The 60,948-nt window shown below is 47.1% G+C and overlaps 1 long non-coding RNA gene and 1 pseudogene across 1 annotated transcript, besides 3 other annotated features; one reads left to right on the top strand and one right to left on the bottom strand.

Moving 5' to 3' along the window:
* The first annotated feature begins 18,919 nt into the window (after positions 1–18,919).
* LOC107987033 (uncharacterized) lies at positions 18,920–26,690 on the top strand. The gene is made up of 4 exons (XR_001746574.2): positions 18,920–19,180; positions 23,818–23,999; positions 25,037–25,205; positions 26,007–26,690. It is a non-coding gene; the product is annotated as an uncharacterized LOC107987033 (long non-coding RNA).
* Positions 19,911–20,709: an enhancer, noted in NCBI's record as "H3K4me1 hESC enhancer chr9:98949371-98950169 (GRCh37/hg19 assembly coordinates)". NCBI's record gives its function as "activates a minimal SCP1, AML or CMV promoter by ChIP-STARR-seq in naive H9 embryonic stem cells {active_cell/tissue: H9 hESC(naive)}" and the evidence as "EXISTENCE:reporter gene assay evidence [ECO:0000049][PMID:30033119]".
* Positions 40,723–40,892: an enhancer, noted in NCBI's record as "experimental_110786 CRE fragment used in MPRA reporter constructs". NCBI's record gives its function as "activates a minimal promoter by MPRAs in K562 erythroleukemia cells, with activity observed for both the introgressed and non-introgressed 9:98929273 variant alleles {active_cell/tissue: K562}" and the evidence as "EXISTENCE:reporter gene assay evidence [ECO:0000049][PMID:34662402]".
* Positions 47,868–48,080: a silencer, noted in NCBI's record as "fragment chr9:98922000-98922212 (GRCh37/hg19 assembly coordinates)". NCBI's record gives its function as "represses an EF-1alpha promoter that drives an FKBP-Casp9 reporter gene in an ReSE screen in HepG2 liver carcinoma cells {active_cell/tissue: HepG2}" and the evidence as "EXISTENCE:reporter gene assay evidence [ECO:0000049][PMID:32094911]".
* The window catches only part of EIF4BP3 (eukaryotic translation initiation factor 4B pseudogene 3), a 1,986-nt pseudogene continuing 870 nt past the window's right edge, over positions 59,833–60,948 (bottom strand).

Below are 60,948 nucleotides of genomic sequence, written 5' to 3'. Positions count from 1 at the left end.
GCCCAGGCTGGTTTTGAATTCTGGGCTCAAGTGATCCTCGACCTTGGCATCCCAAAGTGCTGGGTGTGACCCCCTGCACCCAGCCTACATGATCTTGATTCTGGCGTCTGCCCTAATGAGGGGTTAGCAAGGGAACAGAGAGCCAGAATCACAAGCTCAGCCAAAGCTGCTTTTCCTCTTTCCTGTGGCCTGGTGTCCTTCTTTCTTCCTAGCTTCCTCACGCCCTCTGCTGAAGGCGCGGTCCTAAGAATAGGAAGAGCTCTCCTCACCCTTTCCAGGGCCAGGCACTGGTGATGTGCGTGAGGCATACCCTCCATTGTTTCTCTGTCATGCTGGGCCCAGGAGGTGGGTTCTCCTCTGCCCATTTCATAGAAAAGAGAAAGGAAAAGTGAAGTAACTTGCCCTGATCACACAGCTAGGCCTCTGTTTCCAGGATCTTGGCTCTAACCATTGAACCCTATTGCCCCCCTGAGGCTGTGTCCGGGGGCCTTTGATTTGGCTTTTGACCCATAGGAGTTTTCCTCTTCCTGGAGCTGAGTCCTTAAAACCAGCAGCCCCAAACGAATGGCCCTTGCCCATGACAAAATGTCAGGCCAGCACGTCTGGGTGATTTTAAGGGAAGGTTTTCCCTAGCAGGGCCTCAAGACACAACCCACAGGTGGCACTCACTCCAAGGGACTCCCCAAACTGGGACCTGTCATCGGCGTGTCGTGGTTAGTCCCTCAGCAAAGCATTGGAGGGCCTAATGGGGAGGAAAGGGGAGACATGATGGCTCCCCCAACCCCTTAACCTCATGAAGCCTCACTTCTTTAACTACCAAGGATCCAGAGGGAAGAATTAAGGCCTGAAATCTCTTTCAATAAAAACTGTGAAGGAGGCCCCTGCTGCAGTGTCTGCAGAGGCGATACAGCAAGCCTTGCTGGAGGCTTTGACTTCAAAACCTGTCTGCACACTATTACCCTGCAAGCCCAGGGTATTTCAGAGGTGACTTCCTTCTCTATCCCTTCATTCATTTAGGCTTCAGTCTAAGGTGTGTTAAAGTCTGGTGAGAGTGATCACTTCCTATAATAAGCTTCTGTTTGTATTGCTATTAACCAACATCAAAGACAGCATTAGACTTTGATAGCAGTGCTTTTTTTCTTTTCTGCTGCCATGAAATTGAAGCTTATTCGTGGAAAAAAGGCAAGACCACGGGCAGTTCTGAATGGAGGAGGCAAAGGGTGTGTGTGGGTGTGAGGGTGTGTATAGATGCATGTGGGTGTGTGTGGATGCCTGTGGATGTGTGTGGGTGCATGTGGGTACATCTGGGTATATGTCTAAGGAAAAGATGGGATGGGGAGGTCTAGCAAGGCAAACATCTCCTTATTCAACAGCCGCTTGGCATCCATACAGCCCCTCCTCGCTCCAGCCAGAGTGCCCTCAGGAGGCGGCGAGGCAGCCCAGGCCTCCGGGGCTGGCACTGAAACTGTGACAGACCCTCCTCGTGGCAGAAGGAGTGTTCGCTGTTTGACACACATAGCTATGTGAGTGCATGTAAGCAGTACTGTGACCCTACTTCATATGACCACAACCTGTTGGGAGTGCTGAGTTGTTAGCGGAACGCTAAATCAGATGCAGGTTTCTCAGAGCCACTTGCAGCTGGGGGTAAGCCCACTCTTTGCGTAGCTGACAAACACAATGGAAAATGTGAGATTTGGGTTTGAGAGCTGACTTGGGCATCTCAGGGGAATGGCTCACAAGAAAGATGTTTGGCTTTTAGCAGCCAAACTGGAAATGTCCTGGTAACCGAAAGGGAACCATCTCAGCCACAGGCAAATCTCCATGTTCTCAGCAGCGCTCTGGGAGCTTGCAAGTAGTTCTCACAGTGTAAGGACTCAAGGCTATGCTTGGAATGGATTCAGAGGAGCAGAATTATTTTGTCTTCATGAACCAAAACGGGCACTACTGTTAAAGTTTGACTTTTATCCATCCGTCTCCAGAGAGATTAGATCAAACACCAAGATGAAAGTGTTGGAGATGCAGCCCAATAACAAAAAGAAACCCATGGCTGGGTGCGGTGGCTTAAGCATAGTCCTAGCACTTTGGGAGGCCGAGGTGGAAGGATCACTTGAGCCCTGGAGTTTGAGACCAGCCTGGGCAACATAGCAAGACCCCAACTCCACAAAAATTTAAAAAATTAGATGGGTGTGGTGGCGCCTGCCTATAGTCCCAGCTACTCAGAAGGTTGACGAGGGAGGATCACTTGAGCCCAGGAGGTCAGGCTGCAGTGAGCTATGATTATGCCACTGTACCCCAGCCTGGGTGACTGCGTGACGGCTTGCATCCATTAAAAAAAAAAAAGAGAGAGAAAGAAAGACAAGAAAAGAGCTCACATGTGTGCAGAGAAGAGAGCTGTTTTAATGGCCTGCAAACATGTTCTGTGTGCCCCCAGCACCTTGCTCTGAATCTCCAACTCTTAGACCCTCTGCCTTGGCATCACTGGTTGGGGAGTTTTTGGTCTGGGTACCCAGCTTTTATTTCCACCACAAACACAATGCATCTTAAGCAATCTTCCTGGAATCCCAGGCCTGGTACTGTTCTTAGTTGTGAAAACTTAATGTGGCAGTACATTTTAATTAACTATCTGCCCTCAGTTTTACCTTTAAATGTTCTTGTTGCATTTGAAACTTCTGAAACCACACAGTGCGTATAAAGACAGCAGGTGATGTGAGCTGGCAAGCATACGAGTGTATCAGTCAGGATAAGCTGGGTTTTGCTGCAACAACAATCAGATCCCAGATACCAGCAGTTTAAAAAGAAAGGCTCATGTCTCAGTCACATCATGGGTTCATTACTGGTTGGCTGCCACTCTGCTCCATGTTAGCTGTGCCCTGGGACCCAGGCTTAAGGAATGTCCTCTCTCTGCAACTTGCTGGTGTGACAGAGGAAGAGAGACAAGGTCCACTATACACTGTTTTGAGTGTTTCCACCCAGAGGTGGACATGCCACTTCAGCCTGCGTTCCATTGCCCAAGGGAGTCACTTGGCTGTGCCTCAGTTCAGTGGGAAGGGGCCACATCCACAAGATCCCTCCTGGAGGAGAGTGGCTTCCGGGAGGGAAACCTGGATATTTGGGGAAGGCAACAGGGCTAGCACTGAAAAGGGGCCCTCTGTCTATTCTTGGTGTCTGGCCTGAAATTAATAAGCAAGGTTTATCTGTATATACACGTTTCCAGGAAAAAGCCTAACGTTGGGTATTCCATTGCAGGAGGCACCCCACAAGCCTGGTATTCCTGTTCTCCAAAGGACCCTACGATGCACGGATAATGTGTGAGGAACATTTTCTTTCAGTCCCGCCCTTGCCTTTGAAACTGAGCCACACATAAAAGCCCCGGCTCAGGCCCAGGCCTGCCTAGCCCTGGCCAAGCCACACTCTCCTCCCGGGCCCTGGAGAGCCCCTTCCCCCCTAGTACCCTGGGTGGCCCAGCCCTCCGGAGGCATCTCCCTCAGGAGAGCAGAGGCCCCTCCATCCCATCTGGATCCCAGAGCCCAACTGTCTTGGCTGAGGCTGCCCAGAGTAGGGTGTCAGTCAAACTAAAGAATATTCTTTTAATACTGAATAACCATGTAGGGCTGGCAGGGATCCCTCCGCCTGACAGATGGCGAACACATGCCCGGGGCGGCCGCTCCCCACATCAATCTCACTCTGTGGCTTTCAGCACATCCTCGGCCAGGCCCCCTCCTCGCAGGGCTGGTGATGGTAATACAGAGGCTTTCTGAGGCTGGGGGGCGGGTGTGTGTGGAGGGATTTTTCGGAGGAGGGGCAGGAAGTTGGGGCGCTGATATCAGATGCTGTTAGATAGATGCTCGCTTTCCCCCTGACTGGAGCTGCTGGCCTCGGCTGAGCGGCCACCAGCAGGCAGTTGGCTCCTGTGTGGGCAGAGGGGTTTGGAAACCGCTGCAGCAACTGGGAACCATTTTGTGCTTGTAAGATCAGGTTCTTCCCATTGTCACTAGGCTTTTCCTATCCTTTGACTTTCCAAACAAATCTCTTTTCACATCCCTTAGATCAAGTTGGAAAAGATAACTTGTAAAATCTCAATGATTGGCAGGAGATAGGAGATCTTTCTGAGTCCATGTGGCGTGGAGATGTGGCCTCGTGGGGCAGGTAAGCAGCGAGCTTGCTGCAGGCAGGACATCTGCTAAGGTCTGAGTGTCTGGGCCACCGACTGCCCTCACCGTTGCCGTGTTTTGCAAGACCATCCACACACCGGTGGGTCCAGGTTTCTATTTCTAACCCGGGTCTTTCTCCAGAGCTCTAGCTCCACTCTCCTACAGCCAGCTGCCTTCTGACATCTCCATCTGGGTATCTCAGCACCATCTCAAACTTTTCACATCCAAACCAAGCTCAAGATGTTTAACTCTGATATTTGCTTCTCCAACAGTGTTCACAATCTCAAAGTTGCCACCCTCTCAGTCTTAATCAGTTTCTAGTCTTGTAACAGAATACTTGAAACTGGGTAATTTATAAAGAAAGGGATTTATTTCCTACAGTGATGGAGGGTGAGAGGTCCAAGATTGAGGGGCTGCATCCGGTGAGGGCCTTCTTGCTGGTGGAAACTCTGCAGAGTCCCAGTGGCGCAGGGCATCCTGTGGTGCAAGGGCTGAGTGCGCCAGCTCAGGCCTCTCTTCCTCTTATGGTGGACCATAAAGTCACCAGTCCCGGTGCCGTCATAACCCATTAATCCATTAACCTGGTAATCCATTAATCCATGAATGGACTAATTCATTCATGAGGGCAGAGCCTCTTAAACACCCTACCTCTCACTACTGCTGTGTTGGGGATTAAGTTTCCAGATGGGTTTTGGAGGGGACGTTCAAACCATAGCACCCTCCCAGTTGCTCCAGTTAGACACCTGGTAGATTTCTCCCTTCTCATTCTCCTCAATCCACCCTACTCCTCTCCCATCAGATCCACCAGCAGTTTTTGTAATCTGCCTTTGTTGCGTATCTTTTTTTTTTTTTGAAATGGAGTCTTGCTCTTGTCGCCCCTGCTGGAGTGCAATGACATGATCTTGGCTCACTGCACCTCTGCCTCCTTGGTTCAAGCGATTCTTCTGCCTCAGCCTCCCGAGTAGCTAGGATTATAGGCGCCTGCCACACGCCCAGCTAATTTTTGTATTTTTACTAGAGATGGGGTTTCACTATGTTGGCCAGGCACGTCTCAAACTCCTGACCTCAGGTGATCTGCCCACCTCAGCCTCCCAAAGTGCTGGGATTATAGGCATGAGCCACTGCACCCAGTCTGTTGTATATCTTGAGTCTGTTTATTTCTCTTTGGTTTCATGGTCACTGGTCCTCTGCAAGCCTCCATCATTTCACCCCTGGACTGTTAGATGAGCTGTCACTTTCCCTCTTGTCCTCCTCACCCCCATTCATTCTCCTGGGGTCTCAATGGGGTCTTCCAACAGAAACTAGGCCATGGTCAGGCATGACACCCTCCATGACTAGAGAGCCACACTCTTCTTTTGGCAGCATGGGCTGGTCCTGACTCTCATTCCTGGCCCATATTAAGCCGCTATGATCCTTTCTTTATGACCCTGCAGCAGCGCTGGCCTCTGCAAGTTGTCTGATCTTGACAGAACTTCTTTGGGCTCAGGGTCTTTGCACGGGCCTTCTGCACTGCCTGGAACACACTTGCTCAGGTCATCACTGACTGACTCTTTTTGGTAATTTAGCTCAAAAATCTGTACCTCGAAGGAGATGTAGCCATGACTCCAGAAGGGGCAACTGGAAGTTGAGTACCAGGAAAGGTTTTGGCAGCTGGGCTTTGTGGGAAGCCTGTATGTCAGGCGTGGACTAGTTGAAGCTCTCCTCTACATTAGCTGGCCATGTCAGCATGAAGAAATGCTAAGGCAAGTGGACCAGCTACAAAGGTGATGCAAGAAGCCAGGTGACACTTTAAAAAGGGCCTGAACTAGGGAGGTGGCCTACACACAGCCGGCCAACAAGGGACCAATATCAGGTAGGTGGCAGGAATCTGTCCGTCTCTAATTGCCGATGCTGTCATCTGAGAATCGGTATCTGAGGCGGGAAGAAAACTGTTGTAACAATGGCCTTTCTTTTCTGCACAACTCTCCTCACTTAGAGGACTCTTCCCTGGGGGCTGGCATTCCTAAATTAGATGACACCATGGGACCATTTCACATCTGTGGCTCCTGCTGGCCGCATAGCTTTCCTTACTTAGGGTTTAGGGTAAATTACCATTGCTTAAGTGAAGCAACTCTGGTGTCTTGAACATGTGCTTGAAGAAAAAGAATCTTCAAGGACGGAAAGTAGCCAAGTTCCTCCAGAGAAAGAGCTGCAAATTTCCCAGGAATAAAATGTTGTGTTGTTTGGGGCACCCCACTGAGGGAGCGCAGGGCAACTCGGGGAACTGAGCTCCCAGGGGCACATCCTGGCGGGAACATCCTGGGGCCGTCTCTCCCACCCTGCAGCCAAGCAAAAAGCCTTCCAGAAAATGGTGTGAATTACTGCTTACCAAAATAGTGATGGTGGGGAAGAAACCCAGGGCCAGGCTGAGCCCTCCATGGGCTTTCTCACACCCTGTGAGAAGCTCGAACTATAAAGCCTGTTTTCTGCAGTTAGAGATTTTCATCTGGGGAGGGCCTGTCTTCTCAGCTCTGCGCATTGCCTGCCTTTTGTGCGGCTGTTTTGTTTACTGTCCCGAATGAGTAAAAAGCCACTCAGGTGAGCATAGAGGCAAAAGTCTTATTTACTTTCTCCCGTAGCTTGAATTGATCTACTGAGGAGAGTTTTCACTGCTGCACAATTCTTCATTCACTGTCCATGCTTAGAGGGAAGGAGAAGAAAGTGCTAATTTTGAAGTAGGCCTGAAGCTTTTAGCAAGAAACAGAGATGTGGGGGGATGGATTCAGAGAAGCAAGGAGTCACATCACCACCATCTGGACCACGGGCCATGCAAATGGTTATAGAAATGCAGGATTTAGGGCATTTGACTTTTATGATGCTTGAGACCTGAAGAAGCCACAATTAGGTATGTTGGAAAAAAATAGTCACAGTGGGACAGAATCCTGCAGATACTTTGGTAGAGAGTCAGTGATTTATTACTCCCTATGACAAACCCTGGGTAAATTCACATTTGAGTGGATCATTTTATTTTATATCATACCTCCTCAAGTCAGGATTTGCCCTCAGGAGGATCAAAGGGAAGGGAGCTGGAATTGATCCATTTGTGGTATCGCACTTTCTCATCTCGTGCCTCATTCTGCTGTGATTTGGAGGTACTATGGGGGATGTAGGGTTTTGGATAAAATTTACTTTGTGGATTTCCCCCTTCCCTATTGTTTAGCCTTGTATGTAGCTCAGCGAATACCTTTGGGCATTTTCAGGGGCTTAAAATCTTTTATCTATTCTTCTTCTTCTATCCCTATTTTTTAACAGGTAATATGTACAGCATTATAAAGACATATACGATATTTATTTATTTATTTGAGACAGAGTCTCATTGTGTCACCCAGGCTGGAGTACAGTGGCATGATCTCGGCTCACTGCAACCTCCGCCTCCTGGGTTCAAGCAATTCTCCTGCCTCAGCTTCCCGAGTAGCTGGGATTACAGGCGTGCGCCATCACGTCCGGCTAACTTTTGTATTTTTAGTAGAGATGAGGTTTCATCATGTTGGCCAGGCTAGTCTCAAACTCCTGACCTCAGGTTATCCGCCTGCCTCAGCCTCCCAAAGTGCTGGGATTACAGGCATGAGCCACTGCACCCGACCCATATACAATATTTAAAAGGGCATACAGTAAACAGTCAGTTACCTTCCTACTGCTGTCTCCAACCAGCCTCCATCAGTCACCTTGCTCTCCAACCAGATATGACCTGCATCCACACAGACACATGTGCATGTGTGCATGGGTGTCCGTGTCTACGTATGGAAGAACACAAATGGTAGCGTGCTATATTCACTCTTTTGCAGTTGTCATCATTTACCTTAACAGATTCCTTTGGGACTGATATTGAACTACTGAATAGATGAGCCCAACCAGGAAGTCCTCTTCTGTGAATGCCACGGCTGGGAGCAGCTAGTCTGAGCCTGGTTTGCTCTGCACGTCACGTATTCCAATTGCTGAAGGAAAGGAATGGTTACACATTTATTCCTCAATTTTCTTTCAGCTTTTCTCTTCAGCTCCTGTGTTAACTTCTGTGTTTCATGTTTACTTGCATCTCCTGTCTTCCCTTTATTTTCTGCCCATGATGACATTGCCTCTTCTTCACTCATGCACTCTCTGTCTCAACTTGGCTTCCTAAGAGCTCTTCTTGCTGCCTCTGACACACTCTCATTTCTTTCTGGTGATTTTTCTTCTCCCTAAAGAATGAGTTCAGCTTTTCATGAGGCAGCTCCTTCACATCAGTGATTGACACAAGATGTTTTTACTGGTAATTAAAGATCTCTCTTTTTGGTAAAATATATTAGTCCAGGAAGGTTCTGCTTGGAGATGATGTTATTTCTGGTCTGTCGGGAGTGTTGCTCAGCCATCCAGCCTCCCAGCTGAGTGGAACAGAAGGAAGTGAAAGGACTTGCCCAGCATGTTAAAGAGAGCCAGCACATAGGTGACATCAGGATGCCTCACTGGCTCACCCCTCTACCCAACAGCGCACGGCTGCCTGTAAGGAACAGACAGACAGGAAATTGTCCTGGGAGTGAGAAGATGGGAAGATGAGGGGCACCGAGTAAACCTGAGGAAATGCGTGTGAGTGACAGAAGGAAGCTTTGCAGGAAGGCCCAGCCACAAGAAGGAGGCCATGGCAGGAAGCCTTAGGGAGGAAGGCTTTCCTCTATCCCTCCTTCCTGGACCCAGAGCTCATGAGCAATGTGCACAGGTGGCTCAGGGGGTGGCTGTTAGAAGGCAGGGCGGTGGGAGAAGCAGGACCCTTGGGCAGGGTGAGCAGCCGGAGATGGTGCCTCCTTCATGAGAAAACAGGGCAGCTGCGATTGCTGCCCCAGCCGGCTCCTGTCTGGAGGGTGAGAGGGGCTGGTGTGGATGGGAACTTCATCCTTCTCTCAGGGTGCCACCAGGAGAGGGGCTGAAGGCCTCTACAGGAGTGGATTGGTCATGCTGGAGCATGTTCTTCCAGGCTTTGCCTTCCCAGGCACACACACTCACTCCCACTCTCCTGCCCCTGCCCTGTTTTCTCCTTAGCACTTGTCACCTGCTAACATGCTGTTGTCCTCCTTACTTTGTTTTGTTATTATTTTAAAAGTACTTGCCACCTTCCTTCATTAGAGTATAAGCTCCACCAGGGTGGAGGTTTTTTGTCTGTTTTTGTTTTTTTTCTCCATTTTGTTCACTGCATCTCCCCAGCACTTAGGACAAGGCCTGGCATGTAGCAGGTGCCCATTAAGTATTGTTGGACGAATGAATGAATGAGGACAGTTCTGATGAGGACACTTTGTGATGTAACCCAGGGCAGGGAGGCCATGGATGTGTCCTTAGCAAAATGATGCCAAGCTTATTATTTCCTAGGAAATATGGCCAACATCACAGTAGTAGAAGGGATGTGATCTCTCATACAGATAAGAAAGGAGCATCTTAGGAATGAAATCAGGCCTCCCGTGGTGTGATGTTTGCTTCTGGCTGTTTTTGGAGCAAGCTGGCCACAGCTGGATAGAAGCAGCCACGTTCCACTCGGCTCCCTCTGAAGTCAAAGGCAAGCCCCGAGCCCACTAGTCTCCTGAGCAGAGCCTCTCAGCAGGAGGAAGACAGAGGAGCCCAAAGCCCTGGGCTTCCTCATCTGAAGAGAGGGACAGATATTTTGGGAGAAGAGAAAACTAGGCTAGGGAGTAGGTTCCCCTTAGGAGCTCTGCCTGCATTCTGGAGAGAGGCTGGCGGTCACCGCGATGCTTCCCGTGTGGCCTTGGGAGAAAGCAGACTTCCTCAGAGGAAGGTATTCCGGGCTGCAGGTTTGATTTTCTCTTCTTTCCAGCTCCAGAATTTGTCGGGGCAAATTCTGGCTGCCTCCGGTTTCTGTCTAGCTCTTGCACGGCAGCCTCTGCAGTCACCCTCAGGCTTCCTGGCCTGGCCCAGCCCCTTGTGGCTCCTCTGCGTCCCCCCACCCCACTTTTTTCTTTAATTTGTGACAGACTCTCACTCTGTTGCCCAGGCTATGGCAAGGCAGTGGTACTATCTTTGTTCACTGTAAGCTCGACCTGTCAGGCTCAGGTGATTCTCCCACCTCAGCCTCCTGAGCAGCTGGGACTACAGGCACCCGCCACTACACCAGGCTAATTTTTGTATTTTTAGTAGAGATGGGTTTCGCCATGTTGCCCAGGCTGGTCTTGAACTCCTGGACTCAGGCAATCCTCATGCCTCGGCCTCCCAAAGTGCTGGGATTACAGGCATGAGCCACTGCGTCCAGCTCTCTGACTTCTTTTCCCAGCCCTCCCCCAGTCTCTGCGAGGCTTGCAGTCTGTGATACACCAATTTCCCCAAACCCTCAATCCACTCCTCACGTCCTTGTTGAGTGTGGCATTTGTGGGACCTGGCCTACCCCTGAGCACTGAGCCTCCTGCTGGCTGGAGTGGAGGCCCTTGTGACTGACAGTGGAGCTGAGTGGCCTCCCTATCCCTGATTTCTGTTTCTAGACCGTCTCTATCCCTCTCCTGGCCAAAAACCAAGCTATCTAGCCATGCACCGGCCAGCCTCATGGTGACTCCTGGGCCTGGCTTCTTGGTTCCTCTTGGTTACAGACTTCAGCGCCTGACCTCCCTCTTCACCCCCACTCATGTCCTCAATCACAGGGAGTTCAATATCCAAGTAGAGCACCCATCCACCTCCTTGGCTATTTGTCCTTGACATTGTAGCACTAAGGACCCTTTTTCCCCTCCACTGCAACCATCCACTTCCGTGGTCACACACTGAGTCTCATCATTCACAGAAGTCATTTTATCCAAATCTCATTTTCAAGCATTCCATTCTCTGACAAGCACTCCCTGTTGTTCTAGTCTCCTGGCTGCTAAGATTCCTCAATCTCATCAAAGGCTGTAACCCACTAAACCCTACACTTTGCCTGTCAAAGGCTTCCCCTAACTCATTCTCCAGTTAGATGTCATGGTCATGTGTATTATCATTCCCTTCAAGAAAACCTCTGTGCCCCTTCCTGGCTGTCCTCTGTCCTGCATGTGGCAGGCTGTATTTTCCAAAGGTGATCCTTCTACCCACTCCTCCACAATGTGACCTTGCTATTTCCCATTGAGAAGTGGAGTCTGATTCCTTGCCCTTGAATCTGGACTGGCCATATGACTTCATTATATCTAAAAGAATGCAGTGGGCTGGGCATGTTGACTCACACCTATAATCCCAGCACTTTGGGAGGCCAAGGTGGGAGGATTGCTTGAAGCCAGGAGTTCGAGACCAGCCTGGGCAACATAACAAGATCCTGTCTCTACAAAAGTAAAAATAAAATAAAATAAAAAATAAAATAAAATAAATAAAAATAATGCATTAGAAGTAACAGCACTAGCTTGGAAATGGCCCCACAGCTGTCCCCTGGTCCCTCTGGGATTCTTACTCTGGGGAAATCAGCCAATCAAGTAAGTATCCAATTGCCCTGAAACTTCCATGCTAGAAAGACTATATAGGCTCTTGAGTCAACAGTCTCAGGGGTCCTTGTGGTCCCAGCCTTCCTGCCATCTCAAGGTGCCAGACACGTGAGGAAAGCTGTCTTGGATGCTCCAGACCAGCCTGTCTCCCAGCTGAGTCCCATTGAGTGACCTCTGCCAATGCTACGAGGAGCATAAGAAGCATCCAGCTGAGACCTGCCTGAATTCCTGACCTTTGAGATAGAATCAAATTGCTGTTCTTTAGAGCCACCAAGTTTTGAGGAGGTTTGCTGTGTAGTAATCAAAACAGAAGTACTCTACTTGAAGACCCCAAGCTTGATTGGACCCAGTTGTCTGCCTTTTTTGTTCCTATTCCTGAGCAGCTGGAGAAAATTGAAAATTGCTAAGCAGAAATGACTGGCTTCACTTCAAACATCAAATGGCACAACGCCTAGCAATCCCATGATGCTTGCTCTTGTTGTAGTCGTCGGACTATTTCACACATTGCTTCTTGCCTCAAACTTCTTCCATTCCCTTCTTCTTTCCCAAGTCATCTGAGGAGAGATGTCAAATAGGCAGCAGGCTAGATAAGTCTGGAGTTCAGGAGAGAAGTGGTGATAGAGAAAAAAATTTAAGAGGCATTAGGGTGTAAGTGGAATGTAGAATCATAAAACTGGATGATATCACTAGGTTGGAGCATGAGTGAGTCCTCAAGCTTCCCAAGGCTTAGAGGTCTGGTAGAGGAAGGAGAAGCCAACAAAATGGGTCTGGAAGGATGGCTGGGGGTTAGAGTAAAACCAGGAGAGCATCACGTTCCAAAAACAGAGAAGAGAGCCAGGTACGCTGGCTTACGCCTGTAATTCCAGCACTTTAGGAGGCCGAGGTGGGCAGATCATGAGGTCAAGAGTTCAAGACCAGCTGACTAACATAGTGAAACCCCGTCTCTACTAAAAATACAAAAATTAGCCGGGTGTGGTGGCGGGCGCCTGTAATCCCAGCTACTCAGGAGGCTGAGGCAGGAGAATCGCTTGAACCTGGGAGGCAGAGGTTGCAGTGAGCCGAGATCGTGCCACTGCACTCCAGCCTGGGCAACAGAGTGAGACTGTCTGAAACAAAAACAAAAACAAAAAACAGAGAGGAGAATGTTTCTAGAGGGCAAGGCCTTGTGGAGGTGAGAGGAGGTAAGGTAGAGAGGATGGACGTGGATACCTGGGACGTCCTCCATGGCAATAGGAAGGGACAGGGAGGTGCACAGAGATGCTTCTGGACACTAGATTAGACAGCAGAAGATGAGGGAGTGCCCAACCGATGATGTTATTTATTTTCTCTGTAAAGTATGGATGTCTAATAGGCATCTCAGACTTGTGGTGTCTAAAACATAATTCCTTCCTTACCTCCAAACCCACTCCTACCTCGGCCTTTCCCAGCCCAGTTAATGATTTCCCCATTCAGTGCTTTGACTGGAAACACCAGTTCCTCATCTTCTCTCACACTCCATGTCCAATCCAACAGCAAGTCCTTCTGGCTCTACCCTAAAAATGTGTGTTAAATTTGGTCATTTTTCATGGTTTCTACTGCTGTTGCCCTTGTCCAAGCCACCTTTGCCTACCACCTGACCATGACCTTTGCTGAGCTCCTTGTGGTCACTCTTGCCGTTTCCGAAGATCTGTGACCCTCAGAACTCTAAAAGAGATAAGCGTAAAACACAGAAATCAAATTTAATGACCCCACTTAAACCACTCCGTTGTTTTCCCATCGTGCTTAAAACAAAATCCCAACTCCATAGGAATTGGTGGGCATTGATTTTGGATTTGGTAAATAGAGGACTCAGCTAGGGACATAGGAAAGTGAGCCTCTGACAGTTGCCCCCCCAAAGTGGACAGGTCTGAAAATTCAGGTTACGGTTGGCATTATGTTTGCAGTTGTGGCTACAGTTTAGAGCTGTTCTAGTCACATGAATGAGGTCTTGTAAGATACTGGGACAGGCTCACATTGAGAAACTGATCCTGCTGGCCTAATCAGAATATCACTTCCCCTTTTGTGGAGACCACCCTGGCTGGGATAGGGAGGGTTGTCTTGTTACTGCTCCCTCATGGCCTCCTCTGACACTGTGGGGGATGTGGCCCTTTTATTGTTGAATGGAAGTGAAAATCTAGACACTCCACTTGGCCTCCTCTGATGCCACTCCAGTGGGGAGGGGAGAGGTGCCTCATTACTGCTGGGTGGGGATGGGAGTCTGGGCTCCCTACATGGTCTCTACTAACACTTTGGGGGTGTGTGTGTGTATGTGGGAGATGCTGGTCACTGCACAGTGGATTTAAGGTCCTGGCTCCCCACTCCACCTGCTCTGACACCACCCTGGCATAAAGGTTGGTCATCCCATTGCAGTCTGGCAAAAGTAGAAGTCTAGGCTATTTGGCCTTTCCAGGTGGATGTGCTCCAGGAAATATTTAAATATGAGAACAGAAGACTGTCCTAATTCCCTATAGGTATTCGAAAAGTTTTGGATGAATTCTAGTCTGCAAGGTGTTTACACCGTGGGATTCCCAGCATACCTGTGGTCCACAGAGCAGGATTCTGACCATAGACCTCTTCTGAGAAGAGTAAGACTATAAAAGCAAACCCCTAGGGACCTTCCAGGAGTGTCTTAGGAATAAATTGCTGTGGTTTGGTTTGTCCCCACGAAAATTCACATTGAAATTTGATCTCAGTGTGGCAGCGTTGGGAGGTGGGGGTTAATGAGAGGTATTTGGGTCATGAGGGTGGATCCCTCATGAATACATTAATGCTCTCCCTCAGGAGTGAGTGAGTTCCTGCTCTTGTGAATGGATTAGGTTAAAAAAAGTCTGACTTCCTCGGCTTCCCTTTCTTGCTGCCTCTCTTACCTTGTGATCTCTTTGCACACACTTGCTCCCCTCCCTTTTTTTGCCCTGAGTGGAAGCAGCCTGAGGTCCTCACCAGATGCAGCTGACCAATCTTAAACTTTCCAGCCACTAGAATCATGAGCCAAATAAACCTCTTTTCTTCATAAATTACCCAGTCTCGGGGATTCTGTTATAGCAACACAAAACAGACGAAGAAACTGGACAAGTGACTGCTCAAAGGAAGATGGTGCTGAGTTTAGCTGCAGTTCTAAATTTTAAAAAACATATCTGAAAAAAAAAGACTCAAAGCAAAAGAGGTTATACATGGAAGCAGTTGCCCCAGTTCCACCAGCCACATTTAGCCTCAAGACACTCCTGTTACTGATTAATCCTCTTTATCCACAAGCTCTCTTGGTTCTTTCTCAGCAGGGCAGTTGGGCATGGCTGTGGTCCATCATTCAGTCCCTAAGTTGACACTTCTTTCTTGAGTTGTTGGCTGGCAGTTCAGCTGTTGAACTCTCTGCTTGGGGCTTGTCATTATTTCTCTCTATAGAGTCAGACTGTTGGGTGGTGTGGACTCTGCTTCACACAATCATGAGTCCTTTTAGCTTTAATTTTTAAAACCAGGTAAGTACAAGTCCTAGAGTCAAGATATTGACTGTGGATATGATCCATTCTTTCCCTATCTACACTGAGGATGCATGCTGGTAGCCTGGCTGTTTAAAGAGAGACTGATGAGATCTGTGGTGCTGTCAACAGGAAAACTACTATTTAAAACACTATCTTCTAATTGGACTTGAGTGCCTTAATACAGCTTAAACTTTATTAAGGCTATTTGTCCAGTTGTGTCTAAAATGTACTGGACAAATTCCAGGTAGCAATCATGGCAATTCAAGGTTAATATTTCAAGGGCCTATTCTCTAGCACGTCCAGTAGTGATGTTCTCCAGGAGACTTTGTCTAGCTGAGGAGATGGGATCTCTCTACATACGAAAAACGAACTGACAAATATATAAAGGATTTAAATAACTGGAAACCATAGGTACCATAGGATTAATTGATCAATGAATTATATATCTTATGCTATTATATAGAGGGCTTTGGAGGAAGAAAAGAACTTTTTGTAGCTTGAAGAAGTTGGGGTTTGAGCTGATTCAGGGAGGAAAGTTGGGATTTGGCTATGTGTGATTCCTGTGGCCACAGGAATCAGGTTAACCATGCAGAGGCAGATTCCCAGCACGGGCAAATGCACGGCTGTTGAAACCCACACTGGATTCTCAGAGTGAGAAGATGAGTCTAGCTTGGGAAGAGGGTCAGGTAAACTGAATAAAGGAGAGAAGGTTTTTGTTTTTATCAGGGTAGGTGGGGACAGGCTTGTAAAAGGCTTTGAAAATTAGGTGAATAATCAATTGATACTTACTGATTGCTTACTAGGTGCCATGTGGTGTTCTAAGTCCTTTACATATATTTTGATTCTTGTAACAATCTCATGAGTCAGGTATTGTTATTGTTGTTGCCAACACCATTTGGTAGCTGAGGAAACTGAGAAACACAAGGGTTAGGTAAGCATCCCAGTTGGAGTAAGTGTGAAGTGCAGGGTATGAACACTGGCTATCTGGCTCTACTGTCTCTTGTTAAGGTTAAGCAGTCTTAACTGACCTTCTTGGCAAATGAAGATTTATTTACAAATTTGGTGCATGGATGCTCAGTGAAGACCAGGTATGCTATTGGCTTAAGGTGCAGAATTACCTTGGAGCACTATGTGACATCCAGACTTTTCCTGGGCCTGCATTTGCATTTTGTTCCTGGGGTACACATGGAAAGGCATTACCCAGTCTCCCATGTGTCTGAGCCCAGGCACAGCTGGAAGCATGAGATAGATTGACTGTAACTCCCTCCAAGTGATTTTGGTGGGTGGAGGGCTCTGATCCAGTAGTGTGATATATCACTTTGAGCCAAAAAGAGAGAAGTCCTGCCAGTGAGGTTGAGAAGTCAGCCAGGGGAATTCATTCACTTATTCTTTCATTCATTCACTCATTCAGTATCAGTTGAGTATTTGCCATGTGCCAGGAACAGAACAGAGTTCAAGGAATACAGACAAAGTACTCTCATGTAGATTAACATTAATTCATGGGATAATGTTAGATGCCTGCATGAAGTCAGTAGACCAGAGTAATGTTATAAAAAGTAAAATGGATGGTGGGGAGAGGCCTGAGTTCATGACATTTGGGATATACCTGAAAGATTCAAAGCACATGGCCAAGTGAAGAAGAAGGGACAGACATTTTTGGCAGAATTAACAGGATGTGCAAAGGCCCTGAGGTGAGAACAGCTTGGTGAGTTGGAGAGAGGAAGGCCAGTGTGGCTGGAGAGGACAAGTGGGGAAAGAAACTAGAAATGAAGGCTTAAAGAGGCAGACAAGGGCAGGCTAACAGATTGTTAGAGTTTGCAGTAAGGAGTTTGGATTTTATTCTGTGTGTGGTGGGAAGTCATTGAAGTTTTCAACCCAGGGACTTAAGAAGACTCATTTCGTTAACATGTGTCTTGAGGAGCTTGAACAAGTTTTGTCAAATCATGTTTCTGAAGAAGAGCCTGGTATAAGTCGCTGGTGGCACATGCCTGCAGGTATGGGTAATGGTTGGGTGGGAGGCAGGGGCACTTTCACAAGGAGTTCTGTAAGGTGGGAAAATAGGTAGGTAGCACTGGACTCTTCAGCCACTGAGATTAGAAAAACCAGGATTCTGAGGTAGCAGCTCTTGCAACTAGCAGACGAGACCTCATAAAGTTTTTTACATGCCTTACGTGGGGAGATGGGATCCATGTTCCCATTTCTTGAATCTGGGAAGGGCTGTGACTGTTTTGGCCAATGGAGTGTGTTGGAGTGATGACACATGACTTCTGAGGTTGGATCATATGAAGCAAGGCTGGAGCATGCACCTTTGGAGCCCTGAGCTGCCAGGTACCCTTGGGCCCCTGTTCAGCTTTCCTGAGTCAGTGGTGCCAGGGAGGCCACATGGGCACTCTGATCAACAGTCCCAGTTGAGTCCAGCCTTCCAACCACCCCTGCCAAGGTGCTGGACGTGTGGGTGAAGTCATCTGCCAGTTGAATACCACTGAGTGACCTTCATGGCTGCCACATGAAACAGAAGAATCGCTCTGCTGAGCCTTGCCCAAATTCCTGGCAATAAAGTCCCACCCATAAAATCATGAGATAACATAATGTGGTGGTTGTTTTAATCCACTAAGTTTTGAAGTAGTTTGTTAAGAAGCAATAGTTATCTGGAACAAGGTTCTATTTGCTGCAGGTACCTGCCTCTCTTTTTCAACCCATCTTTGAGGGAGAAGATCTCCTTGAGGGAGCCTGGAGAGAGTGATCCTTTGTTAGATTCAACATCAAAGAAAGACAATCTCCTACCAATTATCTGCAAACCCAGAGTGTGGTGGAGGCAGAGATTTGGTTAGCCAGTGAGACCTAAAATGGTAGCTTTACCTGAGGACCTCAATTTGTGAGTACACTGAGGGCTGGAGATGCATTTTATTTATTTATTTATTTATTTATTTATTTATTTATTTATTTATTTTGAGACACAGTCTTGCTCTGTCAGCCAGGCTGGAGTGCAGTGACACGATCTCAGCTCACTGTAACCTCCACCTCCTGGGTTCAAGTGATTCTCGTGCCTCAGCCTCCTGTGTAGCTGGGATGACAGGCATGTGCCACCACACCCAGCTAATTTTTGTATTTTTAGCAGAGACAGGGTTTTTGCTATGTTGGCCTGGCTGGTTTCAAACTCCTGGCCTCAAGTGATCTGCCCACCTCAGCCTCCCAAAATGCAGGGATTACAGGCATGAGCCACTGTACCTGGCCTGGTGGTATATTTTAGATGACCCCAGGGAGGATCTATCTTTGGTCCCATAAGGGTCCTAAACAGACATTCGGGAGTAGGGAAGGAGTAGCAAATCAAGAGGTGAGGAGATTCTGTGGCCTGCATTTCACCTCTGTGATGAAATGCAAGGATGCCTGAGGAATAGAAATAATGGCTACATAGGAATAGAATGGCCTGGACGACCCCCAGCTCTCCTTATTGACCCCCATACCTCAGAGTTTGGGGGTCTGTCTGCAGAAGGCCCAGTTCTTCAGCCAAGGCTGACATGGTGCTGTGAACCAGTGACCCAGAGGAGAACCCTATCAACCCCATGGCCACAGGCTAGTTGGGGGACAGGAGCCCTCATAAAAACGTTCTCCACGGATCACTTCCTCAGGGACTCTGATGAAAACACAGCTCAGAGTGTTTAAAAGACTCTCAGCTGCCGTTGGAGGCCCAAGGCCACAGACCAAAACCAGCATTATACCAAGTCCAGAGCTGCTGCAAGACTCTAACTGGCTCTGGCTTCTGTGTCACCTCGATTTTGAGGCCTGATTCCATTCTGAGACAGAAATATGGGCAGCATTTCCAAATACAAGAAATAAAAATTCATCCTCTTCCTTCAGAGTGAAAGTGTGTGAGAACAAAAAGCTGTGTTGGGGCCAAGCCTCTGTGTGGGCAGGGCGACTTCTGGCTTGGCTCCTTTTGTGTTTGTCACAAAATGATTTCATAAACGAGTTTAAGGAAAACCCCAAAACAAAGGAGAAAAACCTCTTTGGCAAAACGACAGTGGGGATGGAGCTATCTTGCTCCAGGACAACTTCTTATGAGGATTCTGTGTGGCTGTTCCGAGTGGTATGTGAATTGGGCTCCTTTGATTTCATTTATGTTTTATCACTGAGTCTTAAACTGGCCATGGGATCTTATCCTCATTTCCAAAGGTGAGGAGCCTGAGGACAAAGGCAGGATGGCCAACCATGAATCAGAGATGATGGGAACGAGTTAACAGCCACGGGAGGGACCTCAGCAGACCCCCGAGTTCTGTGGCCAGTGCAGTGCACTCACAGCACCTCCCAGAAGAAGTCAGTGCCAACAGCTGAGACCAACAATGGGGATGTAGATTTCCACCTTCAGGAATTCACTCACTACATGTTGGTCCTTTTACATTTAGTTGGACACACTTTACAATTTATTGCTAAATATTTTCTGGAGCATACTTCAGTTATGTCTATTATATCAGCTTTTCTAAAATATTCATAGATACATAGGTGTGTGCACGTCTTTCTATTATTTTTATCTCAATTTTCTGTTGTTTCCTGATTCCATGTTGGAATAATTTATTTAATAGTCACTAAGAGTCAACACCATGACAATTTTATGGGATTAAAAGAATTTAAAACCAATAACGTGGGCTTCCCATTTCTTCGGTGTGATTACACATTGTTTTTATGAATATGTAGACATATTAGTTTTAATGTAGGCAGCGTATCTTAGTTAAAAAAAAATTCTGGAATCTGAAAAACAGAAATATCCGTTCATTGCCAATAGTTCCGATGTACTGAGACTTTCATGTTTGTTAAACTTTTTGTGATTCATATAGTTTCTCAAACGAGAAAAACAAGTGCCAGAGATGAGAATTTAATTTACAAAATGCTCTTCCAAAAAATTTTTGATGAGGATATAGGAATCTTTTCTTTTTAATGTAAAAATGTAGTGGAACAAATTCTTACATAAAAATATGCTAATAATCAAGAATTTAACACTGAATTTACTTAGAGTGATTGCATTGTGGATTAACACATAAGCCAAACAATTTACTTTTATTTTCAGCTGCTTTAATATTTTAGTGTGCTGGGTCACCCAGTTGAGAATCCACCTTAATCTCAACCCTAACCCTACCCTACTCCTCACCCCAACCCTAATGCCAACCCTAATCCTAACCGAGCCCTGCCCCCAATCTCACCCCAAGCCCAACCCTAACCCTTTTGTTTGCCTTCCCATCTGTGATGCTTGGCATTGATGCAGCTAACTTGTGCTCAGGCTCACCGCAAACGCCGCCTTCGCCATATCTTTCTATGAAGCCACCTGGAATCTGTGTTTGAGGGAACGTTGGCACTCCCTTCCCTGGAAAGAGAAAGCTGCTGCACAGACAGGCTCTGTGCCTCGCCCCACGCAGCTTCGGTTGGGGGTGCTGCCTCCTGAACTCCAGCATGCTGTTTCATTTATTATTTCTCTTTATTGCCTCTGTGCTGGCAATAAAGTTGGGGTCATAAAATTAGAGTGTGGTCGCCCCGTACGGTTTCCCAGATTTCCATGTCATGTTGGGAAACTCCAAAGTTCCTGATGACTGCCACTGGGTATTTTCAATCCTCTTGTGTAGACTGACACTGAACATAATTTTTTTAAAAAAAGAGAGGATGGAGGGGAGAGGGAAGCAAAGCAAACTTCAACATTTTGGAGCGAACATAGGCTTTATCTGGACGAGGGGTTGGTTATTTATGGCAGATTTGCAATCCTGAATGCCCTTCTCTAGCATGAGAAACATGTAGGCAGGCAGCCCCGGGACCCCTGCAGCCTGGGACCACACAGGGAGAGACACGGCCTGAGCTGTTTATCGCAGACTGGGAGTGCGGGGCCTGCCGCGCAGCTGCCCGGCCAGCGCGCGTGTCTGAACCTGAGCTGGGCCGGCTGCGGGCTGCAGGCGGGCTCTGGGCGGCCACCCAGCTCTGTCACTACGCAGCCTCGCCGAAGCCTTCAGCCAACCAGCAGGTTGATTGACTTTTGTTTCTCCTTGCATTCCTTTCTAAAGGACAAGGAGTGGCTGTGTTTAAAGAGGGAAAACTCAAGGAGGTCTAACCACAGAAACAGCAGCAGTTTTCTTTGTTGCTCTTCCAAAGCAGGGCTTCCGTTTTGAAAGAAAAAGAACAAACAAACAAACGTTCCCCACTACCCCTGCAAATAACATTCTCCTAAAACACACAGACTAAAAAGTATATCAATTTTTATTGCAGTGTCAGGAAATAGCAAACGGTATTGATAACTACCTTTTTTAGTGAGGGCTACGTATATACAGTTATGTGTTGCTTAACGATGGGTACACATTCTGAGAAATGCATCTTTATGTAATTTCATGGTTGTACAAACATTACAGAGTGGTGTTTGCGCAAACCTAGATAGTATGGCCTACTATACATCTAGGCTACAAACCTGTCCAGCATGTGATTGGACTGAATATTTGTAGGCAATTGGAATACAGTGTCAGTATTTGTGTATCTAAACATAGAAGAGGGACAGTAAAAATAGAATTCTCATGGGACCACCATTGTATACGCCAACCATTGACCAAAATGTTGTCATGTGTACCTGCCTATATGTGGTCCGGCATGATTTTTTTACAACCAAGTGGGGTAGGTACTTCACTGTCCCCAAGCTGCAGGTGAGAAGAAGTGAACCTGCCAGCCCAGGATGGCATAGCTGCTAATTCCAGCCCAGGCCTGGCTGGCCCTCAAGAATGCCTCCTGACCCCAGGCAGTATTTTCTTCCTGAACTTGAGTGGGTGGCCATGGCTGCCTCCCAAAGAGGGTGTGGTTCTTAACTGGGAGCAGTTTTTTCCCCCAGGGGACACTTGGCAAAATCTGGAGACATTTTTGATTGTCACAGATTGCTACTGGTGTGTAGTGGGTAGAGGCCAGGGATGTTACTAAGCATCCTGTACAGGGCAGCCCCCATGACAAAGAATTATCTCACTGAAGATGTCCATAGTGTCAAGGACTAGAAACCCTGCCATAGATGTTTCTATTCTGTGACATTTATGTTTAATGTGGTTTACTATGCTGTGAATAATTGGAGGGGAAACTGGATTGTGAAAGCAAAACTGCTCCTGAAAATTGTCACCCATGACAAGTGTTTGGAAAACAAACCAAACCCTACAATACTTTCTTCTTAAAACCTGGGCAAGATCTGCACACCTAGAGGTGGTGTCTAGTGAACAATTGATGGTTGCTTCCCAGTATCTTCTCATCCATTCTTTATGCCTTTTTGCAACAGCTGGGGCAGGATCTCCAGGGGTTTCTGGTGAACCCACACCAATTCCAGATCCTGTGGGGAGGATGTGGCTGAGGTTGAGAGATCAGGCATGTGGTCATCCTGGCCTGAGAGACCAGTGGCAGAGGGGTGGGTGTGTGACCCATGCAAAGGGAACTCCAGGTATTTTCTGGGAATGCTGGGACAGGAGCTCTCCCCTTAAGAGTGGGAGGGAGTGAGAACTGACACTTAGGAGAGATCAGAGTGAAAGGCAGGTAGGATAGGGATCCAGGACTCTGAGGACTTGCAGTTTGACAATTGATCTGCCCTCTGCTTTTACTTCAGCCACTTGCATTTTGCTTTTGTTTTGTTTTGCTTTTTGAGACAGAGTTTTTCTCTGTCACCCAGGCTGGAGTGCAATGGTGTGATCACAGCTCACTGCAGCCTCAACTTCCCAGGCTAAAGCAATCCTCCCATCTCAGCCTCCTGCATAGCTGGGACCACTTTGATTTTTTTTGACATAAATCACCATATATCTTGGGGAACAAATGTCTCCCACTCAGCAAACTAGAACTGCAATAGGGACTCAACTGTTGGGGGTTGGCAGCCTGGGGTTCATGTGGGGATGTCTTCCCAAGGGAATCAACTTGATCTCGATCCTAAATCTCCTCTTCTGAGCTTCTGCCTTACACAGCTGTCTTCCCTAACTGGGATCCCCAGTTAGAACGTTGATGGCTGTTGAGGAGCAGAAATCATGCTGTGTTTTGTCCACCTGGTGAGAACCTGGAGGGTGGGATGATGAATAAGCCAGAGTGTAGGGGGCAGGACCGGCACCTGAGGCAGGGAGCCCCAGCCCTATTCACAAAGCCCCATGTGCTGCCTGGGACCCTCGGTCACCAGGACTCACCTCACACAGCCCCCAATGCTGGTCTCCTGCCCTGCTCTTTTCCACCTGCAAACCTTAGCTGAAGGAGCTCCCTCCGCCTGGAACACCTTCCACCTTCCTACCCTCCTTCCACGCTTGGCTTCAATCCCCTCTCCTCTGCAAAGCCTTCTTGGATTACCCTGAATTCTTAGCCTGTTTATTGACTGTCAGGGCTGAGTCACATGGTGTATTTTCATTATCTACCCAACTAGATTATATGCCCCTGGAAGGCAGGCTTGTGTCCTCTGCCTTTGCATTCTTGCAGTACTAGTTGTCTGGAAGGGCCAATGGCCCCAGGCACAGAGCCACCTAGGGCTGTGTGATTGGGGGTTCCTGCTTTACATGACTTCGTTTGGAAGAAGAGGACAGACAGCTGGCTGGGGAGACAGGCTTTGTGACCCTACACTTCCCAGTCCCGCTGCCAATCAAGGGACTTACATGTGTGTATAATATCCATGTTCTCAGGTGCTCGTGCACTTGCCTTGTTCTTCCATGTGCTTTTCTGCTCCTCACTTTGTGATGATTTCTTCGCACTTCATTCCAGCTTCACTGCTTCCCAGCTGAGGGACTGCTGCCAAGTTCTCAACTTCTATGTCCCTCCTCTCCTCACCTGCACCTGCCCTGTAGGGTAATTATAAGGCTTCAGCGAGCTACGTCCTGGAGGTGCTCCCTGAATGTTACCTGTGAGGAGGAGCAGTGGAGCAGGGGAATGCAGAGGAAGAAGAGGTATCGTGGAAGAAGGGGTAGTCTTACTGGCTATGTATTGAGCAATTTTCAAAGTTGGGAGTGTCTTACGCAGCCATTTGTTTAGACCTTGGCTGTCCAGTGTGGTGGTCACTGGATACAGGTGGCAAGTGAACACTTGAAATGTGGCTAGTGCAAACAGATGTGCCACAAACATAAAAGGCATTGGGTTTGGAAGATTTAGTATGAGGAAGGGAATGTACAATACTTAATATTTTTTCATATGAATTACATGTTGAACTAATATTTTGGATATATTAGGTTTAATAAAATCTATTATTAGAATTAATTTCACCTGTTTCTGATAACAATGTTTTTTGATGTTTCCACTAGAAAATTTCAAATGACATCTGTGGCTCCCATTCGCTGATCTGAATGGGACTTACAGAAAGTGACTTTGGGCATATTGAATAGAACTTGCAGCCCATACAATATCTCTTGCATTGGACAATCATGGCAGAAATCCCACTAGAGCAGCCTCATTGCTTAAAGACCTTGAGCTTTAGGAAATTGTAAGGTTCTCTAGGGAATTTTGAGCTATCAGTCATTTGCACCGTACTATGAATAAGCACCAGAGTCTTTTTTTTGGAAAGCAGATTTTGATATGAGGAGTGGGGTCAGAGGAAGACAGAAGGAAATAAGAACCGTGACAGCAATGAGCAGGGAAGAGAGGGGAAAGGGGCCCCTCCCACGTGGGTGAAAGGAACTGAGTGGGCAGATGGTGAAACTGACCCACAAATGATGCCTTCACGGCTTTGTGTCTTGATTCCTTTTGTCCTTCTCACAGTCCTGTCACGGTGGTCTGCATGTTGTGGGAGCACACAATAACTGTTAGAGCTTGATGGCCATAAATAAAATTTGAAAGAAGGATTTGGCTATATGAGACAATTTCCCACTTGGCATGATTTGGCCTGGAGCCTGCAGACTATCCACGGGGTGACTAACCATCACTTCTTTACTGGGCAAGGAGTTTTCCTGTGTGTTTTTTTCCTCCTTATCTATTTTCATGGCATGTTGAGATGGGGTTGGAGCCAGGACTTCATGCAGAAGTGAAGAGCCTGGTGCTCAGCAGAGGGAGTGGCCTGCTTTCGGTCACACAGGAGCGGTGGATCCCGCAGCTCAAATTTGTCTTGTATCACTGAACTCCACAATGGACAGCCATTCATTCCTTACAGAGCCTTAAGACGGGTGAGTGCGAATAGTAGCATCTGATTCCGAACTTCAGGGAGGCACCCCATCGGAGGGAAGGGTTGTTTTCCAGATATCTGCCTCCCAAGGGGCGATGTTTCATTGAGGCTGGTTTTTGTTTGGTGCTGTTGAAGGGACTTCAATTTCCTGATTTATGAGATTGAGTTCCTGTGATTCTGAGGGCAACATTACTGGTTTTCCAAATCATTTCCCAAAAGAACCTAAATGAAGAAAAATCATTAGTTCCCACAATAAAAGCCATGGAAAAGCTGAGAGCTCTGCCACACGCCCTGAGATGCTGGGGCTGCCTGTGCCTCCAGGGTCTGAATTTTGAGAAAGCCAGCCTCAGAGAAGATTCACAGCCTCAAATGCAATCTCGTTCTCTCTCTCTGTCTTTTTTTTTTTTTTTTTTGAGATGGAGTCTTGCTGTGTCTCCCAGGCTGTAGTGCAATGGCGTGATCTCGGCTCACTGAAACCTTGGCCTCCAGGGTTCAAGCGATTCTCCTGCCTCAGCCTCCTGAGTAGCTGGGATTACAGGAATGTGCCACTACGCCCGGCTAATTTTGTATTTTTAGTAGAGACGGGGTTTCGCCATTTTGGCCAGGCTGGTCTCGAACTCCTGACCTCAGGTGATCCGCCTGCCTCAGCCTCCCAAAGTGCAAGGATTATAGGCGTGAGCCACCACACCCAGCCCTCTCTCTCTTTTTACAAAAGTTGTTCTGTATATATAATTGTCCTTAAATAAACTAATCCAACTATTTTTCTTTTTTCTTTTCTTTTCTTTTTCTTTTTTTTAAAAAGCTTATGAACACTACAAGAAAGCACCCCAGGAGAGACCTCTCTCTGGGGGAGGAACAGTGAACCTGGCTTGCCTGCCTCGGAAAGAAACCCTGAAGGACGTTTTCCTTGTTAAGATTGCTCTTGTTAAAAAGCTGTGCAGTCCTAAAATGTTATTGAACAATAGCTTTTCACACAAAGGCTGTGTAGCCAACAGTCCCCTCTAACCTGCTGCAACTCCTTGGCTTCCATCTCCTGCAGAGGCTGCAGGGCAGGAGCCCAGGGCTCTACTGTGGCCTCCTCGGCCTCACCATCCTCACCAGCTTGGCTTCCATTCCTTCTGAACAGTCTTCTCCCCTGGGTACTTCTATTTCCCTGTCTGTTGGGAGGGCTATAGGAAAAGTGACTTGTAAAACTTTTAGTTAAGACATCTCTTTAGTGCCAATTGTTTGTTGGTGCTGTGATTGTCGAGTTTTGTCTAAATTTTGTCTAAAGTTAGATACTTTACTTGGGAACATTGTCTGATATCTACATCAGAAAAAGATCCGCACAGGTTATTTGCAATCCACTCAAACCAAGAAATTACCTGGATATAGTTGGTGACAAAAGTGATAGTTGGTATCAAGGAATGGGGTTGTCAAAATGTATAGTGAATGTGAATCTTGCTGTTTGTGTTTTAACTTATGGAAATAAATTTCCCCAAAACTTCTTGGGCTGCTCTTTATCCCACTAGATTGTGGGATGTACAGCCAGGAGATCACAGACTCTCAGGATGCCTGGCAGCAAGTGGGGGGCCAGAATTTCTGGCGGTGGAACTTACTGGACAGCGTCAGCCCTGAGAAGGGTATTGAATAAGACATAATTGTCTATGGAACTTGCTTCCACATTTGTAGAGTTAGGGCTCACCCCACCTTGTTTTAATGCCCTCCTTTCCTTCTCCTGACTCCCCTGCCTCCAGCAACCGCAGGTCCTGAATTTTGAGGTACAATCCTAGTATCCCACGGTTTATTCCCTTTCCCCCATAAACTGTGGAGATGCCCAGAAATCTCAAAACATTAGTGCTCAAACCACATCTCCTGGACTGCCTCTTGTACCTGGAAGCACCCGCAGAGGTCTTTGTTGGAGCACATGTTCCTGACTTGGATTGGAAAGCGTGGTTATCATACCTGCTGGGCCTGCACTTGCCAGGCAATGTCTTCAGGAAGCAGTGAGGGAGGTGACCCAACCCGCTGGTACAGGGGAAGACCTGCAGCTGGGCCGCCATGCTCCAGAAGCCTCTCCAATGCCAGGGTGGCGAGTGGTGTGGGTGCCCTCCCCTTTCCTACAGACCCTCAGGATGCTCCTCCCGGGAAGCCTTTTTATAACCCTTTAACCCGATTATGCCTGCATCCAATGGTGTGAGTGTGTATGTATCTGTGTGTATACATTTTTGTGCACTTGTGTCTATATGTGTGTGCACTCTTGTGTGTGTGTATGTGTGCCCACACAATAGGCTCATTCACGGCTTTGTAAGGGTGAAGCCGTCATCATGGAGGCCAGTGCTCATGGTCAGGATGGAGAGCTCTGGACAGAGATGAGATGCAGGTCACCTGTGTCCGATCTAGTTTCTCCGTTGCCACCAGCCACTTCGTGCAAATCACTGTGCTGGCTCCAGTTCCCTCTTCAACAAAATTCAGAAGCTGGCCAGAAGGATTTCTGTGGCTGTTTCCAGCTTGAAATGCTTGCAACGGGCTCGTGGTAGGGAAACCACAGGGAATATCGCAGTCCCTGAGCCTAGTCACAGAGACCCGAATGGATGAGGGGAGGACTCAGTTACTGGAAACTAGAGAGTGCTCAGGACAGAGACTTCTTGACGGGAAGCTGCAGTTGAGGGTAGAGACAGCCTAGAGCGTTCCATGAGGAGAAAGGGAGGAGGAAGGCATCAATATCAAACCTCACTTCCTCTCTCCCTCTAGTTCCCTCTGAAGCTCCCTGTTACCCAAGCACAATGGGAATTGTAATGGTGAGGAAATCTAGACAGGCATGTGGAGATATCTTGCTGACAGGCCTGCTACCTATTTACTGTAAGTTTACAGGGAGCTCCAGATGGCATTCCATTTTCTTTTTTGAGACAGAGCCTCACTCTGTCACCCAGGCTGGAGTGCAGAGGTGCGATCTTGGCTCACTGCAACCTCCACCTCCTGAGTTCAAGCGATTCTCCTGCCTCAGCCTCCCAAGTAGCTGGGGCTACAGGTGTGCGCCACCATGCCTGGCTAATTTTTGTACTCTTAGTAGACACGGGGTTTCACCATGTTGATCAGGTTGGTCTAAAACTCCTGACCTCAGGTGATCCACTCGTCTCGGCCTCCCAAAGTGCTGGGATTACAGGTGTGAGCCACCATGCCTGGCCTCAACTCCCATTTTCTTCTATTTATGTATGTATGTATTTATTTTTTGAGTTGGAGTCTAGCTCTGTCACCCATGCTGGAGTGCAGTGGTGTGATCTCAGCTCACTGCAACTTCTGCCTCCCTGGTTTAAGAGATTCTCCTGCCTAAGCCTTCCAAGTAGCTGGGATTACAGGCGTCTGTCACCACACTCAGATAATTTTTTTTTTTTTGTATTTTAGTAGAAATGGGGTTTCACTGTCTTGGCCAGGCTGGTCTTGAACTCCTGACCTCATGATCCACCTGCCTCGGCCTCCCAAAGTGCTGGAATTACAAGTGTGAGCCACCGCACCTGGTCTATTTGCTTCTGTTGATCTGACTTCAGCCAAAATATGATTAAATACATCCTCAGCTTCCTGTGTTCTTGATGTTCTGTCTCGGTTCTCCTGTTAACAGTCCAGTAGTAGGTGCTTTTGATGTCCTGCCTCTCACTCACAGCCAATGGGGCCTATGAGCAGCGGATTTCACCCAGCAGTGTTTCTTGCATCTCATCTCTTGTTTTCGCCCCACACCAAGTCCCTTAACCCGGACTCCCGTGGCCCCTTCCTTTTACTGTGGCAAGAGGCTCCTAATTAACCTTCCTGCTTTTGCTTCCAGAATCAAATTGTAAAGGCAGAACTTCTGCATGGAGTCTTCTGCTCAGAACTCCTCAATGTCCCTGGTCTGAGGCCATCTTCTAAACTCCCAAGCACGGCCTCCTTCCCATCCCATGCCCTGGATGGCGCCCACCTTTTCTGTGGCCCGGCATGGCCCCACATCCCTGTAAACGGACTGTGCTGTGCCTCTTCCTGCTCCCAGAGGACAGTCCCCTGTTTGTGGAGTCCCCCTGTGTGCCAGGAGCTGTGTTCTTCATTCCATACAGACATCCAGTCCCCTCCTGCTGCCCAAATGTAACAATTTTAACCCCAAAATTCATAGTGCACTCAAAAGTCAGAGAGGGAATCCCCAGGTCCCTGAAGCAAAGTCAGCATGGTGAGCAGGACTGGACTGAGAGTCAGGGAGAGGGCTGGAGCCAGGGGCGCACCGTGGGGCGAGGGCCTTGGCGCCAGGCCGGTGGGGAGCTGGAAGGGGGTCCTGCAAAGAGGCGGGGTCTGTAAGAACTGTCCACTCCCTGGCTCAGACAAAGAAGCGTTGCCCATTCAGGGCTGGGGAAGAAGAAGAGCCTCCTGAAAATGTAAAGCAGAGGCTGCCCTCCTGCAGTTGGGGGCCCACACTACTCAGGCACTGTGGGAAGCCCGAGCTGATAAATTAATAAAAAACTTGGGTTAGACCTGCGTGCCTACAATGTGTCGTAGCAGAGGCAACAATGCTGCTGCTGAAAACCTCTTTCCCAAGATAATTTCTCATGAAAAACTTCTAATTGCCGTGGAAATCAAGCAGTCTGAAATAGTGTGCAGAGGCAATGCCCAGAGATCTCACACTGGAGGAACACAGGCAACAGGATGCCTGGAATACCTACATCACGGCCCTGTAGAAGGCAAAAACAAAATGTTATTTAGAAATAACAGAAACATGCGGAAAAAAAAATCTAAACTTTAAAAATAAAAAATGCAGCATTGACAAAAACCTCAGGGCAAGGATTAAACAGGAGGCTATTTGAATGGTGAGCTGATGAACTGGAAATTATTTAAACCCCACAATAGTACTAGCAGGCAGGCAACGATTTCTCCTTGTTAATACAGGAGGACATTGGCATGTGGAGGTAAGAAACTTCCTTAGGGGGTCTGCATTTGCCCTCAGGTCTATGTGACCGAGCAGTGTGCTGAGGCTGGCTCTCACCAGCCTGTGAGAGCCAATTGCGTGCATCTCTTCCCTAGCTCCAGTTTCAGTGACCTAATGTTGGGAGCTTGAAATAGGCTACGGTGGCAGTATTTATACAATAGAAATTGGCAAATGCTACAATCAGATCTTTACTTTTTTTTTTTTTTTTTCAAGAGAGTGTCTGTTGTTAAACTTTTACCAGCATTGGTCTGACCCACCCTCAGACTTTAAATCAGGAGTCACAAGGCTGCCTCCCGCAGGAGACTCAGGACACTCACAAGGCTGAGGCGGGCAGCGTGGGGATCACAGTGCCCTGGTGAGCTGTGTGCCCTGTCTTAGGCGAGCAGCTGCTGTGGAGCTCCAGCTGGCTCTTAGGATTATGTGGGGATGTGCACCCAGTGTCAACAGCTGAGTTTTTAAAGAGAAGCTGCAAGGTCCAGAATTGTATGTGAAATCTCAATTTTAAGATGCTGGTGACCGATTCAAATTTTTTAAAAACATTGCTGTGGCCAAACACAACACATCTGTTGGCTGGATTTGGCCGTGGGCTGTGATTTCCAGCTTTAACCAATAAACTCCATGGCTTTGTGTCATCGCTCCTTCCCCTAAATTCCCTCCTACTTGTCAAGATCTGGCACAAATGAGAGTGGCTCCACGTATCACCCCTAAACCTCCCTCTATATGCTACCTTCTGAACTCTGCACCTCCCTTAAGGAACATACTGACATAGTTTGATATTATTTGTGCATACATTTTTTCTTCTCTGGTAGCCGATAAGTTCCCTGAAGATCAAGACCTATGTCTTGATCATCTTCCTTTCCTTAGAGATGTTTTGCACAGTCCTCTGTGTATAGCAGACATTCGATAAATATTATGCAAATCTTATAACTTAAATCTTATAATTATGGAAACTCAGTAGATGTGAATTTGAATTGCATTTTATACTTGTCTTGAGAATGGCGACTCATCTACTCAGCCAGGAAGACTAAGAGTTTAGATAGGAAATGTCAAAGGCATGTTCGCAATGCTAGAGACACTTCTCATCATTCCCAGGTTTCTGAGATGCTCATGGGAAACCTTTATTTCCTGGGTGTATTGATGCATGTGTTACTCAGGAATGGGGATTCCTGAGTCGAGCTCTGTGGACCAAAGAGTGGGCTTCCTATAGCTGCGGTTGACTGAGGTAAAAAGAATATGGACCATTTTCCTATGTAGTTAAGCTGTTTTTTTTCTTAAAATATAACTTATTAAAACCAAAAACATAATACCTTCTAATATTGGTATTTAAAAGAATGTTTAAATGCCCTTTAATTTTAAAGCATAATGAATTTCAGAGCAAGATTTAAAGGAATATAAGCACTTTCATGCAAATCTCAGATTAAATTTGACAGTTATTACCTTCCCCCCACATTTTCCTATGTTGTTTTAAATAAGGAATATTTGGTTCTTTCACATGTAGTACTACAGCTCTGTAAAGCTGCAGCTCTTTAGCCTTTAAAGTTCCCTGTGATCTTCAAATGTCTTTGGATAATCTCTCTCTGACTTTCTGCTAACTCCAGAAAAGAATTGATTAGTTATCTCTAAATTCCAAGGGTTCCTTTTCTTTCATGGACAGAATTAGCTACATATCTTCTGTTTCCTTAGATAGTATTGTTTTCTGAGCAGGAGAAATTGTGCTTCCAATCAACAACTTCTCTTGTCTTTAGCCTTCCCTTTTGACATCTAGAGATGAGAGTGTTTCTATTTTCCCTCCCAGTCTTCAGTAGGACAAGATTAAAGTCTTCTGCTCTCAGCTGTTTTCTGTTTTCTGCTAAAGAGCTTAGAATTAGAAAAATCCCAAACTTATCAGTACCCTATGTTAAAAACAGACTTAAAACGAGTAGTAAAAGGATGTTAAATACCTGTACAAAAGGTTTCCTTCTCACATTAATCACTGACTTCATTATTTGCCTATTGAAGTGGTGGTCAAAGTGGTGAAAAATAAAAGTGTAGATTTTTTTTTCAAAATTACTTGTAATTGTATTTCAAATATAGGGTCTACTTTGAGCCATTTGATAAATTTCAGTTTAGTCTGAAGATGGGATAGAAACGATCTATGTGTCATTTAACTGTAAATTGAATTTTCTTCCCATAGTTAAGAAATATTTCAATTCTACTAACCACCCAAGTTATCTTGTTTCTAAAGCATTGGAGATTCATGTGCACAACCTTGTAAAGTAGGTAATTCATGTGTTCATTCAATAAATCAACATTGAGGGCCCATTCTGTGCAGGCACTAGTTCGGCAGTGGTGAAGAGGGCAGACATGGATTTAGCTTGTGCAGTGTGTAGGGACATCCTCTCTTTATTTAATATTGTCCTATGGGACAGTCATGGTATAGCTCTAGAAAATTAATAAGTTACTTATTTGATAAGATTGTACACAGTGCACATGAATGGTGGGCAGGTTCAGCCCTAGATAACCTGAGTCCAATCCCTTCCTTTTGACTGATGGGAGATCTGAGGCTCAGAGAGGTGAAGCTGCAGCTTGGACATTGCTTTGATCATACCCTAATCTCAACAGCTGAGCAGCTTTGAGGTGTGATGCATTTGCTTTCCATTGCCAGGAATAAGTGATTCCCTTTGTATCTAAGGCTGATGTTATTAAAGTTTGAAAGAAAACTTTTTCATACTGTATACTTTTTTGTTTGTTTGCTTTTTAAGATGGGGTCTCAGCCTATCTCCCAAGCTGGGGTGCAGTGGCACGATCATAGCTCACCACAGCCTTGAACTCCTGTGCTCAAGCCATTCTCCCACCTCAGCCTCCTGAGTAGCCTGGATCATAGGCACATAGCAGCATGCCCAGCTGATTTTAAAATATTTTTTGTAGAGACAGGGTCTCACTATGTTGCTTAGGCTGGTCTTGAACTCCTGGGCTCAAGCAATCCTCCTGCCTCAGCTTCCCAAAGTGTTGGCATTACAGGCATGAACCACCACCCCAGCCCCATAATGTATACATTAATCATTAGTGTCAGTTCACTCAATCAGCTGAAGGCAGCTATTTCTGCTCTGTTACCCAATGTCTTCTGCTTCACGGAGCTGAACAGATCATCCTTAAAACAGACAAACGCTGGAAATGTGTGGTGGAGGCAAACTTGTCACCATAACTGGGACTTTTGCCTCTGCTCCTCTGGGATAAGCCCTGCATTTTAAACTGGAAGTGTAGGAGGACTCCTTCATCGCAGCTGGAATTGATTATTTTAAAACAATAGAAGTTAAATGTTGAAAGTGTTGGTCATTGATGACATGATTGTCCACTGCTCATCCATCTTCTCTTTATTTAATATGGTCCTATGGGACAGTCATGGTATAGCTCTAGAAAATTAATAAGTTACTTATTTGATAAGATCGTACACAGTACACATGAATGGTGGGCAGTGTCAGCCCTAGATAACTTGAGTCCAATCCCTTCCTTTTGACCGATGGGAGATCTGAGGCTCAGAGAGGTGAAATGAATTCCCAAAGCTCCAACTGGTCATGGGATAATCTCTGACCTCTTGGTTTACCAAGAGGTAGACCAAGAATATTTAAGAGCAATGCCTTAAATATTCCAATCTTGTGACTCTGTTACAGTCTTAGTTGTAGAATTTCAAATTCTCTGATGCTGTGTGTTTATTCACCAAATATGGAAGTGTTAGGTTTTCTTCCGTGCAGGATGCTTTTCCTGCCTCAGCCCATGCCTGGTTTTGCATGCCTTATCTTCACAGAGCATGCGGACAGTCTGCTCCTCAAAGAGGGACTTGCCTGCAGCCATGGCTGTTTCAGAGGCCAAAGGAAAAGGGAAACCGAAAGGTGCCAGGAATTAGCACATGTTGTTTCCTACACGCTCGAAGCGATTGGTTGATGCAGGATCTTTGCGCCTCCTGTTTTTATTCCACAGAGGAATGAATGGTCCCAGGGCAGAAAGGAAAGTTAGAAGGAAAGTTAGAAGTAACACCACCCAGACTCTGGGGGAAAGGGAGGTTGTATGTGCCGATGAGTAAGAAGTGAATGTTTCCCTTATGAAATTGTCAGTCGTGAACCACTTTTGACCTACAAAAATGGTCATTTTATTTATGTATGTATTTATTTATTTATTTATTGAGATGGAGTCTCCCACTGTCACCCAGGCTGGAGTGCAATGGCGTGATCTTGGCTCGCTGCAACCTCCACCAAGCGATTCTCCTGCCTCAGCCTCCAGAGTAGCTAGGATTATAGGCACCCGCCACCACGCCCGGCTATTTTTTTGTATTTTTAGTAGAGACAGGATTTCACTATGTTAGCCAGGCTGGTCTTGAACTCCCTACCTCAAGATCTGCCCACCTCGGCCTCTCAAAGTACTGGGATTACAGGTGTGAGCCATCACGTCATTTTAAATGGCTTAATCTAATATCATTTTCCTTTTCCTCCTTCTCCTACCAAACCTGCACGCACTTGTCTTTCCTTATCATTAAAGCTTTCGGGCTCTTTTTAGAATTTCACACATTTGCTCCTTGAAAGGCACAACCTGATTCGACGTGGGTTTAAAGCGGACACTCAAACATAGCCATCAGCCAGGAAAATACTCCTTTATTCAGCCTCTGCCTGGGGCCCTTTGCTTTGTGGGAAGGCTTGGAAAATCAATAGTTCAGTGCTGTTATTTCCTCATTGCTCTGGCCCAATGATTCAGGTGAATATGCTTAATATAAACATGTCTTGAGAAATTATTCAGCTCTATTCTTGCCTGAGCATGCTGAGATGTGGTGCCTCTATCTTGATGCCCAGGGGAGTCTTATGGTTGGGTCTCTACTACCCCTAGACCTGAATGAGGAACCCTGTGCACCATCAGAAAAGCAGGCTGCCGAGCTGTACTCACCGGGTACCCAAGCCTGTGTGTCATTGGTGGGCAGCAGGCCAGCTGAGAGGAGGGCTATGGGCCATGGAGAGGGGGACAACCCCACTGCACGCTTTTGGGCTACCAGTTCTTAGGATAGCTTTGGATAAGTCTCAAAATCTCCACTGATTGCCTCAGTCCCTTCATCCTTAGAATACAGCGGCCAAGCAAACTTTCCTGACAGCAGAAATCAATGCAAGGTGGGCCATAAAGACCCACAAGGCCTTGTTATGTAAGTAGTTCTTGGTTGTAGAAATGGAAGAGTAGGAAGGACGATTCTGGGTAAGTACTTAGGGTCAACTAGCATGGGGACAGGGGAAGGCAGAGTGAAGTGACAGTTACTGGATGCCACTGCTCTTCTTGTAGCCATTAAGCAGATACAATTAATAAAACCTGGCCTTAAGGAAAGCTCTACCTTTGACTGTGGCTGGACCAGTGGCCCTGAAGTTTCTTCCTGAGTTCCAGAAATGCTGCAATGCCGTCCAAAGCTCACGGCCCTCTCTATCCTTTACCAGTAGAACCAGAACCCAAGACACTGCCTTTTCATTTAACCAACGTATTTATTGAGGACCTGGAATACTCCAAGTCTTATTCTAGGCCAGTGGATTTCAAATGTGGTCTCCAGACCAGCAGCTTCGGCATCACCCAGAAACCTGTGAGCAATGCAAACTCTCAGGCCCCCAGCCTTGCTAAGCCAGAAGCTCTGGGGGTCAGCCCTGCATCTGTGTCTAACAAGCCCACCAGGCGACTCTGACGCAACCCTAAAGACTGAGAATGACTGTTGTAGGCATGGAATACAAACAAATGAACGGGCGTGGCTTCTGTGGCCCTGTTCCTATGCGGTAAGGATCATAAAATGTGCCTGACACACTGTTGCTTAAAAAAAGAAAAAACTTTAACTTTGCCAACCAATGAAAAGGAGGCCACATTTAGGAAATGATGAACTTATGTTTTGATGAAATGTCACCATGTCCTCCAAAACTAGGCCATCTATTAGAAATTCTGGAATTGTTTAGCCATGATGTAGTATTATAATTTTGCTGTGAACGAGTTTAAAATCCCTGATGAAAATATTTCCTTTTTCCCCTGGTTCATAACTACAATCCACATTGGAGTTTTGATATTAGAAAATAATGCTCCATGGTCTTGCTTCCACCTGAAAACAAGGGGTGTAGCTGAACAATTCTTCTATCAGTGCCATCAAGAAATCGTGACCAGTTGTGGGTTGGGTTTTACTCCCTCTCTCCCTTCCCTCCTTCATTCCATCTTACTTTACCTAAAAAACTTAAAATCTGATGAGCTGTCTCTATCCTTAGGCATTCCTCCAAATTTATTTCATACACCTGGTTTCTTTTCTGGAAAAGAAATAATAAAGGAATAGCTTTGCTTTATAAACATTCATTAAAATAAAATGACATTGTGTGGGGACACTTTCTAGATACTGACTTCCTTAATCTCCACAAGCTATGTCTTATGATTATTTCCCTTCGTTCCAAGACTCCAAGGCTTGGAGAGGTAAAGTGACGTTCTGGTAAATGGTAGTAGAGATGGAGCCAATATGTGAACCCAGAAGTCCTGTCTTCCAGCTCCATGAGTGCCCTTTAGGTAACATGTTGTGATTGGCCAAGGGCATATTTTTTGCATGGGCTATTTCACCTTTGTGCAAGGAGAATGGGGTCTGGAGGCTTCTCCAAGGTAGGCTGGGGTTACCTCTGGCCTCCATCCCCTTTCCCTCCTGGGTGCTGCCTCCCGCTCCATCTATCTGGGGTCACTGGTCAAAATATGCGGCCAGAGGGGACTCTGGGGTGAACCACAAGACGACCATGGCATGGAAGGCATTTCAAGTGTCTGCCATCATACGCTGTATGATACTGTCATGGTGGATAGTGTCATTGTACATTTGTCCAAATCCATAGAATGTACACCACCCAGAGTGAGCCCTAGCATCAGCTCTGGACTCTGGGTGGTAACGAGGTGCCTGGGCAGGTTCATCAGTTGTGACAAGTGCACCCCTCTGGGGGCTGTAGATAATGTGGGAACTGTGCTTGCATGTGGGCAGGGGGGCTATGTGGAATCTCTTTGCTTCTGCTCAATTTTGCTGTGAGCCTAAAACCGCACTAAAAATAAAGTCTGTTTTTAAAAATAGGATTTATCCTTAGAGAACAGAAAAAGTGGTTTTTAAGACAAACGTTTTCCTCTTTCATCTGTGTATAGCACATATCATCCTGCTGTTTGGAAATTATTAGAGGAATTTGGATGTCAGTCAGATATCATTTTTAAAAACATCATTGATTTAGTGGACAAAGCACACATTAACTAGGCAAGGAGAAAGGCTAGTCAAACTGACCCATCTAACTGCATGTGGCCATTTAGCTAAGTCAGGGAGAACTGTAGAAAAATGAAAAACAAAAACAAACACCCAACTTCACAATAATAAAACAAATATGGTCAGCAATTCTTTATTCAACACATTGGTCAACTGTCGGAAAAAAGTAATGATGTAGGACATGTTGACAAAAATTGAAGGTAATAAGGGGCTTGTTTAATTTTACTGCATTTCAGTGGGGCTTGAGGTTTTCAGAATGGCCTACGTGTTCACAGGGTGACCTACAGCATTTAGAATCCGGCCCTAAATTACCGCCTGGACACCCCCCACGCCCTCAGGCCCAACCCTGGTGCAGCCCTGTGGGCTGGATCGGAAGGGCCATTTGGAAGTCCATCTGGTTCTTTCAGAAACAGCCTTGTTTGTTTGCCTTTTCAGTGACACTGTTTATTCAAACCTTTTTTTCCCTTTTGAGGGAGAAAGCTTAATTTTTTTTCTTTCTTTCTTTTTTTCATTATCTGCTTTTCTTTATTGCCATTGCAGATGAGAAGAATAAAATCTCAGAAGGCAAAATAAAGGGAGACTTAAAGCTGGGAGAGAAAGGAGAGGAGGGAGGAGGCCGCTGAGCGGCCCTGGGTGGCGGCTGCTGGCACCACACGCATTCCTGGGCAGCCCTGGGCTCCCGACACAGCCTGTGATTTCCTCGCAGGGAGGCCGAGCCCTGAAACCCGCCCGGCGACGTGGGTGGGCCTCTGTGAAGACAGTGTCTCTTCCCATTCAGGAACTGCCCTGGGCCGGCCCCAGGCAAGAGGGATGTTTGTTGTTTAAGTAAATAAACTGGTCAGAGGCTCGGCTGGCTGTGAAGGCTCCGCTCCCTCCCACAAGCCTGGTCCCAACCGGGAAGGGGCCACCAACAGAAAGGAGCCACCCAATGCCACCCACCACGACGCGCCCTTCTCCCCGGCACTGCCAGGGGTGCCGGGTGGCCAGAGGTCAGCGCTTGGTCATTCCAGGCAGCTGAGCTGTCCCTGAGGAGACTGTGACCAGGGCCTTCCCTAGAAATTCCAGGAAACAGAGGAGACCCACGATCCCCCTACTCCCCAGCTCCTGTTCCCCCTTGTTAGTGAGGAGCCTGGGCCCTTAATCTTGTTTTTTCAGATGCTTTGTGGGGTTCTCTTCCTGGCCCACCTGCTGACTAAAACACTTCACAACGGCTCACTTGTGTCTTTTGCATGTGGGCTTGAGTCCAGGGCTACTCAAAGGGCGGTCTGCGGACCAGCAGCATCAGCCTCACCTGGAGCCTTGTTAGAAATGCTGATTCTCAGGCCCTGACCCAGACCTGCGGAAACAGATGCTGTGGAAAGGGGCCCAGCCATCTGCATGGGCAAGTCCTTGGGAGGCGCCGTGCACGCGCAGGCTTGTATAGTGCGAAGCTGGACTGCAGGTTTCTGGAAGCTTGCTTTTATCTCTTCTGTGTACTGTAGGGTCCCTAGAAGCAGAGGACTGTCCAGCAGTCAGCAGGTGCTCAACCCACGTTCACAAAGAACAGGTGACATAAGCGAGAGGTGAGCCATGGATTTGGGTTGGTGTTTTCCTCATTCCTTCCTACAGATTCATCTCTGCCCGGCCCTATGCAGCCCGTCTATCCCCGTGAAGAGCCCTGAGTTTGCACCTCAGTTTTGCCATCTTCTTGCCTTTCCGGAGGGGAATTAAACTCAGAGACAAGATCGAGGATGGAGGGAGGGAAGGACTGTGGGATGTGGAAAACAGCTCTTCTGAGACTGCTTCCAGAATCTTCCCTCTCCACAAATTTCCTTCATCTAGCTTCCTCATACACACCCGCACTCTCTCTCACACCCACACTCTGCCTTTAAACCAAGAGGTTTTTGGAGGTTTGTTTTGTTTTTTTAGAGACAGGGTCTTCTTGCTCTGCTGCCCAGGCTGGAGTGCAGTGGTGTGATCACAGCTCACTGCAACCTCCAACTCCAGGCCTCAAGTAATCCTCCTGCCTCACCCTCTCAAAGTGTAGGGATTACAGGCATGAGCCACTACATCCGGCCTGAACTTAATTTTTTTTTTAATTAAAAACACTAGGAAGAGTCAAACATCCAGATTGCCTCAGCCAACCTGGTTCCCAGTGAATGCCAGAAGCCGCCTGGACAGGGGCTCTTTCAATGCTGTCCTTCTCGTGCTGGGTCTGAACCAGTACCAGGCTGACGTCTGAGATACGCTGACCGCCTCCTGTGTCAGACACTGTGCTGGGCACTGGGGCTCCCAGAGTCAACAAAAAGATTCAGTGTTTACGCTTATGGTGCTTCCATTTTAAATTAAGGAAGACAGATAGTTAAATAATTTCAATAAAATAAAATGTTACAAGTATTAGCAAAGTGTTAAAGTTTCTGTTAGTTACACACCATCTCAACACATCTCTTGCGCTCTTGACTTGTCATTGGTGGAATGTTTGCCTTTGTGATTATCATGTTGACTTCGGATTCTTCTAGCTGGATGTACAGCCTCTGAAGGATGAGGAGGATTTCCTACCGTCTTGGCTTTCTCAGTTCTTAGCCAAGTGCACTTCAGGTGCACGAGTGGTTCTTGCTGGGGGAGACTTTGCCCCCAGCAGACATGTGACGCATCTGGAGACATTTTGGGTTGTCACAACCGGGGGGCATCTGGTGGACAGATTCCAGGGATGTTGCTAGACATCCTCCAACACATAGGGCAGCCCCACAACAAAGAATTACCTGCCCTAAAATGTCTATCGTGCCCTTTTGAGCAGCCTTGGGCTAGAACAAAGAGAGAGAGAAGTTTCTTGAGGAAGACTTGAAGGCAGGGTTCACGTGGGAGACCCAGCATTGGGCAGGGGGTCTGTGCAAGAGTCCATTCCCCTAAGGAAAGCTCTGCAGACACAAGCCCTCTGCATCTACTTGGGATGAGCTGGCCAAGTCATGTGTATCGCTCTGCGAATTTAGCATCGGGGGAGAGTTAAATCCTACAACATTTTCATGCAAGAGTGATTTTAAGCCAGTGTCTCCCAGCCAGGTCCTCTGAAAGGAAATTGTTTTCTAAAGGGAGGGGAACTGAAAATCCCCACTTTTTACTTGAGGGACCTGGAAGAACGTCCATGAGCTGGCCTGCTGCCGCTTCCTGCGCGCATGGCTGGATCTAAGCTGAGGTAGGCGGACCTCGAGGAGCAGGCCTGCCTTGGCCCGAGCATTAGGTTCAAATGACAGGAGAGCTCTGCATTTCTCGCTGTGGGACGCAGGGTGCACAATGGCCGGCCAGGGAGAGAGGGCATTGGCCTTTACTCAGGCTGTGCCGCCGGCCCAGACTCCAGCGGCAAGAACAGTGTCCCGATGCGGGGATGCCTCATGGAAAGGGGTGGTACAGGTGAGGGGAGACCACCTTGGCAGAAGTGGGAGGACAGAGAGGGCCCCCTCTGAGGCAGGCTCCTCCTTCTGTGTCTGAGCGGGGTCTGTTCTGGCTGCCGTAACAGAACACCAGACTGGGTGGCTTAGAAACAACAGAAATGTATTTCTCATCGTTCTGGAGGCTAGGAAGTTCAAGACGGAGGTGCTGGCAAATCTGGTGTCTGGTGAGGGCCCATTATCTGGTTCATAGCCATGTGTCCTCACATGGCTGAAGGGGTGAGGGAACTCTCCAGGGCCTCTTTTATAAAGGCACTAACCCCATTTGTGAGGGTCCCATCCTCATGACCTAATCACCTCCAAATTGCTCCACCTCCAAATAACATCACCTTGCAGGTTAGGATCTGACATACGAATTTTGAGGGGACACAAACTTTGAGTCCTTAGCAGTATCTTTATCCTGCCTTGTCCCACCCTTTCCAGGGGCTTGGGAGGTAAGCCTGTGCCCTCCCTGGGTGCTCAGAGTCTCCTGAGACTCCCATTTGACAAGAGGGTCTTTCTGTGCACCCTGATCCATGGGGCACCCGTGCACACTCTCTCTGTAATCCCTTTAGTTGTGCTGTAAGATGTGCATACGAGAAATACAAATGGCACCTGTTTGTGCACAGGCACCTTGTGAATGGCTGCATAGGGCTCGATCCCAAGCCTACAGGTAACAGAAGAGTACCAGTTATTAACCTGACTTCTCTGTATTTCAAAAAGCAAAGGTCTTTGGAAATAAATAGGCCCGATCTGAACGCAGTTCTGAAAGACTTTGATTACCCCATGTCTCTGCACCTTGGTTTCTGTATCTATAGAATTATTAAAGGATTGAAAGAATCTTCGTGGGGCAGTTAGTACAATGTCTGGTCCAGAGTAGGCGCAATAGGGAAGCTGCTTTTATTATTATTGTTATTATTTCCTAGGCTTCATTCAAGGCTAAGAAAGTCTGAACTGATAAAATAATTTGCAACTGGGCCAGGCGCGGTGGCTCACGCCTGTAATCCCAGCATTTTGGGAGGCTGAGGTGGGCGGGTCACTTGAGGTCAGGAGTTCAAGACCAGCCTGGCCAACATGGTGAAACCCTGTCTCTACTAAAAGTGTAAAACATTAGCCAGTGTGGTGGTGCATGCCTGTAATCCCAGCTACCTAGGAGGCTGAGGCAGGAGAATCACTTGATCCCCAGAGGCAGAGGTGGCAATGAGGTGAGATTGTGCCACTGCACTCCAGCCTGACTGACAGAGTGAGACTCTGTCTCAAAAAAAAAAAAAAAAAAACAACTGGCAAATAGGGTAATTGTAGTTACTCTTCTTTACCTGTAGCTACCTTAAAGCTTCTTAAAACTTTTGGTGGTATTTGTGACAACTAATACATGTAGAAATGAATTAATCAATGCATAAATGCATATATTGCATAAAAGAAAAGGACATAGATAGTTTTTAAATAAATATTTAAAAATAATTTCTCTTGGGCAAACCTCATACTTATTTAGTAACATCTCCTGGGTGAAAATATTGCCAGTGTTCCCACCATTTGGAAAAGTGCTTGGTGAATGAACTAAGATGTTACTGTCACAGATTAGTAGCTGAAAAGGTAGTTTTAGTATTATGCTTTTATGTTTTCAATATTAGCTTTTCAAAACTTTTATTAATTTTGTATTGGCTGTCTTAGAAAAAAAGCACGAGGAGAAATGAAACAGTTTCCCAGATTCTTTGTTGGAATACGTTGGAGCTGTGTGTGTGTGCGCGCGTGTGTGTGTGTGTGTGTGTAAGCATCTCACTCATTCAGATATTCTCTCTCTTGGGCTAACTCTTCTAAAAGTAAGTATGTAAAAACCTTTTTACATTTAGTACCCAGCAGTTGAAAACGTTAAATTCAGCACGGATATAAAGCAATCCAACATTTTCTTATTTCTGAAAATGACCATGTATCTGTTTTCTTATTTATTAATTTGTATACCTATTATTCGTTCTTTAATATTTATTGATGACATTCAAGGTGTAGAAAGATCCTGAGGTTAAATAGGCATGGAGGCTGGTATGGTGTGTAGAAGAAGGTCCTTTTCTTCCAGGAGTTTATGACAGATGAGAGAAAATGTCCCTCTCTCCTTTTCTTTTGAAATATTCCGTCTTGCCCCTGGGATCTAATTAGGAGTGGAGGATGACGTTCTTGAGAAGAAAAGGTTCTGCCCTCCACTTCACTTTTTCCCTTGTAGCTGGTGGCACTCAGATGCCAGAGGGTGGGGAGCTAAGCCATAGACCACTGTGAAGGCCAGACCAATAGCAAGTACAGTGTAGCCACAACTTGGAGGGAGCCTGGGTCCCCACACCATGGGGCTGCTTCTGGGGCTGCACATGCTCAGACATTTCTTGCAAGAGAAATAAACTTTCTTCTTGTTGAAGTCATTGCTGCTTTGGTCCGTGTTTTGGCAGTGAAGCCTGTATGCTAATGACACAGCAGGGCAGGAGTGAGTGCTAAACAGGATGCTGAGACAAGCAGCACCAGAGCCTTCGGGGAGGCCTTGGGGAGAGGCGGCTCTCGGCTCTGTTTCTTCGGCTGGTAGGGGAAAGTAGAGGCCGTTCCAAATGGTTCAAAGAACGCTGCCTGCTTTCAGGCCGCACGGAGGCCAGGCCACCTGGATGGAATGAGGGTACAGAGGGAAAGGCTGGGAAGACGGGGTTTGGGAAACCTGGAATTCCCCGTACAGAGTTTCACATTTGTCCTAGAACCAAGAGGAAGCTGTGGAGTTTTGGAAGCGCATTGGAGGGCAGCTCTGGAGCTGGCAGTTTTCCTGGTGGAGGGAGACCAAAGCTAGTCTGGTCCAGGGGTTTTCCAGCTGCGTTCCACAGAAGCCCTAAGGTCCCGCAGAACCCTCTGGGACACCAGGGAGGGGCTGGGGTGGGGAGGGGGCAGGAGCCCCCGCTCCTCTTCCTAATTCATCCAGAGAATCTCCATTTGATCTGTTTAATGCAGGCTTGGGGCTTCCTCACTTGAAGAAAGGGCATGGGGTGCGGAGTTAAATGTTTTGCAAGCCACCGGGCTGTGATGGGGCAGGGTGGCAGGGGATGGCGGCACTTGCGAAAGCAGCGAGCCAAGCCTGAAGCCTGTGCTCAGTGGAGGAGGCTCCGTGTGCAGCTGTGTGGGTTTCTAGGGTCAGGAGCTCTGGAGTCACCGCCTGCAAGCGCGTGCCGGCTCCCCTGCTAACTAGCTGTGTGACTTTAAGCCTCAGTTTCCTCATCCGTAGAATGCTGAGACGTAGTCCCTTCCTCACGGGGATATGGAGAGGCATAACAAGCTCAGTTGTGTGGTGCTCATAAAATAGCACCTAGCACATATGAACTCCTCAGTCAATGTTGGCTAATATTATTGTTATTGCTGTTATTATTATTATCTGATGAGTGGGAGACGTGCAGTAGATTATTAAGCCAATGTTGACAGGTGGGGAATGAAAGGTGAAAACTGGTTGAGAGTGGCAGTTAGAAATCCAGCTTTCATTGAAAAATCCCCATTGGGAATTAATTCTGGCTATGGGAAGTGAAAGCATAACTGATGTTACGTTGGTGAACTGTTAGCTTTCTTGCAAGACTGAACCGTGATGGAAAAACTACTGTAGCATAGCTCTGCATAATCCAAAATACGCTTAGCACACAACAAAATCTACTGGGAAGTTTTGATGATGTAACGTCAAAAGGAGAGTGACTTTCCTGCGGGTGAGCTCCCTAGGGACAGTCCTTCTCAAGCTGCACCCACATTTCCTTGCTCTGTTTTTCTCCCAGAGGCCATAGGGAGTTGCCTTTTTTTTTTTTTTTGAGACGGAGTCTTGCCCTGTCGTCCAGGCTGGAGTGCAATGGCATGATGTTGGCTCACTGCAACCTCTGCCTCCTGGGTTCAAGGGATTCTCCTGCCTCAGCCTCCCGAGTAGCTGAGATTACAGTTGTATGCCACCAAGTCCAGCTAATTTTTGTATTTTTAGTAGAGACAGGGTTTCACCATGTTGGTCAGGCTGGTCTTGAACTCCTGACCTTGTGATTCACCCGCCTCGGCCTTCCAAAGTGTTGGAATTACAGGCGTGAGCCATTGCGCCCGGCTTTCTTTCTGGCCTGTCTTCATCTGCTTTTCCCAAGAGTCTCCTGACTGCACAGAAGAGCAAAGAGATAAGAAATGTCTCTCCCACCCTCCAAAACACATGCCATGAGCCCTTTGCCATCTTTGCTTTGTTTTAAGCTTGTTACTGTTGGTAACTATAGGGAATGGACAGGGATTCACAGAAGTGATGAGCAGGGAGAGCATTTCAAGTTCCCAGGAAATCCATAAAGACTCTGCTCCGTGTTGCTGGTCTCCGTTGGTGTGCAATAAAGACTACATTTTTATGGGCGGTGTGGGGGTGTGGGGGCATGTATCTTCTCTGACTTCCTACTTAAGTGTTTCGCTGGACTTCTAACTCTTGTCTTAAAAACAGTGCTGCCCAGTTCTGTGTAGCTGGGAACTTGGAGTCAACAATGTATGCTTTAACTCAAGAACCATGAATAAAGCGTACTTTTAAAACTCCATTAGGAACAGCAAGACGAGAAAGGAAGAAATCATCTTTCGGGGAGCAGGTTGTGTAAGGATAATGTGAGATAGAGAAAGTAGAGTGCCTCGTCTCCCGTGCCGTGTTCGCTTCTCCACACAGGATGGGCCTTAGGTCGGAGGAGTGGAACAGAAGACGTGAGAAAACCCTGAGCAGGCGAGGCCACCATGACAGAAGCCACAGCAGGCATCTTGGCTGGACCTGCAGATGAAGTTGATTTAATTATTGCTTGTAATCATGGGGTCATAGAAAACAGACAGAAAGCTAGAAAAGGGCAAATGTCACGGGGTGTGTTTGTGTGTGTGAGAAAGAGAGAGAGAGAGAGAGGGACAGAGAGAGAGAGAGAGAGAGAGAGTGAGTGAGTCGCATGTTGCTGGCTCCCTCCACGAGACTCAGCCAGTCCGGCTGATGCTCCGGCCCTGATGCTATCAGAAGCTGCCCCACTGGAGAATGGGGGTGCACCTGCTCCTGGCTTCCTTCTTCCTCCTCCAGGGTTGCCTTGAGCTAAGCATGTCTGAATCACAACAGAGCATCGGAAGACAATTGAGCATCATAGCTCTTGAAGTCACATCACAAAAAGAACCATTGAAGGAACTAGTGACGCTTAGCTTTGAGAAGAGAGGACCCAGGGAGAAAGAAGCTGCCCTCTCATGCTCCTCCATGTGCCAGTCACTGGGCCATGCACTTTCTACAAATTATCTTGCTTACTTTTCCTAGCAAGCGCATAAAGGAGGGTGAGAGAGCTTCAGAACTCTCATGCTGGTCTTGGGGGTAGGAGGGAATGGTGCTGAAATCCAGCGTGTCTTGCCTTTGCCTCCGTCTGCTCATAGAGAGGAATAGTAGCCACACATAAATATTTGAAGGGCATTCACAGGGAAGGCGGTTTCACTTATCCTTGAAGCTTCAGGGAACAAAGTGAGAAACAAAGGTAGGGGTTTAGGAAGGTAGATGTGTGTTCCTTTACAGAAAATGAATGCTTCCAATAGAGCTGCTTGAAATTAGAGCTGGCCGAATGGGGGAGGAGACAGAATTGAGTTCCCTGCAATGGACTGAGTGTTTGTATCCTCCCAAAATTCATCTGTTGAAACCCTAATCCCAGTGTGATGGTATGAAAAGCTGGGGCCTTTGGGAGGTGATTAGGTCGTGAGGGTGGGGCCCTCATCCATGGGATTAGTGACCCTAGAAGAAGAGGCTAGGGAGCTCTCTGCCCTCATTCTGCCATGTGAGGATATAAGAAGACAGCCATGTGCAACCCAGAAGACAGCCCTCAGCAGAACCTGGCCACCCTAGCACTGACTTCTGGCCCAGACTGTGAAAAACAAGTGTCTGTTGTCTATGAGCCAACCAGTGTGTGGCACTTGTTACACCAAGCCAAGCTGGCGGGGATGCGCCCTGTCTTTTCAGGGGGTATTTTCCCAAGCTGCTGAGGACCAGCGCACAGAGACCAGGGAAGGTCAAGCGTTCTAGGCCCTATTGATTGATTGCCAAAGACTGCCTGCTCCAGGCTGCCCAGCCCTGAGCTTGCTGTGGTCTCTTCACCCCTGAAGAGCCACACGGCAACCCCTTGAATCCTCCTGCTCCTGAGCCCTGGCTCTGTGGCTGGGGAAGGAGTATCTTCCAGTGGTTCCAGTGATTTTGTTTCTGGTCACTGCTCCCTGTACTGGGTAGTCCCTTCCACCCCATCAGAGAGGCTGCCCCTAACCACCCACCAACCACCCCACTAAGCAGCAGCCCACTCCAGCCCCCCAGCGTCTGCACAGCATCCACCACCACCTGAAATGAAATCTTTTCCTTCCTTTCTCTGTTACTGTGTGGATCCCCACACTAGGATGTGAGCCCAGTGAGGGAGGGGCCACATGTGCTTGGCTCACTGCCCTATCCCAGGCACCTAGAACGGGGCCTGGCACACAGTTAGCTCTCGAGAAGGAGGTCGTGGCTTCACGTTGTCCTGCACTGACCTCCCAGCTGTCTGGTTGGCCCCTCCTAGATGTCTGCTAGACATGAGCCTGTCTTCCCCCACCACACCTGGACCTTTCTGCCCCTTTCTGTGTGCCTGAGGCCTGTTCCCTGGCCAGTTGTTCAAGCTGATTCTATGCTTGGCTAAACCAGCCTTTTCTCTTTTTCTTTTTTTCCTCTTCTTTTCTTTTCGATTATTTTCCCTCCCTCCCTCCCCTCCCCTCCTTCCTTCCTTCCTTCCCCTTCCTTCCTTCTTCTCTCCCTTCCCTCCCCCTCCCTTCCTCCTTCTCTCCCCCTCCCTCCCTCCCGCCCTCCTTTCTTTTTCTTTCTTTCCTTCCTTTCTTCCTTCCTTTCTTTTCCTCCCTCCCTCCCTCTCTCTCTCCTTCCTTCCTTGCTTCCTTCCTTTCCCCCTCTCTCCCTTCTTTCTTTTCTTCCTTGCTTTATTTCCCCCTCTTTCTTGCTCTCTTTTGCCTTTCATTTTTTCTCCCCCTCCCTCCCTTCCTCCCTCTCTCCCTCCCTGCCTCTCTTTAGTAAGGTCTCCCTAGTGGCCAGAGGCCCTGGAGGGTGGCCATTCCCACCTGAGAAGACTGCCTGCTTGCCCCCTCTTCCTGCTGTATCCTGCTTTCCCATTGTCTGGACTGTCTCAGCAAGCTCCTGTGCCTTCTGGGAGCCCTGAGCTCCACAGACAGAAGCCATCCAGTGGCTGGTGATGAGGAACCCACATCCAGGAGTGCTTGCCCGTCCCTCGGCAGGAGTCTGCACCACACTGCCATGAGCCCTACTGTGTTTTCCTGGGAGAGTTCTCTACCAAAAACACATGGGAAACTTTTATTTTGGAGCCCGCTGGTTGACTTATTGGCGAGAAGCACTTCACCTGCTAATGTGAACAAAAGAACGAGGACAAGGTTAAGGAGAGGCTTGATGATGTATCAAGAGATTATTGCTGGAATGATCATATTTTTGCAAAAGCAAATCAACATATTTAGCATTTAAAGCCTTGAACATGCTGTGAAAGTCAGGTTTCGTTCCCAAGGGAAGAAAAGAGCTGTTCCCTCTCTGTTCCTAGTGACGTTAGGGTGACCCCAACCTCATATAACCTCGTGGTGATGAGCTAGAGTTCAACGTGGCTTAAACCTTCAATCTGTAATACACAGTGGGCCCACAGAGTTCCCATGGCACGTGTCCTAATATCTGTGCTTGCCTCCCCAGAGTGGGTCTTGTCTGAAAAGCCACATTTATTAAAGTGATTTCTATCAACAATTTAATAATTAGAGAAGTTGTTCTAAGCTGAAGAGGAAATGGTTCACTGCAGCCAATAAATGTTTTCGCAATTTAGTCACTACATGTCTGAGCTTATTTTTTTTTCCAGAGGAAACCACAAAAAATACCTACTACAATTGTGTTGAAGGTTCTTGGGGCAGATGTTACGAGTGGTGGTAGAGCTGTGGTTGAACCACCTCCAAGACCAGTGGTAGGTCACCAGGACTTCTTGCCTTAGAGACATTTAGTTTTCTTCAAACTCGATCTTAAAACATTTTGCCAGGGTGAAATGAACTTGAATCGCTCCTGATCTATTGATTTAATTTTTTCCCCTGCTACTTGGGAGTGTGTATGTTCTGGGTTGAGGTGAGTATGTGGGGTGAGTATGTGGGGTCTATTGTAATTTATAGGTTTTCATGAAAACTAAGATACATTTCAGGAAGCCATTCCAGCATGCGATTTGCTAAAACAAAGGGGTCAACAGAGACGCATCCTCTGAGAGTGGTTGGTTAGCGACGCCATTCAGCCAACTTCAAACATTGATTGAATACCCTTTGTATACCAGAACACTGCTAAGTGTTAGACCGCTCACAAGAGGTGGATAGATTCTGGACAGAGAAAGCCAGGTGAGCTCTTTCCTGAACTAGCAAACTCTGGGAACAAGACCCCAGCTGTGGTGGTAACTAAAGACTAGGTTACCAGTTCTGGAAATTCTTTGAAATGCATCGGTGGGGATATCCCTGGCTGGTAGCATCTCCAGCTCATTGAAAAGCTGTATCTTCTCCCTCCCTTCGCTTCAACCTCAAATCTGTCAGCACTGCTCTATCTATGTATGCAATTTAAGCCCAGCACAAAGAACTCACCAGAGGGCGCGGGACCAGAATTCGGCCTGCTCTGCTCACCAGCGGTTTGCTCTGGGAGGCCTGTGCCTGTCCACAGGGGCACGTTTCTCATCCTCATGGAGGTACTGCTTGGTTTAGTGAGGGCTGGGGATTTGATCCACTGACAGTCCCTGGACAAAGAGACAAAGGAGCCAATGGCATCCCATCCATGTGTTACCTGAGGCGGAAGAAATTCTTGGGTTTTCTCAAAAGCTATATTGGGAACACACACTGTGCATACGTGTACACACACACACACCACACACACACCACACACACACACACCACACACACACCACACACATACACCACACACACCACACACATACACACACCACACACACACCAACACACCACACACACACCACATACCACACACACACCACACACATACACCACACACACCACACACATACACCACACACATACACACACCACACACACACCAACACACCACACACCACATACACACAGCACACACACACCACACACACACACCACACACCACACATACCACACACACACCACACATACCACACACACACCACATACAGCACACACCACACACACAACACACACACCACACACACCACACACCACACATAACACTACACACACCACACACACACCACATACACACCACACCACACACACCCACCGCACACCACACACACACACCACACACACACCACACCACACACACTGCGCACACACCCCCCCCCACACACACACACACACACTTTCCCCCATGACTTTTGGCTCTATTTTATTTGGAGAAGCAGCAGCATTTTGATTTTGAAGGAGACTATGTTAAAGGCCACGATGTTTCCTGTTTTCTGATAGGAATGGCAGGGATCAGCGCTGTGTGCAGGCGCTGCTGCAGTCTGCAAGCGAGCGCTACTCTCCTCGCCTTGCGGTTTCAGTACACGGGGCCACCTCCCCACTCACGCTGTCCAAGCTACTCCTTAGACAAGAGCTGCATTTATGAACAGATAGGGGTTTGAGACCATAGGGCTGAGCTCCCCATCTGGCAATTACTGATGACACCCCGGGCCGTCTCTCAGAGGTGGGCACACCTGGACCCATGAATCAAAGTCTGGACTTGCAGAAAAGTTAAAGGAAATAGCTGCTGTATTAGTGGGGCTGATCACAAGCATCTGGGGAAAGGAGAGAACAACATGGCGTTATTGAAACTTCCACCTATTTCCTTGATAAATATAAACACTGCACCAAACATTGCAAATGAAAAGAGAAACAGGGTCTTCCTATGGGACATGACCCACGCACCCAGGACAAAAGTAAGGCTGGCCGTTCTGTTTCAGCACAATAACGTGTGTTAATTCAGGATTGATGCCTGGCTGCCCCCAGTCTGGCAGTGGTGTTTGCCTCCTGCCTTTGTTAGGAGAAGCGAAATAAGCTAAGGCTCCTGGAGCCAGCCCTTTCCTGCTCCTCTGCCCCACCCCCCAGACACGCACGCACAGAGCTCTCTTAGCATCAGAGGCCCAGAGGAAGGCTAGGGTCATCAACACCTGTCATTTCCAGGGCCAAAAATGTCATCAGGCGCTGCCTAGCTGGGCTGTCAACAATGGCGTGATTTGGCCAATTCTGGAAGAGGAAATGGACTATTCATGAGCAGTGCTTTCAGTGATGGGTAGGTGCACTGTGTACGTTGGTGTGTGCATACACATCTGTGCACATGCATATGCACATACATGCACCTGCGCACCCAGCCCACACTCCCTGCCGCCTCAAAAACCTCTTGTGGGTTGCATTTTCTCCAGTAACAGAAGTGATGACTCTGATGGGAAATGCACAATTAAGCTCTAAAGTGATTTCCCTAGAAATCAGTAAAAGGGTTTACTGGAACTTAAGAAAAAAAAAAGATGAAAAGTCTGTTTTTCCTTAAGGATTTGCTCCAAAGAAAGCAGCTCTCACCATATGTTCTCCCAGAGGGAGGAAGGAGGGGACAGAATGTACAAGCTGAATGCTGACTAAATGTTGCTGGCCTGGATTCTGGGGGTGGCTAGTCACCCCATCCTGGAAAGGCTGGCAGAACCGTCAAGTTGAAGGCAGTTTAGGAAAGTCCTGGGCAGACTCGGGGCCTCATGGATGTGGAGCAGCCTGTAGCTTAATCTATGTTCAATAAATGCAATGTTTTTCTCAAGGCAGGTGAGGAGGGGCTCAGGCTGTAATAAGTGTTTTAGTATTCTGGAGCAGAGTTTTATACATTTTTAAAGGAAGTCAGCCTCAGAACGCTGATCTCAACATTGTGACTAGCCTGTTACCCTGGGACTGACCCTGAGTAGAGAGACTGAAATCACAGAATTAGGACTCAAAGTAACGATTAGAGTTCCTTGGTTCTACCCTTGTCCTCCAGGTAGTATCATCACTAGCCTGGTTTGACAGAGACCTACCTGTCCTTCTCTCAAAGTTCTCCAGAGAATAAAATTTTATAGGCTACATTGGTAATGAGTGGGAAGGTTGGAAAGTTGTGGGGGTAGGAAAAGAAACAGAATAAATAAGTCAAATATACAGTATGTTAGATGGTGAAAAGTGCTATTATGAGTAACACTAATCTATAACTTGCATTTGTTTTTATTTTGGATCAGGGTCTCACTGTGTTGCCCAGGCTGGAGCACAGTGGCACAACTATAGCTCACTCCAGCCCTGGACTCTTGGGCTCAAGGATCCTCCTGCCTCAGCCTCCAGAGTAGCTAGGACTACAGGCATGTACCACCATGCCTGGCTAATTTTTTATTCTTAAATTTTTGTAAAGATGGGGCCTCTCTATGTTCCCCAGGTTTGTCTTGAACTTCTGGGCTCTCAAGGAATCCTCCTGCCTTGCTTGGCCCCCTAAAGTGCTGTGATCTTAGGGGTGAGCCATTGAGCCTGTCCATAACTTGCACTTGAATGAGGTTTCAGAATTTTCTTTTTCTTAGCCGGGCGCGGTGGCTCAAGCCTGTAATCCCAGCACTTTGGGAGGCCGAGGCGGTCGGATCACGAGGTCAGGAGATTGAGACCATCCTGGCTAACACGGTGAAACCCCGTCACTACTAAAAATACAAAAAAAAATTAGCCAGGCACGGTGGCAGGCGCCTGTAGTCCCAGCTATTCGGGAGGCTGAGGCAGGAGAATGGCGTGAACCCGGGAGGCGGAGCTTGCAGTGAGCCGAGATCGTGCCACTGCACTCTAGCCTGGGTGACAGAGCGAGACTCCGTCTCAAAAAAAAAATTTTTTTCTTTTGCTTTTCTTTCTTTCTTTCTTTCTTTCTTTCTTTCTTTCTTTCTTTCTTTCTTTCTTTTTTTTTTTGAGACGGAGTCTCCCTCTGTCGCCAGGCTGGAGTACAGTGGCGTGATCTCGGCTCACTGCTACCTCAGACACCTGGGTTTGAGCGATGTTCCTGCCTCAGCCTCCTGAGTAGCTGGGACTACAGGTGTGTGCCACCACACCCAGCTAATTTTTGTATTTTTTAGTAGAGGCATGGTTTCACCATGTTGGCCAGGATGGTCTCGATTTCTTGACCTCGTGATCCACCTGCCTCGGCCTCCCAAAGTGCTGTGATCGCAGGTGTGACCCACTGCGCGCAGCCGAGGTTTCATAATTTTCATGGGCCCGGACACATCTATTCTAGGTCATCCTCACAAGAATAACTGTCCTGGAATGTTAAGGACATTTTCTGAGGTCATCTGATTAAAAGTGCCTTTTCTGGCATTAGAATGCAGGTCATCAGGTGTGGAGTGTCCTTTTCCTCTCTATCTAACCTAAGAAATTAGTATATAAAGTTAATCTCTGTCTTGTTGTATTACTCACTGGAGATTGGACAAGGCCTGCTCACTTTCTTATCCCTGGAAGATGGGAATTCTCGTGTAGAGCTGGTGAGGCAGGCTGTCCTTCAGTCTGTAGACCAGAGCTTTTCAATGACAGTGACTCGAATTGCAAGGTTCTGGTGCATGCCAAAGATCCCCACAGAAGGATCGACATCACAGGGACACTAACCCAAGGGGCCGAGTCTGTTCTGGAGTCAGGAAGAGTCCCACCGGGCAAGAAGAAATGGTTTCACGCTTTCAAACGTTTTCAAGTGGGAACAGGAACATATAGCTTGGGCCAGGCTCTGCCACGACACGTGGCTGTGGCACCTCCCTTGGTGGTGGCTGGGAACCTTGGTAAGGGAGACACGGCAAAGCTAAAGCCAAAGGAGAGCCTGAGAACCAGCAGCTTGAGTGTTTGCCTTGGAAATGCGCTGTGAGGGCCGGGCGCAGTGGCTCACGCCTGTAATCCCAGCCCTTTGGGAGGCCAAGGCGGTGGATCACGAGGTCAGGAGATCGAGACCCTCCTGGCTAACACGGTGAAACCCGTCTCTACTAAAAAAAATACAAAAAATTAGCTGGGCATGGTGGCGGGCACCTGTAGTCCCAGCTACTCGGGAGGCTGGGGCAGGAGAATGGCATGAACCCAGGAGGCGGAGCTTGCAGTGAGCCGAAATCGCGCCACTGCACGCCAGCCTGGGTGACAGAGCGAGACCCTGTCACAAAAAAAAAAAAAAAAAAATGTGCTGTGATTCCTCGGACTAAGAATTCGAATTCCTCCTTTATTCCCTGACCACCCCACCTGTTCTTCTCTGCCCTACAACAGTGGGGAGGAGGGGGGAAAATCAGGTGTTCTGTGACAGTTATAAAAATAATTAATTAGGCCGGGTGCGGTGGCTCAGGCCTGTAATCTCAGCACTTTGGGAGGCCGAGGCAGGTGGATCATGAGGTCAGGAGTTCAAGACCAGCCTGGCAAAGACGGTGAAACCCCTTCTCTACTAAAAATACAAAAAGTAACAGGGTGCGGTGGTAGGCGCCTGTAATCCCAGCTACTTGGGAGGCTGAGGCAGGAGAATCACTTGAACCCAGGGGGTGGAGGTTGCAGTGAGTCAAGATGGTGCCACTGCACTCCAGCCTGGGAGACAGAGTGAGACTCCGTCTCAAAAAAAAAAAAATTAATTAGTTTCAGCAGCTGTTTTGGAACCCAGGTTGGAGAGAAGCATGGGCTTTTCATTATGGCCAAGGTAGGTGAAAGGCCACAGGAATAGCCAGGCACTGAGCCTCGATATGAGCACACCACGTGGCATGGGAAATAAGAGAGTGGAAGTTTAGCATCAGGCAGAGCGGGATGTGGATTCCAGTGCTGCCACTCTCTAGCCTTGGACCTCGGGCCTGTGCGGCACAGAGTTGTTGCCTACCCGGCAAGACTGTGTCAAAGAACAAATGGAGAAGCATGGTATCCATGACCCCCAGCGGCAGCTCTGTGAGTGTCACAGATCAGTCACATCAGGGGTATGGTCACAGCTTGCAAATTTGACTCTCCATAGTGGGCAAGGGAAGAGCTAGGGAAGAGACAAAGTCAAAAACGTGGGCAGTTCCCACGTGTTTACCTGTCCCGTTCAATCAAGGCAACTTGAAAGTCTCTGTGTTTATTCATCTTGCACTCAACAAACTTGTATGTGGGGACTGAGCAGCTGCTGTTCCCCAAAGAATCTTGGTTCCCACCCCCTCATAGTGTGAGGGTCTCACCATTCCAGGTGTGCTTCTAAACTTCAAAGCTCCTGAGAATCTCAGTTCCCTCCCACTCATAGTGTGAGAGTCTCACCATGCCAAGTGTTATTCTAAACTTTAAAGCCCCTGAGAATCTCAATTCCCACCCCTCATAGTGTGAGAGTTTCACCATGCCAAGTGTGATTCTAAAGTTTTGTTTGTTTTGTTTTGTTTTTGAGACAGAGTCTTGCTCTGTCACCAGGCTGGAGTGCAATGACACCATCTTGGCTCACTGCAACCTCCGCCTCCAGGTTCAAGCGAGTAGCTGGGACTATAGGCGCAAGCCACCACGCCTGGCTAATTTTTCGTATTTTAGTAGAGACGGAGTTTCACCATGTTGGCCAGGATGGTCTCGATCTCCTGATCTCGTGATTTGCCTGCCTCGGCCTCCCAAAATGCTGGGATTACAGGCATGAGCCACCGCGCCCGGCGGTGTGGCTCTAAACTTTAAAGCTCCTGAGAATCTCAGTTCCCATCCCTTATAGTGTGAGGGTCTCACCGTGCCAAGTGTCACTCTAAACTTTAAAGTTCGGTATGGTTCATACCTCGTGCCTCTTACCTGCAGCCCAATTACTTCACCAGGGGCTCAACTGAAGAATTAGTGATGAATGGTCATTATGACCCTGTGCAATTTTTGTTATTTATTCACAAACCAAAGAAATGCAAAATGATAAAAAGAAGATACAGTGTTTCCCTATGACATTGGCAGAGACCTTTGAAAAAATACCCAGGGTCTGACAAGAGTGTGGGGAAAAACATTAATTCATTGCTGATTATATAACTAGGATTTTCTGGAAGACACAATAATAGGTATAAAAAACCACAAAAACGTTCAGACCTTTTGATGCCATAATTCTACCACTTAAAACATTTTTCAAGGGGATTATTAAATAGGGTTGCTTTCTAATTAAGAAAGCTCATTGCAAGATACTGTATAAGACCAAAGATTGCAAACAACTTAAATGCTCAGCAATATAGGATTGGCTGATGGAATCATTTGTTCAGCAAATACCACTGAGCACCCTACTGGAGTGCCTGCTGTGCTCTGACCATGCTTTGGGAATAAATATTCTTCTCAGACGTGTGCTCAAAATACACAGTGTGACCCAATGTCGAATGTACAAGTGTGTAAACTGATATTTGACCAAAGACAAATATTGCCAGCTTAGAACTTCTGGGTTTCATGGATACATCTGAAATTTCATTTAAGAATTTTTTTGTTTTGTTTTGTTTTGTTTTTTTAGACAGAGTGTTGCCCTGTTGCCTAGGCTGGAGTGCAGTGGCATGATCTTGGCTCACTGCAGCCCCCGCCTCCCTGGTTCAAGCGAGTCTCCTGCCTCAGCCTCAAGAGTAGCTGGGATTACAGGCGTGCACCACCATGTCCAGCTAATTTTTGTATTTTAGTAGAAATGGGATTTCACCATGTTGGCCAGCCTGGTCTCGAACTCCTGACCTAGTGATCCACCCTGGGCCTCCCAAAGGGTAGGGATTACAGCCTTGAGCCACTGCACCTGGCCTTATTTAAGAATTTAAATCATGTTTCAGTTTTCATTTAAGAACTTTAGTAGTTAAAATTGTATCTGATTTTTTGTTTTTAAATTGATGCATAAGACATGCATATTTTAGGGATACAAGTGGTAATTTTATATATTTGTGTAATTCATACAGATCGAATCAGTGTACTTGGAATATCCATGCCTTAAATATGTATTTTTCCTTGATGCCAGAAACATTTGAATTAGTCTCTTCTAGCTATATGGAAATGTATCTAGATTATTGTGGACTGTAGTCACCCTACTGATCTATCAAACAGCAGGTCTTATTTCCTCTATCAGACCAGAGGTTTGTACCCAGCAGTGACATTTTAAAGCTTAATATTTATAGTGTGATAACAGTGACCTCTCAGCACCGTCACCGGGCAGGGTGCTCCTGTGGTCACTGTTTTCAGATCTGCAGTGGAAACAAAAGTCCATTTCCAAGAAACCAGTGGGGCCGTACAATATGCTTTGGTAGCTAGCTTAGTCAGCACCAGATTCCGCAGAAGATGCTGGTGCCTGAAGCAGATCAATGGGACGGGTGCCACGGTGGGTTACCGTGTAAGAAGTAAATGTAGCATGTGAGTCAGCTTTCCTTCCTTTAAGCCAGTGGTTCTAGGGGTGATTCTGCCCCCCCAGGTGACATTAGGCAATGTCTGGAAATTGGGGGAGTGTTGGGACCAACATCTACTGGGTTGAGGTCAAGGGTGCTGCTAGCTTTTTATGATGCACAGGACACTCAGCCCCTTACAACAAAGAACCACCTAGTCCAAAATGTCAATAGTGCCAACCACAGTAGAGAAACGCTGCTCTAAACATAGACACAGTAGTCTCCCTAGCTGTGGTTTTGCTTTCAGCCGTTTCAGTTACCCACAGTCAACTGTGGTCTGAAAATCGGTGAGTACAGTACAATAAGATACTTTGGGAGAGAGAGAGAGACCACATTTACATAACTTTTATTACAGATACTTTTATCATTGTTCTATTTTATTATTAGGTATTGTTGTTAATCTCTTAGTGTCTTAGCCTTAATTCATAAGTTAAGCTTTTTCATAGGTATTTATGTACAAGGAAAAATGTAGTACAGTTGTTCGTCTGTATACCTGAGTTCTCACCCCTTGAACACTGTATTCTTGGTCCTGGTTTCGTTAAAAGAGTCTAGGTATTACTGCAAGGGTCTGGTGAGGGCTAGACAAACATCCCTGCAGAAGGATCGGTATCACAGGGACACTAACCCAAGAGGCCAAGTCTGTCCTGGCGTCAGGAAGGGTCCCACTGGGGAGAAACAAATGGTTTCACACTTCAAACGTTTTCAAGTGGGAACGTGAACCACCCGTGCTGTCTGACAACCTGTGTTGTATATGTAGGGTCCATACTATCTGCAGTTTCAGGCATCCATAGGGGGTCTTGGATTGTTCCCGCAGATAACGGGGGACTATTGCAATTGCTAACATCAAGTGTTCTCCTTTCCCTACCACCTGGACTTGAAGATGGGGTTGCAGGAAATGCAGCAGCCCCGGAAACAGAAGCTGCGTGCTCTGCTCGAGGAGCCTTCTGGACGCTTCAGCAGCAGTCTTCAGATTGCTGCCTTTCCTCAGTCATCTTCATTTCCAATAATTTGCATGCATTTGAGGGAAAAATTGTCCTCAAGTGTTGGATCTAAAAATTAACAGTGGAGCACTGGAATAGGCTTTTAAGCTAACACTGTGTCTCTAAATGTCCATGCTCCTCAGCGCTCCTTGCAAGCAAGTTAATCCCAGCACCTTTCCGGCTAGGAAAATAGGAGGGTCTAAAGCAGGCTGAAGAAGAAAATAAGTGCTTGCCTCCCAAAGTCCATGGAGTAGGTCACTTCTTCAGCACATTCCAGCAAATGAGCTGCGTTCTCTGCAAGCAATCTTATGCCAAATTGGCATTGCTTCCCACATGGTACAATTTTAAGACTTTTTTTGTTCTTCAAGCAGCCTTTGAACACGGAATAGCTACTGTTCCAGTTTATTGGAACATTTTGTAAAATTACATGATAAGCCGGTTCCAAAATCTTTTCTATGTCATGTAGTTTATCTTTGGATAAAAAAGAATGATGAAAGCAGCCCACTTGCTGGAGATTACAGGCAGCAATTCTGTGCCATTATTGCTTTCTCAACACACAGCTGAAGAGTGTGAACAAATCATAGGACGCTTGTGATTCCCAAGTCACTTGTAGCCATCACCATGTTTGTTCCATTGCTGGAGACAATTGCCCAACACTTTACTTGATGGACTTTTCATTTCATAAATATTTCTCCAATAAGATTCCTTTTACTGGGAAGAACCAAAGCCTCTTGGCAGCAAAATAAAGATGAGCGCACTCAGCCTCACCATTAATCCACCAGGCTGTCAAACTGATGGAAAGAATACAAAAGCAGCACATTTAATAACACCATTAAACTTTGTGCATGCAGCAGCATGTCATGCAGGAAGAAAGCATTTCGATAACATGGTTTCTGGAAAGAACTTTGTACCTGATCACTTGAGTAAATTACAAAAGTTCTTTGTCTTCATCCACTGAATACAGTTGTCAGTGGGTAACATTTTGAGAAGCTTTTTGTTCAAACATTTGGTTTCCACAGAACTGAAATGTGTTTTGAAAGAATTCATGTGAATTCTATTGTTTTGAATTTGGCTAGTGAAAATGTACATTGTGGGTGCCACGTTTTTCCTGAGTACCTCTTCATCCTTTTATACCCTTTGTTATAACTGGATCAATCATAATTTTCCAGGTATCTGTTGCGATTATTTTGGACTTATTTTCCTCCTTATGAAATTTTGAGGTGACAAAGATGATATGCTGCTTGCCATTTATAGATAAGAATATCTAAATCAGGGGTGTCCAATCTTTTGTCTTCCTTGGGCCACATTGGAAGGAGAATTGTCTTGGGCCACATATAAAATACTCTAACACTAATGATAGCTGATGAGCTTAAAAAATCGTAAACAAATCTCATAATGTTTTAAGAAAGTTTACGAATTTGTGTTGCACCACTTTCAAAGCCGTCCTGGGCCACATGCAACCTGCTGGCTGTGGGTTGGAAAAGCTTGATCTAAGCAGAATATTTTCTTGAAAGACTAATGGCCTATGTGAAATTAAGGAACTGAAAATTAAATGTAGATCTTAAAGTTTGTTTAAGTTAATATTATCAATGCACCCATTCAAATAATTCATCAAATATTAGAATTATAGTATAATCTAGTGATTATTTTCCTCCGTATTACTGAAATTTTTTTTTTTTCAGGAGATGGTGAATTTTATTTTGTCTTGTCTGGATAGAGGTTTTGATTTGCTCTCGAATGTTCCAGGGTGGAGAGAAACTAGGAGAAAAGCACAGGATGTAGAGGTCTATTCGGCATAATCTTCTCCCTCATTTTCATCTTCACCATCAACAGAGAGAGCAGCATACTTGCTTGCAGAACTGAACTTGGAAGCTGGATTTTCCTCAGGTTTCTTTGGCTCAGGTGCAGATCTGGAGTCTTGATCCTTTTTGCCATCTTTCCTATCTGACTCCTTCCAGTGGTCTTTGTTCCCTCCATCTCCTGGACCACGGCTAGAGTTCCCAGTTTGGCCTTTTGGGACATTCATCCCATCTACTTTGTTTTCATCTTTCCTTGCTGGTCCTTCCTCAGATGGTTGAGCTGGAGCTACTTTTCCCTCACCACTTGTAGGGGATTGCTGCTCTGTGTCTGAGCTCTGAGATCGAGCAGGAGGGTTAGAACTTCGCTTCACCCAAGCATTCTCCTTTGGTGGAGGGGCTGGCATTACCTTTAGGGGCTGATCAGGTTTGGGAGGTTTAGAAGTTGGAGAGTGGCAATCTTCCTCCTTATTGAGTGTTTCATTTTCTAGAGACTTCTCATTCTCTCTCCTTCGTGCATCCTGGGCTGACTTACTTCTGCCAGATGTGGTGGAGGTCCCAGTCTGTGATGACTCACTTCCTGTCCTCGACCGTTCCCGTTCCTGAGTTTCTTCACTTCGCCAGCTTGGGTGTCTCTCCGGAGGCCGTCGTTCTAGTTTTGGCTCATCCAGCTGATGCTGCAACTTCTCTTGTTCCTTCTGTAGCCGTTCTTCTACTTCTCTTTCTCTAGCAGCTGTGTCAACGGGCTTTGCCCCTCCAAAGATAGAAGCAGCTCGAGTGGACTGGGAGGTACTAGCAGAGGAATCATCTTCCTTAGGAGTACTCCGAGGGTTTAGATTCAGTTTGGGTCTTTGGGGGGGACCTCTACCATCACGCCTATAATCATCCAGAGAGTAATCATCTCTGGAGCTCCAAGACCGATCATCCCGTCTGTCATATCGGTCTTCATAGTGGTCCCCGCCTCCTCTGAGACATCATCCCTGCGATACCCACTGCC

The sequence above is a fragment of the Homo sapiens genome, chromosome 9 (assembly GCF_000001405.40).
Source record: "Homo sapiens chromosome 9, GRCh38.p14 Primary Assembly".
In the NCBI taxonomy this organism is placed as follows: Eukaryota; Metazoa; Chordata; class Mammalia; order Primates; family Hominidae; genus Homo; species Homo sapiens.
The sequence above is the reverse complement of the archived record's forward strand: the minus strand, read 5'-3'. Positions and strand labels throughout refer to the sequence as shown.